General features: G+C 35.3%; 3 protein-coding genes and 1 non-coding gene across 4 annotated transcripts; 1 reads left to right on the forward strand and 3 right to left on the reverse strand.

The window, feature by feature from the left end:
• Positions 1 to 6884: 6884 nt before the first annotated feature.
• Positions 6885 to 10386, reverse strand: LOC108468762 (acid beta-fructofuranosidase 2, vacuolar). Its single transcript, XM_053031612.1, has 7 exons — positions 9770 to 10386; positions 9576 to 9584; positions 8322 to 9178; positions 8067 to 8228; positions 7740 to 7975; positions 7580 to 7667; positions 6885 to 7504 (listed from the first exon to the last, which is right to left on the reverse strand). The coding sequence occupies exons 1-7, from the start codon at positions 10209 to 10211 to the stop codon at positions 7187 to 7189; spliced, it is 2112 nt and encodes a 703-aa protein (XP_052887572.1). The 5' UTR covers positions 10212 to 10386; the 3' UTR covers positions 6885 to 7186.
• An 18175-nt stretch (positions 10387 to 28561) lies between these two features.
• LOC128279960 (small nucleolar RNA R71) lies at positions 28562 to 28668 on the reverse strand. Its single transcript, XR_008270144.1, has one exon. It is a non-coding gene; the product is annotated as a small nucleolar RNA R71 (small nucleolar RNA).
• Positions 28669 to 37027: 8359 nt separating this feature from the next.
• Positions 37028 to 39382, forward strand: LOC108469471 (F-box/LRR-repeat protein 13-like). The gene is made up of 4 exons (XM_017770352.2): positions 37028 to 38231; positions 38341 to 38499; positions 38586 to 39001; positions 39089 to 39382. Exons 1-4 carry the CDS (start codon positions 37242 to 37244, stop codon positions 39108 to 39110), a joined length of 1587 nt encoding a protein of 528 aa, XP_017625841.2. The 5' UTR covers positions 37028 to 37241; the 3' UTR covers positions 39111 to 39382.
• A 1087-nt stretch (positions 39383 to 40469) lies between these two features.
• LOC108467555 (scarecrow-like protein 27) lies at positions 40470 to 44093 on the reverse strand. The gene has a single exon (XM_017768217.2). The coding sequence runs from the start codon at positions 42999 to 43001 to the stop codon at positions 40827 to 40829; it is 2175 nt and encodes a 724-aa protein (XP_017623706.1). The 5' UTR covers positions 43002 to 44093; the 3' UTR covers positions 40470 to 40826.
• Positions 44094 to 72089: the final 27996 nt, after the last annotated feature.

The raw sequence follows: 72089 nt of genomic DNA on the forward strand, positions 1-72089 counted from the left end.
TTGTGAGCATTTGGTCATGAATTAAAATGAAGGAAATGGTTGTTGTTTCATGTTCTTTTGATGAAAAATTGAAGATAGGTGAAGTTGAGCCAAACAAATGAGCATGCATGTGCCTTAGATGTTAAAGGAAAAATCAGCTAACATGTTGTGCTTTAAAATGATGAAATGGAGATTATACTTAAGTAAAATCATAGATATGTGATGATTGATTGGTGATATACATGTTTAAATAACAAGCATGCAAGTTAGGTGTGAAAGAGTGATTTGGTGATAAATCTGCTTGGGACAGCAGCAGTAATGTGACTTTGGAAAATCACCATAAATTGTGAGAGATGAATTAGAAGCTGAATAAATTATGTAATTAAACCTTAATGAGTCTAGTTTCAAATGGAATAAACTAGAACATATTTTGAATTCTGTAGAATGAGAAATTTGATTCGTAATGAAGAGTGGTCAGATTAGTCAAACAGTGAAACATGGGAAACTTTGAGAAAAATCTGGTATTGATTAGCTAAACCAAAAATTCTGAAAATTTTATGGATAGAAGATATATGAGTCTATTTTCAAGGAAAATTACCGGTACTTGATTTGGAGTTTCGTAGCTCCAGTTATAAATAATTTAGTGACTGTTGCTTAGAAAGACAGCTTGCAGTGAAATTATGATTATGTGGTAAACATTGACAAAAATTTGTTAATGAGTTGCTTATTGATTTCTTATAAGCTTACTATGATCTGTAGGTGTGGTTGACTGAATATTGTAAGGGGTTAATACGTAGTTCGTATTTGCATAGTTAGATTAACGTGTTAGTAATCCAATTGTAGGCAATTAGTGTGTGGATCTCGACATATATAATCGTCATAAAACAGTGTGTAACTAACACCTCTTTCTTAGTCTAGATCGGCAAAAGCCGAAAAGCGAAATGCCGAAAACGGTATTTTGTAGATTTGCGAAAAGAATGCTCGTGAGGTAAATCGATTAATGTTTTTGGTAGTGCAATGTTTGGACCGCAAAGTGCATGATTTACGTGCCTCGATATTTTTGGGCTTAATGGGCCAAAATTGGAATGATGGGCCAACAGCCCAATTCGGTAAGAACCCTCGATGCGTGATTCATTAGTACGTGAAAAGTAGGAATATGCATGAAAAACCCTAAAAGCAACTAAATTACTATAATACCCCTATGTATGGAAAATTATTTGTTATACCCCTAGGTGCAAAATTATCGAAATACCCCTAGGGTTAAATTGACCTAAATGCATGTTTGATTGTTGTTATTTATGCATGCAATGTTGTTATTATCGATGCATGGGATTGGGATATTGACGGAGGAAGTCTTGAAAGTGGCTTGTCCACGTACTAGAGGCTTTGCCTCAATTCTTTGATAGGCTGACGCAAGCAAGGTTTAATCTGTGGAGTGTTAATGGGTGGGTTGAGCTATTCCTCACATGGAGTGTATGGCTGGTACGGGTGGAGTGTAGTGGTTGGTGGGTTGAGTAGTCTCCCAAATGGGCTTGCATATGTTTCTTGATGTTGCATGTATTTTGAAATGGGCCTATGGGCCATACTGTTATCTGAATAAGGGGCTAAGGCCCAGTTTATTGTAATCTGAAAAGGGCTCTAGCCCAGTACCACTGTTACCTGAATGGGCTTAGGCCCAATGGGCTTGAGCTGACTTGGACTTTGAATAGGTTTTCCTTACACATGAGTTTCCCCAAACTCACCCTTTTATTTTCATCCACGCAGAAATCCCTAACCATAGTGGGCTTGGGTCGTGAGGGAATTCGAGAGTGGCCACCGCTCGAAAGTTTGATTTTCTTCGGTGAACTGGACATCCTTTTAATTACGTTTGAGGTTTTGGGCTTTTAAATGTAATAAGGCCGCTTATTTATTTTTGATGGTTTTATATGTTTTATTAAGATAGATAATATTTATTTTAACTGTTGAAATTGGATAGCTTTAGGTAGCGTTTTCAAAAACAACAGTTGATTTCAAAATAACACGACAACAAGCAAAGCTTCCGTAATGAAAGTATTTTCCAAAATTAATCACTTTTCCTAAAAATGACTTAATCAAATCGGTTTTCCTAGAAATATCCATGACGTTAAGGTGTGGCAATGGCGGTATGCATGTCTAGGATTGGATCCGAAGGAGCTTGGTATAGCATCAGATGGACTCACCACCTCTTTTCCAGTTTCCTACTTGGTGCACAGCTTCCTTTCACTTTAACCCTTAATGAATTAATCTTTTGAACATCAAGTACGATTTCCTGAACTTAGAATGGAAATTTTTTTTTTACGTTTTGATGTGGCATGCCGGATCCGGCCATAACTTCTGGGCCGAGTTTGGGGTGTTACAATTTTGTGGTTTAGTTGTAAACAAGATTATAATTTTAATGTTGGTTGATATATATATATATATGTAAGCATGTGTTTGTGTTTGAAGCTTTAATATGGTATATTAAATTGATGTTTAAGTGTTCATGATTTAGGTAAAAATTTGATTGAAATTGGTATGTTTATGATATGGATTAAATGATGTTTAAATTAATATGTTTTGATAATAAATTTGTGGTACTTATGAGGGTGCATTGGTTAGACATTTAGGTTGATTATTTTGACATGTTTTGAAGGTATTTGATTGTGTTTCGAATTAGTTGAATGAATGGTTTTTGAGTTGCTTGGTGTCCAAGATTGTAGGGAATGGCAAAGTTGTTGTTTAAGGTTCATTTTGAGTCTACACGGCCAGACACACGGGCGTGTAAACCTTGTAGCTTTGAAAATTTTTATTATTTTTCGAAAAATTCTCTGAGTTTCCAAATTAGTATTGACTTGTTTCTAACACGTAATTTGGGCCTCGAGGGCTCGAATAAGGGACAATATGTATGAGTTTGATTGGATTTGACTTGAATATTACATGATATGAAATGCATTGAAATTACGTCTGTTTGATCGCTAATGCTCCAAAACCCTATTCCGGCTATGGATGTGGGTTAGGGGTGTTACAGGGCCATGTAAGCCACACGGACATGTGAATTTCGGGAACCATGTGTGCTCTGACATGGGCGTATGGATTTCGAGAACCATGTGCACTAACAGTTGACAATTACGATTTTTAGGTTTTTTTAGCACTTTAAAAATGTATAAATAAGGAAATGCAATAGGGAGACAACAATCGTCTTATTTTAGCACGAAAATTACTCGAAGAACACCATTGAAGTCAATTTCCAAGCAATACTCCATCAAGATTCAAGAGTCCAAGTTGATTTCCAAGGGAGTTATCATGGCTTTCTTTTATTTTAGTTGTTATATTGTATTTTTTGTGTTCCTTCTTACAAGTATGAACTAATTTTCTAAATACCAAGAATAGACGAACCTTAGGAGGAGTCTATTGTTTGATTTCTAGTTTTATGCAATAAAACCTTAGTCTTCAATTATGAATGCTTAATTGTTCATGGGTTGATAATTCTAGAGTATTAATCCATGTTTTGATGTGCATAAGTTTGGGGTTTAATAAACCCTTCTTGTGATTAGATATTGAATAATTGAATGGAGTTGTATGCAATCCTAAAAATAGGATGATATAAATCTATCGGATTAGAATCAAATCTAATAGGGGGCCTATAGAGCGAATTAATGTGTTAATAGGGGTTTTAAGTAGAAAGAAATTTCAATTAATCAACTTAGAGTTAGTTGCTCTTATACTCAAAAAAGATATTACTATAAATTAGAGATTTCTATGGATCAAAGAAACTAAGAAAAAATATGCATAAATTAGATTGAGAATTATAGATGAAGTTTAGGCAGATTCTTACCTAGGTATTGTTTTGTCACTTGGTTGATATTTGATTGTTTTTTGTGTTTTATTTCTTTGACGCATTGGTTAGTTAATTTTAGTTTTAATCAATCTTTTAAATTATTAAGTTAAATAATAAAAAATGATAATTACTAGTAATTGTAGTCCTTAAGGGAACAATATTTGTGCTCACCATAGCTATAATATTAATTAATAGGTACACTTAACTTACTCGATTTATTAGTTAGTTTAATGGACATCATTGGATTTAGTGTATTATTTATTTGTGGCATCTTCTCCATATTTATTCTAATTAATTAATTTGTGTCAGTTATTTAATTTACTTTTCATAATAAATAATTATTATTGAAAATTAGTTGCAACTTAAAAAAATTTAAAATTAATTGAAATGTTTAGGTTAAAGGAAAAGAACCTTAGTAGTTGAACCCTCTAAAACCAGATTTTAGCCTTATCAACAGCAAGGCTAACCTTCATGTTAGTTTCTGGTAATGGCCTCTTCAACGATATTCTTTGATTTTCCTTTCGTTTTTAATTACAGTTAACTTAGTTTTCTTTGAAAATTATAGTGGTTCTTTTTTCAATCCACACTATCATGGTTGATTCCGTATGACAGAGGCAACGAATAAGATCAAATTCAAGTTGTTTGAGGGAAGGGGAAATCAAATTGAATAGAGAAAACCCTATTTTGAGAATAAGCAACTTGAAACATAAGAACAAACCTAGTGAGAAATAGGGTAATTTGATGGCAAGCAAAAACTAAAGAAAGAAAAAAGAATCCAAGAACAATAAAGAAAGATTCAAGCGATTTGAAGTGAAAGAGGGTCTTGTCTTGAGTGTGAGACACAATCTTAAAAGAATAACTTAGGATCTTGAGTAGAGGTGCTCATGGGCTGGGCCGGGCTCAACTAAAAATATAGGCTCATTCATTGGGCTCGGGTCGGGCCGGGCCAAAAAAGGGCCTAAAATTTTGCCCAAGCCCGACCCAAATAAAAATGCTAAAACTCTGGCCCGGCCCGTATTAATTTTTTATATTATTTTATATAATTTTAAATATATATAATACATCAAAATACTAAAAAATCAAAATAAATATTTTCTAACAAATTGAAAATAAATTTTAGAAAATATGTAGACTTAAATAGCACTAAGACAGATGCAACTTAACAAGCAAATACCTCTAAAATAATAACAAAATTAATAATAAAATAAGTTTTATACAATATCCAAACAATAACAACAAAATAGTAGCAACATAATAGTAATATGGTAGCAAAATAGGGAGAAAACAACAAGAAAATAACATTCAAAAACAAAAATAAAAAAAAAAGATTTTTTTTGTCATTTAGTGAATTTGGGCTGGGCTGGGCCGGGCCCAGGCGAAAAATACCTTACTCGAGGCCCGACCTATTTTTTAAACGAGCCTTACTTTTTTGTCCAAACCCATTTTTCGGGCCTATATTTTTGCCCAAACCCTCTCACATTTTGGCGGGGCCTTGGTAAAAATTGGTAGCTTGAACCCATGAGTAGGTCTAATCTTGACACCTAAAATCAAGTGAGAAGATAAAGCATTAGAAAAAAAAGAAATTCTAATAAAGATAATCAAGATTAATAAAGATATAGAGAAAATAGAAAAAGATTGGATGGAAGTTGATGGAAAGGCAATATACTATAAAACCCATTGAAGAAAATCTCCAACAACCTTTTCAAATGGTTCTAATCAATCAATAAGCTTCACAAATGGTTCTAACCAACTCCTAGTAAATTAGAGGGTGGAGTAAAAAACCAAGAAGAAAACAAATTCTAAAATAAACAAGCTTGAAAAAAAAAAACTCAAAAGAGTTGTATTGAATCAAATAATGAAGGTTGTACCTAATGAATAATGAACATGTCTTTATATAAGTTAACTAATTAAATCAAAATAAAACTTCAAGTATAATAAAACTCTAATTAATCTAAACAAGAAATAGTTCGATTGAACTAAATTTTCTTCTTGACTAAGAAATATAAAACTTTTAAACAACTTAAATATTTTGAAATATCCTAAAATTTGAAATAAATAAATAAATAAAATATAAAACCTAATAAATATAATACTAGGCTCATATATAATCAAAATTAAGCCTTAAAATCGATCTCAATATGATTTAAACTCAAATTAAAGCCCGAAATTCGTAATTTCCCGTAATAATCTCATCCAGAAATTCTACTCGAGCAATCTTTACTAAAATGATCTTAACTTGAGCTCTTGGACTTGAAATTGGGTGATTCAAAGTTTATTTCGAAACTAAGAGGTAGCTCTTTGATCGATATGCAAACATCTCAACCTAAAAATACCTAGATTCTAACCTAATACTTGTTGCAAATCGATTGGTCTTTTGAGCTTAAAAAAATAATAACTTTAATGAATTTAAGTTAATAAAATTTACTCCATCCACATATTTATCACATCCAAGGTTGGGCTTTAATTTTTATGATCTTTAGGGCTTGTCAAATGGGCCTTGTAAAAGGCTAACCCGAACATGTTTTTGTATTTTTATTGTTCACAGTTCATATTAATGATAATATTTTCCTTTAAAAATTAAAACTTAAAAAATGAAAATGAAAGTAAAAATTATATCTATCTATCTATAAGTGTAAATTTCAAATTAATCATTAAAAGGGGACAACATAAATACCCTTTAAATTTTTAAATTTAACAAAGTTATGCTATAATTTTATTATTTATTTAAACATTAATTAATATTTAAAAATAGAACTACTTCAAATTTTTTAAAGAAAAATATGAAATTTTAATTATTTCAAATTGATAAATCTTCTGTATATAAGTATGTTAAAAATAAAACAAATAATTTAATAAATTCTAAATTTTTATATTGATTTTTGTGATAACATTTAATAAAGTATGGTTTAAAGTTATAAAATTAATAAAAGATTAAATAAATAATTTATTAAGAAATAAATCGGAAATTAAGATGGTTTATCGGATTGCCAAAAAAAAACCAATTATCTTTCATATTTAGGTTTTTCCTAGTTTTGAAAAGAAACAGTATTAATGTTTAAGGAAAAAGAGCTTCTTAAAATTATTTTATTTGTTTATTATTTATTGAAAATCGAATAAATATATTCACAATCTAACCAAGGTGCACCTGCAGATGCAGATGATCTTCCCCATGAATGTCTGCACATTCCTTTGATTTAAATTCTTCCCTAACTACATCTAATGCATTAAGGTGATAGGATGACATTATTTGGTAGAAGAAGTGCAAAAAATGTAATTAATTTGGGTACGGATCAAGGCATTTCCTTTTTTGATCCTTTAGAACTTGTTATCATCTAGGAATCCATATCTATGAAAATCTAACCCTGACTCCCACTAACTAAATTTTGAAACGTGATATATGAAGTAAAGACAAGTGACACATGACACTATATAATTGATAGGGCACAAAAGGAAACAGGGCGCAGAGGATTTCCGGTCGTCATCATCTTTATCATCATCATCATCTGAATAAGGCCGAATGAAAGCAGAGTCCATTTGCCAGATCTTAACTGAAGCAGTAACACAGGTCTCAGTAGCATTGTTGAATAAAAACACTTTACTTGCTCCATTGATTGCTTCTGTTGGATAAATCCGAGATGTGATCACTGATCTTCCACCTTGTGCAAAGCTTTCCACAATCGAATGATCCACCTGAGAAAAGAAAATATTAATACATTTTCATGTTTATTGATTCTTATGTTAAAAGACATGAAGTTAAAACTTTACCAATACTCTGAGGGATAAATTTTCCTCTTTGAGTACTGGAACGTAGCTCCCAAAAATTTGTTTATCAACATTGGGTGCTTTAGATGATCTGAAACAATAAAATATGGTGAGTGTCAGCTTATATATCCGATGAGAAAGAGCAGCTGAGCTTTACACGTACCGAGACAGATCGGTGCAGAAGAAGGTCTTGAGATCGCCATCTGAATCTTTGGCGATGTAGAAGTACAACGGAGTTTGCTCACTGAGGCTCTCATCTGCAAGCACCAAAATACCAAATGGTCCCAGTGCTCCACTTTTGGCAGCTCCACCGCCGGTTTGGCAGCTAAATGTTATATTGGACCCGGTTGCTTTCTTCAAAGCTTCTTTATCTATCTCAAACTCGGCTATGATATCCAACTGTTACATTACCAAGGAATGGGATCTCCTTGTCAACTAACAAGAACTTGGAATACAAATCAATCATTGTTAATGAAGGAATATGACAAACCTGTGAGCCTGGACCAACATCAAGAGGAACAACTGATCCTGCCTTGACTGCAACCTTTTCAAATTCGGTGCCGTTCAACCTTAAACTCTCTATTTCTTCCACTGGCCATTGAAGCAAATTCGTACCAGTCTTATTGTCAAACAATATCGTCCTTGGTATGCTCTGTAAGTGAAAGTAGCACATTACAAACCTGAAAAAACCTGGATTTTAATAAACGTTTTTATGACTACCCATTTTGAAACAGAAAAGAGTTACCTGAAGCGATGCCCATCCTTTCTCCATATCCGCGGCTTCACTATCACCTTCCCCAATCCAGCCCCACAAAACTCTTCTGTTTTTGTTCTGATCATAGAAAGTCTTGGAAGCATAAAATATTCCATAATCATACCTTATTCCGATGCCTACATCGATTTCAGGTAGATCAGGAATCCATGAACCATTCTTCTCATAATACGTCCCAAGAGCATAGTAATCATGCCTGTCATCATCCAGGCTTACCTTCACCACATGCTTAACTTCAGGTCCATTGATGGATGTGTCCAAGCCCTTCCCTTCTGTTTTAGAAACAGGGAAGAAGTCCACACACTCCCACATGCCAGTGCCGGACACTGCATGAAGTTCCCCCTCTAACATCTCATAGTTTATGAAGTCCTTGGTATCATATACCAAAGATATGCCGGTTTTATCTCTCTTGGACCCTATGGTAATGCGCCATTTCCCTTCAGAGGTCAACCAGGCGGTGGTTGGATCACGGAAATCCTTTTTATAGATGCCTGGGGGTGGAACTAGAACCGGGTTCCCATGGTACTTGACCCAATCGATCAGAAAAGGGTCGGAGTAATTAGCAGGAAAAGCAAGGTTTTGAACCTGAACAGCCTCCGTGGTGGATCCTGTGTATAGCATCACAATTTTTCCATCAGGAAGGATGGTGGCAGAACCGGTCCAGACGCCATTTTTGTCGTACCATTGGTCAGCAACCATTGCGAATGGGAGGTGGAACCAATTAATTAAATCTTTCGACACCGCATGGCCCCAAACAATGTCACCCCAAACAGCACCATTGGGATTGTACTGGTAGAAGAAATGATACCAACCATTATAGAACAATGGACCTGTTACATATGTTTTGCCAGTATTGAAATCTTAGCAAAATTAAAATTTTGGTCCCCTCATTTTACAATTGTTCTGACTTTTTATATGGAAATGGAACTGATTGCCTCGATATATATTACATTAAATCACACATTAGGTTATAAAAATGCAGCATATGAGAATATTAGATATTTTAATAGAAAAAGTGGGATTCATTTTTTTTGAGAATATTTTTAAATCTGATTTTGACTAATCAGATAAAAAAGAGCCATTCCTTCTAACCTCAAATAACACAATCTATTTGAACAAAGAAATGTTTGATTTATAAACTGAACTAAGTTAAACCTAATACCTGAATTATGATGGTTTTGTTTTAATACAACAAAATCATATTAAATTAAGAAAATGAGGCCTTACCGTTTGGATCTGAAAACCAGATTCCGATGTCCGAGCAAAACATGTAAAAAGCACAATCCATACAAAAAATTCAAGATATTAGATACCATCACAGGTAGAAAACTTAAAAATAAACTAATAACCTAGCTTTAATCATTGCAAATGAAAGATTAAGTGCAATATAGTATTTTTCAGAACAGTGAATCAAATAATACCATTCATCCAATTCTTTTCAGGTTGAAAATGAAAAGCGGTTCTTTGCCATTCCAACATGGTACTGTTCAAAGGTTCCGGTAAGATATTCCTAGGGACACCGGCCCTAACCCTGCTCGTTTTCTCTGATACTCCTTGAGCCGGGCCACGTGATACGCCGGCCCAAATCCCGCTCGTTTTCTCCGAAACTCCTTGAGCCGGGCCACGTGATACAGGACGTAAAGGATAAGTTCTCTTAGAGGTTGACGAAGCCAATGAGCCATGTATACGAGCATTATCAGACCAATAGTTTCCTATCAACAATGCCGCGAACAAGCCGACCGCCAACAACCCACAAAAGATTGTAAGATAAACTTTGATGGGTTTCAGGCTATTTACACGAGAGCCTGTTAGATAAGACCCATCGGAGTTGGATGCTGGAAGCAATGGTTTAGTATCCACCATTGTTGGTAAATTTTGGATAAAGAAAACGGAAGGGAAGGGAGTCAGTGGTATGTTAAAAGTGTTCCTTGTTGCTATATATGGGAAGTGCTCCGGTGGGCAAATAAGGTGGGTGGTTTACCTGATCGAATGGGAACCATGAATGGTAAAGAAGAAAGATAGAAAACTTGCCCAATAATTTCATCCGATTTATCGGAAACCAGGCAAGCGTAACTGCCGTGTACTTTGTACATTAACTGCCATGTATGGTAAAAAGAAGAAAGATTGAAAATTTACCGAATCATATTTAAACAATTCTTCTACTTATGATAAATAAAGTATTTCTTTTCAATTTGTACGTTCGGCTTTGAATTTGTAGATTATTTTGAGTGTAACAAAAATATAAAATACTGACTTCCGAAAAGTGATGATTTGGGGTTGCTGTAACCTTATTCTTTTGTCAATTAATTTTAATATAATTTCAATAATATTTAAGATCCATACAAGAACACTAATTAATGCTAAATTCTTAAAACAATTTTATTCTATTCAATATTTTAAATAAGTGTCTTTGAATATTAAAATATTTTAACTTCAAGTAATTTAATAATAATAACATCTCCTTCCTCTCCTTAATATTATAATGATTTAAAAACATTTTAATTTGAAATAATTTAATAATATTATTATCTAGATAATTTAATTATCTTAATTTCTTTAATTTATCATGTCTTCCAATGCATAACACTGAGGATTCGATAAAAGTCAAACTAAATCTGAATAGGATGGGAGGGAAACCCATTTATTACAATTGTAGATGGTGGGACTCGAATCCAAGCCACAAGATCGAAGTTTATTTATAAAATTACATATTAAACTATAATTCATATATAATTTTAAGTTTTATCTCAAAATAATGAAGAGAACATAACCTATAAACTATTACCTATATTTAAATGAACACCTACATTCCTACAATTGACACGCCGTTATAAGATAATGGTTAAATTGTAGTTGTGATCCTTTTACAATGACATTAGTTGGTCTAAACAGTTAACATCATTATTTATTTTTGTTACAATGATAATACAAAATTTTCTTAAAAACACCTTTATAACACAAAAAGAAATAAAACTATTTTGTCATTGACATGTTAATATATGATGTGTAAATATTCGTTACATAAGTACACCTGTTGAATCCAATAATAAAGTGATAAGAAATATATTGTTCTCACGAGAACCAAATTCTAAGTTAAGTGTCAACTATTCACTTTTTATCTAATCTGAAACAATAAAGTAAATTCTAATTACTATTAAAATTAAACTAAGCTAATTACGAAAATTCAGTTAAACTAAAAAAATGAAAATTACTAAGTTTCTCAATCAATTTTAAAGATATTGGAACTCTAACTTCACATAATCTAGTTAATCAATTATCTCTTATCCAAGTGTTCAATCTATGTAATTATTAACTCAAGATTTAATGATATTAATTAGACTCTTCCGGTATCTAACTAAGTTAATCCTCCTTTCCCATTAGCTATATTCCCATGCTAGGTAAGTTGGGCGAAGTCATTACGACCAAACCTTTATGGTTGATTAGGGCATTAGGTATATTGCTATCTTAGTCACAAATTAACTCGCTTGCCAGTGCTACTAAAATTAATTCTAATCTATTTAGTCTAGATCTAAACTTTAAATTTCTCTTCCAAGACAAATCAATATGATCAAATTAATACAACTTGGTGGCCAAGTAAGCATATTAAATAAGCATAGGACTGAATAAATAATTAACATTGATCGAAACAATTGAAGAGAAAATAATTAATTAATTAAGAAATATGATCCATCATCGTTCCAAGAAAATAGAGTTCATGTTGATTTAAGAAAACATCACAAGAAGAAATTCAAAACAAACTTGCATTGAGAGAAAGTAAAAAGAAATAATCTAGAGAGAAAAATAATTATCAAACTAATATCGAGCACTCCATATCTCTTTTTTTTTATTTTTTATTTTTTTGCAAGCTTCAAATTTTCCCTTGGTGTTAAAGAATTGTTCATTATCCTCTAAGTTGGTTTTTTTACTCTTCTCCCCTTCTTTCCTCTTAAATCACGTCACCTCTTATTTTTAGAGTTTTAATCGTTCCATTCCATTGTATCCATCAGATGCAAAATTGTGGTGGAGCAAATGACTTGCTGTTTGAAAATTCTGAATTGAATATTGTGCTCCACCGCACTGAAATCAAGTGGAGCAAGAGTGTAGATATTATGTATTTAGAACTCAATATATAAGAGAAAAGTATCCTCGTAATAATATAATTTATTTAAAGTATGTAAGGTTATTTTAGTAATTTTCACCAACTCAATTACATACTTAAATGATAATATAAATATACAAACAATTTGGGTGAAACAATTTGTATAATAACATTGAAATGTATAAAAAAAGTCAAAATAAAGTTTGGGTTAAAGTGATAAAGAAAAGATTTTATAAATCTGAGAGCATGGGTTCAAATCTCAACATTATTTGTAGTTATATATCTTATTTAAAATATGTAAGTTTATTTTAGTGTAATGATATTGAAATATATAAAATATTTTATAGATGCAAATGTTATTGGTTCAAATCTTAACCTTTGCAACTTATTTATTGTTTTTTAATTAAAAAAAGACAAACAACCATAATAATAATATAACATATTTAAAATAAAAAGACAAAAGTACATCATAATCCACTCAAATTCTTTTAGTTTTTGAATTTCATGCTTTATTTATTTTTTATTTATCGTAAAAGTTGATCTAACATTAATTATTTTATGCAAAATATATGTTATTTTAAGAAAAATAATACATAAATTTTGAATGGAATAAAAAAGGAATCGAAGTTGGACTTAAAAAGAAAAAGAAAAAAAAAACACATTGGATTTTGAATTTTATCGTTGAAAACAAGGTTTAGATGAGTTTTTGGTGGATTCTTGAGACATAATTCCCTCTATTGTCATTGAAATCTGATTGAACAGGTTAGGAAGGATTTTCAGCTTCTAAATGAATTTCAGTTAGTTCTATTCCTTCATTGCAGTAATATTTGACGATAGCTGAGATAAGTTTTTGGACCGAAAAAGATTGGATTAATCATGCTACAAAAAAGAACATCCAATTTTGAATTCACAACCATAATCTAAAAGACCAAAATCTTCAACTCCTTCAATAGTTAACTTCTGAAGTAGTTTCTTAGAAAATAAATTATCCCAACAATTATGGTCAAGGGCGGGATCCACCATGACATCAATGAATCAATGTCCTATTAGAATTTAATCTTCACTGACGTACCTTTTTTTTTTGAAAACACCCACGTACCTTTAACAAATACTTTATTGACCATGATTTTCAGCTTAAAACATGTTTAATCCCAACTCATAATACACCCTCGAACTCCCAACTGAAACACAATATGCAAAATTGTTAAAAGATGGCTTTCATGCAGACTATAGCAGTTCAAGCTATGTAAGTTGTTAGAATCCCTAAGATTAAGGACAGAATACTTGCCTTAGTCCTAGGAATTACCTTGTATAGTAGGATTTAATATTAATTTCTAATTCTTAGGAAATTACTAATTTTTAGGGATTGATTCCTTATTTGTACTTAGTTCTACTTATAAAAATCTGTAACCTAATTAAAATAAAAGAACAATCTTCTCTCTAAAGTTTGTTCATGGTATCAGAGCCTTTGGAATTTTTTTTGATTCCAACTTCTCTAATCTCTCTTGTCTCTTGTTCTATTCCTTTCCATGAGTGACATTATCGAAACTACATCTGAGATTGAAACCTCACAAATGATTCCAAACACTAATCAATGAGCTCCTCAAGGGGATCTTAATTCCTCTCTTATAATTACTAACCATCGGCTAGATAGGAAAAATTTCCTACAGTGGTCCCAATCGGTCATTATGGTGATCCGTGGTCATGGAAAACTAGGGTATATTAATGGAGACTTCTCACGACCAGCCACAACAGACCCAACTTATGGCACCTGGGAACTTAACAACTTGATTCTAATGGCTTGGTTAATCAATTCAATGGAAGGCCATATTAGTCGCACCTACCTCTTCTTCAAAATTGCAAAAGATATGTGGGATGCAATTAAAGAAAATTACTAGGATCTTGGAAATGCCTCCCAAGTATTTGAGATCAAACTGAAATTGAAGGATATCCGAAAAGGAACACTTGAAGTAACTCAGTACTACAATAACTTGAAAATTTTGTGGCAGGAACTGGATATGTACTATGAGGCAGACTGGGGAGAAGGCAAGGAACACACCAAGTTTATGGCTCACCTCAACAAGGAATGTCTCTATGAGTTTATGGCAGGACTAAATCGAGAACTTGATGAGGTCCGTGGTTGATTTCTAGGCAGAACCTCTCTACCAACCATTGGTGAAGCATTTGTAGAAGTTAGAAGAGAAGAAAAGTGTCAACTTGTCATGTTGGCGGATTTAAAAGAATCTAAACTTATGACAACTGTTGGTTACTGTCCCACTGAAAACTCGACCTTTATCTTTAGAGGCCCACAACCACAAAAGCCACGTGCTAGGAATGATTCAGGCTCAACTAGGCCATGGTGCAGCCACTGTAACCGTGTAGGACATACAAAGGAAAAATGCTTCAAACTACATAGCTATCCGGGAAAAAATCAGAAGGACAATAAGGCTGCACTAGTATCCTCTAACACCTTCACTGCTGCAAATGAAACTCTTGATATTCGTCTAACTAAAAATCAACTTGAGGCTCTTCATAAGATATTAGGCACTACTACTGCTCAAGGATCCCTAGCCATTCAAGGTATTGCCCTCAACAATATGTTTGAACCTAACAATCAATCTTCTTGGATACTCGATTCGGGTGCCTCCGATCACATGACAGGTAACTCCACCTTGTTTCACACCTATACACCCTGTCATAATCAGTCCCAAATCCGCGTTGCTGATGGCTCTTACTCACCTGTGGCTGTTGTTAGAGAAATACAATTAACAAAAAATTTTTCTCTTCATGAAGTGTTACATGTTCCAAACCTATCCTGTAATTTACTTTCAATCAGTAAACTAACTAAGGATGAAAGTATCCTTGCTGAATTTTCTGCAACTGGTTGTGTGGTACAGGAATAGAAATTGGAGAGGATGATTGGCACTGCTAAAGTTGATGACGGTCTCTATATTTGGAATAAAGACAGTGGACAAGAAGGGTTGGCTCTATCTATCTCCAAGGAAGATACAATTATGTTATGGCACCGTAGACTAGGACATTCGAACTTCTTATACTTGAAGAAACACATTCTACTGTTATTTAGAAATAAAAATGTTGATTCCTTGAAATGTGAAATCTGCCAATTATCCAAACACACCCATGTACCATACCCATTGAAACCTTATAACTAGTTCTAACCATTCTCTTTAATTCATAGTGACTTATGGGGAGCTAGCCGAGTGAAAAATATTATAGGGGCTAGGTGGTTCATAACTTTCGTTGATGACCACACTAGGATTTGTTGAGTTTACCTTCTTAAAGAAAAATCAGAAACACCTAAAGTTTTTCAAAACTTTTATTCAATGATTCAAACCCAGTTTAACTTTACCATACATATTCTCCATACTGACAATAGGAGAGAATATTTTGATTCTGTCCTGAGTCCTTATCTTGCTGAACAAGGCATCATACACCAAAGTTCTTGTCTTGACACTCCTCAACAAAATAGGATTTTCGAGAGAAAAATCGTCATCTCCTTGCTGTGGCTCGTGTATTAATGTTCACCTTGGGGGTCCCAAAATTCCTGTGGGGAAAAGCTGTACTAATAGCCTGCTATCTCATAAACCGACTACCATCCAAGGTTCTAAATTTCCAAACACCTATAAATATCCTTCAAAAGGCTTTTCCCTTATTTCGCGTTCTCAATCTTCCATCCAAAATCTTCGGTTGCAAAGCTTTTGTCCATAATCACCAACCAAATCAATCCAAACTTGATCCTCGAGCCCATACTTGTACTTTCATTGGCTATTCTCCAACACAAAAAGGCTATAAGTGTTATTCACCTACCTTTCGTCGATTGTTTATCTCTCGGGATGTCACCTTTTTTGAGAATGAACCATACTTTACAGCAGCTCATTTTTAGGGGGAGACTCTCAATGAAGATGAGACTCTTAACATCCTCCTTATTATACCTCCTGATCCTACCACCATTACCAAGCCTACAAATCAGGGTGTTATCGTAGTTCCAGATTTAGACAGTGGTTTTCCTGTGCAACAAGAAATAGAAATAGGACAGCCACTTGATCTGGAGAGGCAGTAAGAATAGGCTCCAGAACTACGAGTTTATTCTCGACGACAGTGTCCTCATGAAGATAAGATAGTAGTGCCAAGTTCATCCTCAACTAAGGACTTCTAAAATAGAAGTCTCACCTCTAACGCCATCCATCTACCTTCCAATTGCTGTTCGAAAGGGCACAAAAAGCTGCACTCAACACACTGTTTCATAGTTTGTGTCTTATGGAAACTTATCTAAGTCTTATAGAGCTTTTGTATCTAATGTTGATTCTGTAGAAACACCAAAAAATATAGAAAAGGCTCTTGAATCTGATGAATGAAAGAAAGCTGTGATGGAAGAAATGAGGGTTCTCAAGGCAAATGAAACTTGGGAAGTCTCGAATTTACTTAGTGGGAAGAAAACTGTAGGATGCAAATAGATCTTCATCATAAAGTTTAAACTTGATGGTAGCATTGATCGACACAAAGCTCGGCTCGTTGCTAAGGATTTCACCCAAACCTATGGCCTAGACTACAATGAGACGTTCACACCGGTTGCCGAACTAAACACCATTCGAGTTCTTCTATCCCTAGCTGTCAACATGGACTGGTCTTTGACTCAATTGGATGTAAAAAATGCATTCCTTAATGGAGAGTTAAATAAGGAAGTGTACATAGATTTCTCACCCGGGTTTGAAGAAAGCAAGGGCCAAGTATGCAAGTTGAAGAAATCTTTATATGGGCTGAAACAGTCTCCAAGAGCGTGGTTTAGCCGATTTGCCAAGGCTATGATCAGTAAGAGCTACACCCAGGGGCAGGCAGATCATACCATGTTTTACAAGCATTCAAAAGGTGGGAAATGTTGTATCCTTATTGTTTATGTGGATGATATAATATTAACTGGGGATGATTCAAGCAAAATTGAAAGTCTAAAAGAATTTCTTAGTGTTGAATTTGAACTTAAGGACTTAGGGAACCTTAAGTACTTCCTTGTAATGGAAGTAGCAAGGTCTAAAATAGGGATTTCCATCTCTCAAAGAAATTATATCCTTGATCTATTATCTGAGGTTGGGATGTTGGGGTGTAAACCAGCCAAAACTCCCATGGAATTCAATCTTAAATTGGGAACTGATAAAGATGGAAAAGAAGTCGATAGAGGGAGATATCAACGCCTGGTAGGAAAACTCATCTACCTATCTCACACCCGTCCAGACATAACCTTTGGTGTGAGTGTTATTAGCCAATATATGCATGCTCCAAGAGAGAAGCACTTGGAAGCTACTTACAAAATTTTAAGATATCTAAAGGGGACCCCTGGTAAAGGCCTACACTTCAAGAAAACTGCCAGTCGAATTGTGGAAATTTACACTGATGCAGACTGGGCAGGGTCTGTCAATGAAAGACATTCTACAAGTGGTTATTGTAGCTATGTGTGGGGCATATTGTGACATGGAGAAACAAAAACAGCCTGTTGTAGCACGCAGTAGCACAGAAGTAAAGTATCGAGCACTATCCCATGGCATATGAGAAGGAATTTGGATACAACGACTAATGGGAGAACTAAAAGTACTCTACACTAGACCTATAAAGATGTATTGTGACAACCAAGCAACTGTCAGCATAGCTCATAACCCTGTTTACCACGATCGCACCAAACATGTAGAGATAGATCGCCACTTCATCAAGGAAAAAATTGACTCAGGAGAAGTGTGCATCACCTACCTACCTACCAGGCAACAAGTTGCAGACATGCTAACTAAAAGCTTGAACAGGAACATGATCGAGGAACTCATTAGCAAGCTAGGTTTGATAAATATCTACACTCCAACTTGAGGGGGAGTATTAGAATCCCTAAGCTTAAGGACAGTATACTTGCCTTAGTCCTAGGAATTACCTTGTATAGTAGGATCTAATATTAATCTCTAATTCTTAGGAAATTATTGATTTCTAGGGATTGAATCCTTATTTATACTTAGTTCTACCTATAAAAATCTATAACCTAATTAAAATAAAAGAACAATCTTTTCTCTAAAGTTTGTCCATAAGTTGTAGCTGAAGAATATGCTGCTATTTTGTTACTTTTTAGTTGATGTTTTTGCTACTTAATTACACTAGTACTAAATATATAAGGCATTTGATGCAATTTGGTGCTGATAGATTTGATAAATCTGTAACAGCTGTTTTTAGTGAAATTAGAAAAATGGTTTTGGGATCACAAATTAGGAGTCAAAAAATTTATTTTATTATTATTTTATGGTCTAAAACATGATATAAATACCTTATAAAAATTTCGTTAAGAAATTTTACCGTTTACATGTTCAATTTAATAAAAAAGACTAAATCGCGTAAAGTGTAAAAGTTGAGTTCCAATAACTAAAGGTATTAAATAACTATATAACTTTAAATTGAAGGTCCTTATAGGGTAATTAGCCCAATAATAGTGATAGTGGATGTACATGGCTTGGTATAAGTGTAATTTTTAATGTTTAAAAAGGTTAAATAGGTAATAAAGTAATTAAAGTTAAAATTAAGTAAAATAAAAGCCAAGTATCATCTTTTCTTCTTTCTTCAAACAATTGTGAAGAATAAAGGAAGCCATTTTTGTTAAACAACATTCGACCAAGCTTATATTGCCCAATTAGGTATATTTTTGTCCCATTTTTAATGATTTATATGTTTTCTGGATCGTTGTAGCTTAATCTAGCTAGCCCGGGGACTAATTTGTGAAACTGTTAAAATATTAGGGTTCTACCATTGATGAATATATGTGAGTTGTGAATTTTGATGATGGAAAATGAACGGTTGTTGTTAGATAAACAAATTTTGTAAAGGAATTTTTGATGAAATTATCAATTAGGAGCTAAATTGAAAAATGTGATAAATTCATGGTAAAAATTATGAATTTGTGAAATATATGGGCTGATATTAGTATGTATAAAAATTGGCTAGGCTTGGGTAAGGGAAAATTTGCATGAATTTCATTTTAAAGGCTAGGGACTAAATTATAAAGAAATTAAAAGTACAGGGGTAAAATGATAATTTTTTCAAAATTATATGTTGGACTAAATTGAATGAGAAATATGTTGAATTGGGTTAAATTTATTCGTATAGATCCAGTTAGACCTTGTACGGAGTTAGATCGAGGCAAAGAGAAAGTCTCAAATTAATTACCTTCGTATCTACGTATACTCGTCGAGGTAAGTTCATATAATTAAATTGTGCATTTATATGTTTAATTGAATTATATGCATGTGAACTGTGAAATTGCCATGTATGAATACCGATAACATATCCAATGATGTACGACGACTACTAAGCCTTATTTGAACCTTAAGAATTCGTAGGATACAAATGACATGTCATTAGGTTTACCAATTTCAGCTCGCAGAAGCTTACCGATTACAACTCGTAAGAGCATACCGATTTAGAGCTCGTATGAGCATACATGTATAGGAATTGATGGATTATAGTTTAGTACACTTCGTGTGTGCTACCTGAGTATCCAACGATATTCTAAATGGTTCAATGGGCACAGTTCTGTTACGAGATTATATGAGTTTGATACGAACTATTACAGTAATTTACATGAAATACATGGAAATGATGTTACATGATATATTGATATATGAAATGGTTGATACATGTATATGATACTTGAGTAATTGTTGACTTCATCCATGTGTATTGACTATTATATGTGTTTTACATGGCTAACATGTTGGTGGTACTTTTAGTTGGTTACATTTTGGTTAGAATGGCATGTATAGGTTATTTTGGCTAATATTAGCCTATATGTGTTTTGCTAAGATTAGCCATTTATTTGGCTTGTATTTTGGTATTTTGGTATTTGCATAATATGCTTATAAGGTTGATGTGTGGATTGATCTGTGGTTAAAAGATGAAAAGTAAAATAGTAGTTGAATATGTATATGATGTATGTTTTATAACTTGGTGCGATTTGGTGCTATGGTACGATAAGCTTATATGTATTTGATGCTATTGATTAAATGGTACAATTGATATCAAATGGTAAGTTTTGGTAAATGATTTACATGTTGTGTATTGATGCAATAATATAGATAAGTTAGTTGATTACTTGGTTACATGGATCATATGGTTGCACATATTTTATACTTTTCATTTGAAGTGCCTAAGGGCATATTGGTTGTATATGAATATACAACATGTTTAAAGCTTGTATATGCTTGTTTTGGATGCTTGATTATAGCTTGTGTATGTGTGCATTTTTGGGTATAGGTTAGTGCCAAATTGGGTGACAAATGTGGCTTATAAAATGACCTATTTTCGTCTACACGGGTAAAAACATAGGTGCGTGTCTCAGCCGTGTGTGACACACGGCCAGGTGACACGGCCGTGTGTCTCTTGTAGCTTCTTAAGTGTTGCAAGTCAGTATGCTCACACAGCTTAGCACATGACGTGTGGCTTAGCCGTGTGACCCTATTTTGGATGCCCGCACGGCCTAAGACACGGACGTGTCTCTTGGCCATGTGAGTCACACGGCCTGACCACATGGCCGTGTGACCCATTGCAGTGTTGAAAATTTTAAATGTTTCCAAAAAATTCTCTAAGTTTCCTATTTAGTCCTAATTTGTTTCTAACTTATATTCAAAGCTTCAATGGCTCGTATAAGGGACAATATGTATGTTTTGAATTGATTTTGATAAAAATAATGTAGCACCCCAAACCCGGCCAGACGTTAAGGCCGAATTCGACGTGCCACTTTGAAGTCAAAAACCCGTGTTCCCTTTTTAGTGTTTTAAAAAGCCGACTTTTGTCAAACTAACCAAGTGAATGGAAGTGGGCACCGGTAGGTATCCATAACAGAGGAGGTGAGCCATGAAGGTCGCTAAGTACCAAGCTCTCGATTGGATCCAATCCTAGACATGCCCACATGCATTGCCACACTTGGTTATAACAAGTTGAAATTTCTTTGAGTGATTATCTTTGGTAAATCGAATATTCGTGACGTCGTGTTATTTTTAAAAAAACAAGTATCGTTTTGAAATCACGCCCTAAGTCTAGCCCATTTGAATTAGTATCCATCAATTTAAAGTTGTTTTTAATAATATAATCCCAGAAAAATCAAAGAAGAAAATAAAGTTAAAATGGCCTTATTACAACCCAAAAATTAAATAGTAATTAAAAATAACTTAAGAAAACCAGTCTCTTTTTCAAACCCAAAAGTATTCACCATGGCCACTCTGAATCCCCTCCGGCTCCAAGTCACCCACATCAAGGCTCACCTGTAAGGTTAAAGAAGGGGTGAGTTTGGGGAAACTCAGTGAGTAAGGAAAACCCATTCAAAGCCCAAGTCAGCTCAAGCCCATTGGGCCTAAGCCCATTAGGTAACAGTGGTATTGGGCCAGAGCCCTTTTCAGATTACAATAAACGGGCCTTAGCCCTTATTCAGATAACAAGATGGCCCATAGGCCCATTTCAAAATACATGCAACATCGGTAAACATATGCAAGCCCATTTGGGAGACTACTCAACCTACCAACCACTACACTCCACCGTACATCAGCCATACACTCCATGTGGGAATAGCTCAACCCACCCACCCAATACTCCACAGATTCTTGACCTTGCTTTGCTCAGCTTAACGATAAATTGAGGCAAAGCCTCCAATCGTGGACAAGCCACTTTCAGTACTTCCTCCGTCAATATCCCATCCTATGCATCGATAATAAGAACATGGCATGAAGTAAATAACAACAGTCAAACATGCATTTAGGTCAATTTAACCCTAGGGTATTTGGTAATTTATCTCCTAGGGGTAAACGTAAATTTTCCACTTTTAAAGGTATTTCAGTAATTTATCTATTTTAGGGTTTTCATGCATATTCCTACCTTTCACGTACTAACAGAATCACTACTGAGGGTTCTTACCGAATTGGGCAGATTGGCCCATCATTCCAATTTTGGCCCATTAAGCCCAAAAATATCGAGGGCACGAAATCATGCACTTTGCGGTCCAAACATTGCAGCTTACCAAAAACATTAATCGATTTACCTCACGAGCATTCGTACACTCGCAAATCTACAAAATATCGGTTTTGACATTTCGACTTTTCGACTTTTACCGATCTAGACTAAGAAAGAGGGTGTTAGTTACACACATTTGCGACGATATCTTGTGAGATCCACACATGAACCGCCTACAATTGGATTACTAACACGCTAATCTAACTATTCAAATACAAACTACGATTAACCCCTTACAATATTCGGCCAACCACACCTACAGATCATAGTAAGCTTATAAGAAATCAATAAGCAACTCATTAACAAATTTTTGTCAATGTTTACCACATAATCATAATTTCACTGCAAGCTGTCTTCCTGAGCAACAGTCACTAAATCATTTATAACTGGAGCTACGAAACTCCAAATCAAGTTCTGTTAATTTTCCCTGAAAATAGACTCATATATCTTCTATCCATAAAATTTTCAGAATTTTTGGTATGGCCAATCAATACCAGATTTTTCTTAAAGTTTCCCATGTTTCACTGTTTGACTAATCTGATCACTCTTCATTACAAATCAAATTTCTCATTATACAGAATTCAAAATATTTTCTCGTTTATTTCATTTGAAACTAGACTCATTAAGCTTTAATTACATAATTTATTCAGCTTCTAATTCATCTCTCACAATTTATGGTGATTTTCCAAAGTCACGTTACTGCTGCTGTCCCAAGCAGATTTATTACCAAATCACTCTTTCATACACCTATCTTGCATGCATGTTATTTAAACATGTATATCACCAATCAATCATCACATATCTATGATTTTTACTTAAGCATAATCTCCATTTCATCATTTTAAAGCACAACATGTTAGCCGATTTTTCCCTTTAGCATCTAAGGCACATGCATGATCATTTGTTTGGCTCAACTTCACCTATCTTTCATTTTTCATCAAAAGAATATGAAACAACAACCATTTCCTTCATTTTAATTCATGACCAAATGCTCAGAACACACCCAAAAACCAAAATATGCTTCAAGAGTTAAGGTAGAATCAAGAAGAACTCATGAACATCAAGATAGAAGCAAACTACCATGAACTTATACCTTCAATTTTCTTCCCCAAGTGACCGAACATTCAAGAGCTTTCTCCTCTCCTTTCTCTTCTATAACTTTAGGCTATGATGAACAAAGATGGACAAAACTTTGTTCTTTTCACCCCTTTTTCTTTTAATAAAATTTCATATTTCATCCATTTAATTCTTTAATACAAAAGACATGAAATGCCCATCATGGAACATTTACCTAAACCATTATCATGGAACATTTACCTAACCCATTATCATGGAATATTTACCTAATCCATTATCATGGAACATTTACCTAACCCATTATCAATTTGTACCATGAATTATGGATATCAAGTGCTCATATTGTCTACAACAACATGATGGCTGGCCACTTCATGTAAAATGGGAGGTTTGTCATGCAAATCCTCCTATTTTGCACTCCTATTTATTTGGCCACTTCAATTTAGCCTATAGCATTTTCAAATATTTTCACATAGGTTCTATTTCATAATTTCACCCCCTTTTTCTTATGGAACAAAAATTAACTAAAATTGTCGGGTTCTATCTTAAGCTTGGCTTTCTAGAGGCCCACTAATATAATTAAACTTATGCCAACATTCACAGAATTCCCGAAAATTGGGGCGTTACAAATAATGATAGGTTATGAATTGTTTGAAATTTCTATCCAATTATTTTGAAATCTTTGGTATGCTCTATAACCCTGTTTCGACGACAGATTCGGGTTAGGGGTGTTACAAAATCAACTTAACCAAGTGTGCAAGAAAAGTTTTATAAGTTTCAAGACTTTGTTAGTGGAGTTAGATGTGTTTAGGTAATATTTTCATCTTTTTGACAAGTTGATTACTTGATATATGTAATGCTTTGTTTTAGAAATGAGATGATGAATCATTCACCAAAATTCTCTTCTTATTTTAGTTCTTATTGAGCAATCTGTTCTTGTTAAAATTCAAGCTGATATCCTTGTTTGTTCAGTAAGTTACAATAGCTTTTATCTTAAGACTTTACTATGATTTCTTGATCTGTTTTCTAAGTTCTTACAATTGGTACTGAGAGCCAACTTCTTAGAGGACCTTCCTCTTTTCTACTCTCAAAGCACAACACCACCATCAGTATTCAATGGTGAAGGCTACCACATTAGGGTAGTGAAAATGAAGACCTACCTGCAAGTATTTGGCTTATGGGAGGTTGCCAATGTTGATCTTGAACCAGCACCCTTGAGAGTTAACCCCACGGTAGCTCAGATCAGGCAACACTTTGATGATAGAGCCAAGAGGTACAAGGCAATGTCATTTATCCAAAACAGTGTATCAAACTTGATTTTCACAAGGACCATGGCCAGTTAGACTCCAAAGCAAGCTTGGGAGAAGCTTAAAGAAAAGTTTCAAGGTACTAAAAAAATAAGACAACAACAAATCTTAAACTTAAGAAAGGACTTTGAAAATCTAAAGATGAAAAAGTCAGAGACAGTCAATCAATATTCAAACAGGATCATGGTTATTGTAAACATTATTAGACTGTTTGGGGACCCATTTAGTGAAGCCAGCATAGTGGAGAAGGTTATTTCAACCTTACCTAAAATGTATGAAACTAAAATCTCTTCCCTAAAAGACTAGAGAGACCTATCAAACATCTTTTTGACTGAGCTAATTAATGCTCTTTATGCTTAGGAACAAAGAAGAGCTAGCAGATAGGAGGAGCATCACGAAGGTGCATTTCAAGCCAAGAGCAAACCAACATCAAGCTCCCTTGGCTACAAAGGGAAGAAAACTTACTCAGACAAGCCTAAAAGAGATGGAACAAGAAGAAGGTATCCACCCTACTCACATTGTAAAAGGATTAGCCATCAAGAAGCAAATTACTGGTACAGACCTGATGTGCAATGTAATGTTTGTAAGCAGATGGGCTATGTTGAGAAGGTCTGTAAAAATAAAGGCTTACAAAAGCAACAATAACCTCAGCAGCTTAAAATAGAAGCTCAAGTGGCAGAGGAGAGTTGTGCTCAGGAAGAGCAAGTATTTGCTGTCTCTTGTTTTGCAAATAGAAGAAAAATCACAAAAGGGTGGTTGATTGACACTAGCTTCACTAACTACATGACACCTGATGCTGCTATATTCAAGAGCATAAACAAAAGCTTCAATTCAAGAGTAAAAGTGGGAAAAGGTCAATACATCAAAGTAGAAGGGAAGGAAGATGTGCTGATTGACATTCCTTTAGGTACCAAACTTGTTTCCAATGTTTTGTTAGTACCTGAAATTGATAGAAATCTGCTAAGTATTGCTCAGCTACTTGAAAAAGGATATTCTATTGTGTTCAAAGGCAAAGAGTGTCTGATCAGTGATCCAAGTGGATCCAAGCTCATGTTAGTAGCCATGACTGACAAAAGATTTGTTGTTGATTGGAATAAAGGGTTTGTTAGTACCTACACAACTATCTTAGATGAGTATAAATTGTGGCATATATGGTTGGGCCATGTTAACTATGAAGATTGAATCTTTGAATAGAAATAGGCACTTCATTCTCTTCATTGATGACTACTCAAGATTCTGTTGGGTTTACTTTCTAAAGCTCAAGTCAGAAGTAGCCTTAGTGTTTTGGAAGTTCAAGGTTGCAACAGAAACTCAATCAAGTTGCAAACTTAGGCCACTAAGGTCAGATAATGGGACAAAGTGCACCTTAGATGTGTTTCAAAATTTCTATGAAAAATCAAGGATTGAACACCATCTCACCAACACCTACACACATCAATAAAATGGTGTTAGTGAGAGAAAGAATCAAATCCTGATAGATATGGCCAGATGCTTAATGTTTGAAAAGAATTTACCTACAAGTTTTTGGGCTAAGGTAGTGAATACTGCAGTATATCTTCAGAACAGGCTATCAACTAAAGCCTTGCTTGAAAAAACTTTATTTGAAGCCTGATTTAGGTTCAAACCATTAGTTGCTCACCTAAAAGTTTTTGGTTGCATATGTTATGTACATGTTCTTGTAGTTAAGAGGGATAAATTGGTAAAGAAGGCTCAGCCTAGCATCCTTATGGGCTATAGCACTGTCAAAAAGGGCTATAGAGCTCTGGATTGATAAACCATAAATGTAACATATTTTAATCCCATTATTAATGCATTTATGGATGATTAATGGTGTCAATTAATGAATTTAATGCCCCTAATCCCTTTAATTCATGTTTCTATACTTAGGAGAGCATTTGGGAGAAAAAGGAGCAAAAAAAGGGGCCAAAATCGAAGTTTTCAAGATCCACACGGGCAGGCCACACGCCCATGTGCCAGCCCGTGTTGATATCGCTCCTTATTTCCCAAACATGCAGAAAAAGCCAATTTTTAGGGTTTTTGAGCATTCAAAAGTCTATAAATACATACTAGGAGAAGACCTAAAGGGAGACGCAGAGTAAAACATAGGAATTACTCGAAGAACAGATTCAGCTTGGAAGCAGGATCTCCTTCAAGACTGAAGATCTCCCTCCAATTTCTCTCGAAGTTTTTGGGTTTTTTTATGTTTTGTTGTTTTACTATTTTTGAGATGTTTTCCTATTACATTATGAACTAAACTCCCTAAATATCTAGGGAGGATGAAACCTACGATGCATCTTATTATTTAATTATCTGAATTACATGATAAATACTTGTTTTTGTTCTTAATTCTTGCCTTAATATTTTCAAGATATTAATCCAAGTTTGATGTGCTTATTCAGTGGAGCAAAACTCCCTGTTTAAGAGTAGATCTAGCATAATTAAGCGGAGTTGCATGTAACCCTAGAGATAGGACGACATAAATCTGTTGGATTAGAGTCAAATCTAATAGGGGAATCCATAAATCGAGTTAATGTGACAATAGGAGTTTTAATTAGAAAGAGATTTCAATTAATCAACCTAAAGTCAGTTGTTCTTAGTCTCGAAAGAGATATTAACATAATTTAGGGATTTCTACGGATCAAGACAAGTGACTAACTCGTTTAATTCAGAGTCAGAATAATAAGTGAAGTCTAGGTGGATTGTTCCTTGGGTATTGTCCTTATTATTAGTTTATTTGGTTATTTCCTTCATTCTCTGTCGCGTTCATTAGTTAATTAGTTTAGTTAATTTTAGATTAAAACAAATCCCTCTTATTTTAGGCTAAACAATAGAAAGATAGTTAATACTAGTACTTTTAGTCCTTGTGGATATGATATTCTGGACTCACCATAGCTATACTACCATTCGATAGGTGTACTTACCTCTGTCGTAATGTAGTCTAGTTTAGTGAACCATAAAATGATCATCAAGTTTTTGGCACCGTTGCTGGGGACTAAAATATTAGGAACACTTGATTTTTATTATTTCAGCCATTTTTATTTTTATTTTATTTTTTTACTTTTAATTTACTAACTTTTCTTTTATTTGCTTCTGGCAGGTTTTTTTAATTTATGACTAGAAGAAATTCGTCAGGACATCTAGTATTTGATAGTGAGATCGAAAGTACAGCTCACAGAAACTGTAGAGAAGCGAGGCAAAGTCAAAAAAGTACAATAGAAGAGCAAGAGGATATTATTATTAATACTGAAGAGATAGCAGAAAATCATAATAATCAATTACCTCCTGTGGTTGTTGTAAATCCTGTAAATCTGAATCCTGCTCCTCATACTATATATGATTATGCCAAGCCCAATTTAACTGGGGTTGAATCGAGTATTGTCAGACCTGTTGTTGCTGCAAATAATTTTGAACTGAAACCTAATACTATTCAAATGATTTAACAGTTTGTTCAGTTTGATGGTTTGTAGGACGAAGACCCAAATACTCATTTGACTAATTTCCTAAAATTCTACAACACTTTCAAGATAAATGGCGTTTCTGATGATGCTATTAGCCTACGATTATTCCCCTTCTCGTTGAGAAATAAGGCTAAGTAGTAGTTGAACTTCCTACCACGAGGTTCTAACATTACTTGGGATCAAATGACTGAGAAGTTTTTGTTGAAGTACTTTCCACCAGCTAAGACAGCCAAATTGAGGAATGATATCTCTTCCTTTGTACAAATGAATTTAGAGACTTTATATGATGCATGGGAGAGGTATAATGATTTATTGAGAAGGTGGCCTCACCATGGGTTACCTCATGGCTACAGCTTTGAACTTTTTACAACGGTTAGAACCCTTCAACTAGGCAATTGATCGATGAATCTGTCGGTGGGACTTTGAATAACAAAACACCTGAAGAGGATTACGAGTTTATAGAAGAGATGTCACTAAATAATTATTAGTGGCAAGTTATGAGGACAAAGCCGATGAAAGCAGTCGGTGTTTTTAACGTTGATACGGTCACCATGTTGTCAAATCAGGTAGAAATTTTGAATAAAAAGATTGATGGTTTATATGGTTCTACGCAGGTACATCCGGTGATGCAATACGATGCAAATAGAGGAGGGAACCATCCAGAAAATCGATCCTACAACCTAAGCACAGAAGACAGACAAGTCAACCATATGGGTAATAATTCTAGACCTCAGAATAATCCGTATAGTAACACTTATAATACAGGTTAGAGGAACCATTCCAACTTCTCTTGGGGTGGTCTAGGCTTTCAACCACCTTACCAGTAGGAGAAGAAGCCGAACCTTGATGAGATGTTGACGAAGTTTATTTCAGTGTCAGAAACTCGTTTCCAAAACACCGAAATAGAACTCAAAAATCAACAAGTGTTGATTCAAGAGCTTGAGAACCAAATTAGTCAATTGGCAAAATGATTTTAGAACGACCACAAGGTAGCTTGCCAATGAACACCGAAACTAACCCAAAAGGGCAGCTTCATGCGATCACTGCTCGAGATGAAGAAGGGTTAACTGAATTTGAATCTGAACCGAGGCAAGAAACTGTGGTAAGCAATTGTAAGGTTGAGGTACGATTTGGTCAGTAAGGAATATAAACCTCACATGCCATATCCAAATGCGACAAGATAAGACCACACAAACAAACAATTCGGTAAGTTCCTTAAACTATTGAAAAAATTACATATTAACTTACCGTTTATTGAAGCTCTTTCGCAGATGCCAAATTCTATTAAATTTTTAAAGGAACTTTTAGAAAATAAGCGGAAGTTAGATGATTCATCGTACGTGGAGCCAAATGCAGTGTGCTCAGCCATTTTGTAGAATAAACTACCTAATAAATTGAAAGATTCAGGGAGTTTTAATATTCCTTATTTAATTGGTAGTTTAAGTGTTAATAATGGTTTGGCTGATTTAGGGGCTAATATTAATGTCATGCCCTACAAAATGTTTAAGCAACTAGGTCTTGGGAAACCCAAACAAACTAGGATGAGCATTCAATTGGCAGATAGAACAATTAGATTTCCTAGGGGTATTGTTGAAGACGTACTCGTCAAAATTGATAAATTCATTTTCCCAATTGATTTTATTGTTCTAGACATGGATAAGGATAGTGACGTTCCATTGATTTTAGGACGGCCCTTTTTAGCAACTGCTAGAACTATCATAGATATTGGTACAGGTGAGTTAATACTTCGTGTAGGTGATGACACGATTAAACTCCAAGCATTCTGTTAGGATATCTAGTGATCGAGATGATATTACGAGCTCTGTTAATGTTAATAACCTTGTGGCTCAACATTCTTTGCAGGAAACACCTCGAAAAAATGTGATAGAGCTGCAGTCCAGTTTACACAACAAAAACAGAACAAATCATGAAGAAAGAGGATTACAAATTAATGAACTAGATGAATGGCGGACACACCTCAAGGAGAAACCTAGAATACACGATGAGCCAAAGCGACTCCATCACGAGCTTAAGAATGAGACGAACCAATTTAAGATTGGCGATCAGGTATTGTTGGATAAAATAGACCCTCAAATTGCCACTTCAGAGCATAATGCAAACGGAGCAACTCCTTTTACGGTATTGAATATTTTCCCATACGGTATAGTCGAGGTAAATAATTCTAAATTTGACACTTTTAAGGTAAATATTACTCGGCTAAAACCTTATATTGATAATAGAATTGATAGTGAGAAAGAGGAGTTTCTACTCCGTGAACCACTGTAACCGTGCGAATACGAGGTAAGTCGAGCTTAGACTTTAAATAAGCGCTTCTCGGGAGGCAACCCGAGTGTTAACACTGCTAATTTTTTTAACATTATTTCATGATTTTTTTAATTAATTTTCAAAATCTAAAAAAAAAAGTGTGTTTTTGACCCACATGGCCTGGCCACACGGGTGTGTGGAGTACACGGCCTGGCCACATGGGCATGTAGGATCTCACATGGGCGTGGAAGAAGCGAAGGAAAATACACACGGCCTGACGACATGGCCATGTGACCTACACAGCCTAGACACACGAGTGCCTAGGCCATGTGAAACCTGGAGCTAATTTGTTTTCAAAGTCAGAGAGTTACACGGCCTCGCCACACAGGCGTGTGGGATTTCACATGGACATGGGAGAAGCGAAAGAAAACACACACGGCCTGGCGACATGGCCACTGCTTGGACACACGGGCATGTCCATGGCCATGTGAAAATTAGGTTAATCACCTTAATTTTATTTTATTTTATTTTTAATTGTTATATTATTTATTTTTATTTTAATAATTAATTAATTAATTTAGTATTCTTGTACTTATATTTTTAATTTTTATATACTTTTATTATTTTTATTTTTATTTTCCTATTTCTATTTTTTTCTTTTTTTTTTCGTATTTTTTTTTATTTTACTATTATTATTACAATTACCTTTTAAGTTTATTGATATTATTGAGTTTATTATTATTATTATTATTATTATTATTATTATTATTATTATTATTATTATTATTATTTATCTTTCTTTTAATTTTGTTTTAGTTGTTTTATTATTATTATTATTATTATTTCTCTTCAAATTATTTTCATTATTATTTTTTGAAAAATTTATGGTTATTTCTAATCGAGTAATAATCCTTAATTTTCTTTATTATTTGTGTTTATTTTCTTGTTAGTTTGCTCGGAATCATGAGTTACATTTAAATTTGACTGCAATTCTGCTTTTCACTATTTTGAAGATTTCATCCAATATTCAGAGCAGTTTCAGTTTTCTCCCTCTCTTATGATATTCTATTTATACTGTGATTATATATGTTTGTGCATTGAGGATAATGTACATCTTAAGTGTGGGGAGGTTATCTATAGAATTATTAGAAAATCCCTGAATTATATTTTGTGTTTAAGTAATTTTCTCACATTACTATTAGAATGAATTCTTATTAATTTATGATTATCATTGATGTGTTTTAGATTAAATTCATAGGTAATTGTGCATTGACTGTTTAAACTTTAAGACACTAGAGAATCAATCATGATAAGTCTATTTTCAAAATAAAAATTTTTAGGTTGTTTCCCTAAATTAAAGTATTACTCTGAAGTTTAAGATTTACAAGATTAACATCAAAAGCCATAATTTTTGTGAGATTTTGAGTCTTTAGAGCATACATTTTTCTTGCTCACTTTATTATTGGTTATGAGTGTATCAATATTGAATTGTTATTCTAGAACTTGCTTTAATTATACAAGTCGAGACCACACATTTGATTTGATATATTGAGATGATAAAGGCACCTAGGTTTTAGCCCACTTACCCCACAAAAAGCCTACCTTTACAATTAACCCTTAGTGAACCCCTTTGAGCCTAACAAACCATTTTTAAATTTACCCTTAAAATTAACCCATACACAATACTTTTTGATTCACTGAGAATTTTTCCTATTCTATTGACTCCCTTTTTGTCGAGATTTGATTTGGTTAATTGCCTAACTATGTTCTTTTATTTTGGTGTATAATTTCTCTTATTATTCATTCATTCAAACAAAAAGTGAAAAAAAAGGGGAAAAAATAATACATATATGTTGATTATTATTAGTTTTTTGTTTTGAGCTTAAGTAGTTAATTTCATATTCTGGGAAGAAGCTCATGATTGTCTTTAATAAATTCGATTGATGTAATTATTTAGTGTTAGTTTATTTTTCTAGTTAAGTAATTTATCAATTCGATCTCGATTCTAACCTTCTTTTTTAGCCTTTATCCACATCTTTAACCCAAGCTCTGTTACAGCCCTTTAAAGACCTTTTGATTTGTGTATCATCTCATTTATAGTGGTGGAGATTTGATTTTCATGCAAGCCTATGGTAATGACTTTTCATAATTGACTTTTGAGTGCTTAATTTTTGAACCTTAAACACTTTGAGTGATTTGAGTGAATCTTTAGTAACGATGTAAAATCTTGTTGATTTTGAATTAAAGGTAACTATTTAGATAATGGGAGATACATATGTTTTCATGTCTTAAAAAAATGTGTGACTTGAATTGTTTGAATCTTTAGGGCTTTTTTAGTTGAATTTTCAATGCATGATTATTTGTGAATTATTTCGAAACATTATTGATAAGAATTATAAGTTGAGAAGAATTAATTTTAATTGTGAGTTGAGGATTTTGCTTGAGGACAAGCAAATGCTAAAGTGTGGGGATATTTGATAAACCATAAATGTAACATATTTTAATCCCATTCTTAATGTATTTATGGATGACTAATGATGTAAATTAGTGAATTTGATGCTCCTAATCCCTTAAATTCATATTTCTATACTTAAGAGAGCATTTGGGAGCAAAAAGAGCGAAAAATAGGCCAAAATCAGAGTTTTCAGGACCCACACGGGCAGGCCACACGTCCATGTGATCCACAGGGGTAGGCCACATGCCCATGTGCCAGCCCGTGTCGATATCACTACCCGTTTCCCAAACACGCAGAAAAAAGCCAATTTTTAGGGTTTTTGAGCATTCAAAAGTCTATAAATACATACTAGAAGAAGCTCTAAAGGGAGACGTAGAGTAGAACACAGGAATTACTTGAAGAACAGATTCAGCTTGGAAGCAGGATCTCTTTCAAGACTGAAGATCTCCCTCCAATTTCTCTCGAAGTTTTTGGGTTTTTTTATATTTTGTTGTTTTACTATTTTTGAGATGTTTTCCTATTACATTATGAACTAAACTCCCTAAATACCTAGGGAGGATGAAACCTACGATGCATCTTATTATTTAATTATCTGAATTACACGATAAATACTTGTTTTTGTACTTGTTTTTGTTCTTAATTCTTGCCTTAATATTTTCAGGATATTAATCCAAGTTTGATGTACTTATTCAGTGGAGCAAAACTCCCTATTTAAGAGTAGATCTAGCATAATTAAGTAGAGTTGCATGCAATCCTAGAGATAGGACGACATAAATCTGTCGGATTAGAGTCAAATCTAATAGAGGAATCCATAAATCGAGTTAATGTGACAATAGGAGTTTTAATTAGAAAGAGATTTCAATTAATCAACCTAAAGTCAGTTGTTCTTAGTCTCGAAAAAGATATTAACATAATTTAGGGATTTCTACGGATCAAGACAAGTGACTAACTCGTTTAATTCAAAGTCAGAATAATAAGTGAAGTCTAGGTGGATTCTTCATTGGGTATTGTCCTTATTATTAGTTTATTTGATTATTTCCTTCATTCTCTGTCGCGTTCATTAGTTAATTAGTTTAGTTAATTTTAGATTAAAACAAATCCCTCTTATTTTAGGCTAAACAATAGAAAGATAGTTAATACTAGTACTTTTAGTCCTTGTGGATACGATATTCTGGACTCACCATAGCTATACTACCATTCGATAGGTGTACTTGCCTCTGTCGTGATCGTAGTCTAGTTTAGTGAACCATAAAACGATCATCAAATTTTTGGCGCTGTTGCCGGGGACTAAAATATTAGGAACACTTAATTTTTATTACTTTAGCCATTTTTATTTTTATTTTTATTTTTTGTTTTACTGTTAATTTACTAACTTTTCTTTTATTTGCTTCTGGCATGTTCCTTTAGTTTATGAGTAGAAGAAACCGGTCAGGACCTCTAGCATTCGACTGTGAGATCGAAAGTACAGCTCACAGAAACCGTAGAGAAGCAAGGCAAAGTCAACAAAGTACAATAGAAGAGCAATAGGATATTATTATTAATACTAAGGAGATGGCAGAAAATCATAATAATCAGTTACCTCTTGTGGTTGTTGTAAATCCTGTAAATCCGAATCCTACTCCTCGTACTATGTACGATTATGCCAAGCCCAATTTAACTGGGGTTGAATCGAGTATTGTTAGACCTGCTGTTGCTGCAAATAATTTTGAACTGAAACCTAATGCTATTTAAATGATTCAACAGTTTGTTAAGTTTGATGGTTTGCGGGACGAAGACCCAAATACTCATTTGACTAATTTCCTAGAATTCTCGACACTTTCAAGATAAATGGCGTTTCTGATGATGCCATTCGCCTACGGTTATTCCCCTTTTTGTTGAGAAATAAGACTAAGCAATGGTTGAAATCCCTACCACGAGGTTCTATCACTACTTGGGATCAAATAACCGAGAAGTTTTTGCTAAAGTACTTGGGATCAAATGATGCTATGCTGATAGATTTCAAAGACAAAATGATGAGTATGCTTGAAATGTCTAATTTGGGTGAAATGTCCTATTTCCTTGGGATGGAGTTATTTTAGACTCAGCAAGGGATTTTCATAAGCCAAAAGGCATTTGCCTTAAAAATTTTAAACAGATTTTTCATGCAAAATTACAAAGCAACCATTACTCCAGTTGTTGTTGAAGAAAAGCTATCTAGCTAAGGTGGTTTTGATAAGGTTAATAAATCTACCTATAGGAGCCTAGTGGGATGTTTGTTCTACTTAACAGCCACAAGACCAGACATAATGTTTGTAGTCAGTCTCCTATCCAGGTTCATGCACTATTGCAATGTAAACCATTTTCAAGCTGCAAAGAGAGTTCTCAGGTACATCAAAGGAACTCTGAGCTTTGGAATTATGTTCACCAAGGTTGACAGCATAAAGCTTGTTGGTTTTACTAATAGTGATTGGGCAGGATCAACTGATGATATGAAAAGCACTTCAGGGTATCTGTTTACCCTTGGATTAGCTGTTTTTTGTTGGAGTTCAAAGAAACAATCCATTGTTGCTCAATTAACAGCTGAAGCTAAATATGTTGCAGCTGCATCAGCTGTTAATCAAGAAATTTGGTTAAGAAAGCTAATGGCAGATATGAACTTACATCAAATAGAAGCAATAGAGATCAGAAGTGATAATCAATCTACTGTTGCAATTGCAAAGAATCCAGTATTTCATCGCAAAACAAAATATTTTAAGATCAAGTTTCATTTTGTTAAAGAAGTGGAACAATCTCAAGAAATCAAATTGGTTCATTGCAGTTTTGAAGATCAGTTAGCTGATATATTCATAAAACCTCTTGGTGTACCAAGGTTCGAGAATTTGAGAGCTAGATTAGGAGTTTGCAGCATGAAAGCCAAGAAGGAATGTTAAAAGATGGCTTTCATGCAGACCATAGCAGTTCGAGCCATGCAAGTTGCAGCTGAAGAATATGTTGCTGTTTTGTTACTTTTTAGTTGATGTTTTTGCTACTTAGTTACACTAGAACTAAGTATGTAAGGGATTTGATGCAATTTGGTGCTGATAGATTTGATAAATCATCTTAACCAAGTGTGCAAGCAAAGTTTTGTACGTTTCAAGACTTTGTTAGTGGAGTTAGGTGTGTTTAGGCAATATTTTCATCTTTTTGACAAGTTGATTACTTGATATATGTAATGCTTTGTTTCAGAAATGAGATGATGAATCATTCACCAGAATTCTCTTCTTGTTTTGGTTCTTATTGAGTAATCTGTTCTTGTTACAATTTAAGTCGATTTCCTTGTTTGTTCAGCAAGTTACAGTAGCTTCTAGCTCAAGACTTTGCTGTGATTTCTTGATCTGTTTTCTAAGTTCCTACAAAATAAAAAATAAAAAAATCAAACACCAGATTTAACCTCATCAACCTTTGACTTCTTTATCAACTTCATATCCGATTTAATATCCTATAACGATTTTCTAATAGCCATTTGTTTTGGTCTTGATCCAACACCAAAAACATTTCATGAAAGGAGTCTCATCAACCCCCACTCCGCCTTTGACAATCGCTTCTAATTCTATTTAGTTCCATGGTAACTAGCTCATCAATAATCTCTTTATCGTCCCTGTTGATCTCAACCCAGTTTAAGAACTCTGGTTTGCTACTACATATCAGGTGTTTTGCTTTGTCTCACATATTCCTTTCTAATTAGTTTCCCCAACAGTTCCATATCAATGTATTTTGGTTACATTAGAGTGGTCCATGTCTATCTCCCTGATAAAATCATTGACCGCACAATCAGTATGCCTATTGTGTTGGGCCCTGTTTCTCACTTATATTAAATCCATTTGGGTGGAAACTGAATCCAGCCCAGTACATTGGATTGCTTTGCTCCGTGCTCGCTCTTTAATGAATGACAATTTCCTACCTTAAGTTATGGGTATATTTAATCGAATTTTATACAACTGGAAATAAAATTTACTGGTGTCAACTGAAACTGCTATTAATCAGTTAATTAAAGGGGAAAAAATGATCGACCAAAAACAGAAAAAACCGAAGTGTCTTTTCATGTTTATTTTTTCTTTCATTCTTGTTCTTGTTTTCTTTTAGAAAGAGTGGATTCCCATTTTATACTTGATTAAACAATCTTCTTGCTTTCTTTGTTTCCAGTTTGTAGTCGTTGGATTTTGTTGATCAAAGATGGAAGTTGTCATGGATTCTAGTCTTCGTCGTCTTGTGAACAGAAGGCTGGAATGGTTGGAAATGACCAAGGATCAGGTTTCAGATTGGAACGCCGGAACAACTCGTAGACGAGACCGACTCAGTGCATTACCTAATACAGTGCTTTTCCGCATTCTATCCAAGATGCCCATGGACTCGGTTGTCCGAACCAGCATCTTAAGTAAAAGGTGGAGTAATCTCTGGAAGCACACCCAAGGCGTAGATTTCCACAGTTTACCCTTCTCCGATAACCAAGCCGACTATTCTCCAATTACTCGCTGCTTAGAACTCCTCCTATCTCCTCAGATCATAAAATTCACCACTGTTGGCCACGTTAGCGAGCGTTCTAACCCTGATGTACAAAGATGGGTCAATTTTGCACTCTCCAAGAACGTCCGTCAACTGACGATAGGCCTCATGTCAGTTTCTTTAGCAAGGAGATTCTTTCAGTTGCCAGATTCTCTTTTCTCCAATCGAAGTAAAATACTGGAGCACCTTGTTTTAAGCTTTGTTGACTTTAAACCACCTCGTCCTGGTCAACCTATTGCTGCGTCAGTCTTTTCTTCTCTTAAGCTTCTTGTTCTCACCAACTGCAAACTTGCAGATGCGACTGTGGATTTGTGCCTTCGTAAATGCGTCCCTCTTGAGGAATTGGTCATTAATATGTGTGAGGGGCTTAAGAATGTTAACATCAGTGGTCCAAATCTTAGGCTGATTAGTTTTAGGTGTCTTGAAGATAGTGATGATGGGGAGTTCAGGTCATTACGTGTTGATGCTCCACTTGTCGGAAACCTGGTTTACTCAGGTGACTTGACCAAATTTTATTTGAACAACTGTCCGGTATTACAAATTTTACACTTGCAAGGGAGGGAGGAACCAATGAATGAGGCATATACTGTCCACGTTAGAGAATTGATCGATCAAATCAGGCATGTGAACACTATGATTCTAAATTTTGCGGTTGTGGAGGTACCTTTTGTTTCGTCTTATTTTTCATACATTGTTTTAATCTCGCATATTCTTGGATATACAGTTGTTTCTGATATATATATATATATATTGCTTTGGTATAAATAAGTTCGTCGCAAAAGAGTACTACACAAGAGGCATCCCATTCCAAACATTCCAAAATCTCACGCATGTTTTTTGGTATGGTCCACTAAAATCTCCAAATGCGGTTTACAACCTGGTTGCCTTCTTAGGGGATTCCCCCTCTCTCATAGAAATTGCAGTAGATGTAAGTTCTGGACCAATACTTTTAAAACTTAATTGAAATTAATGATGCTTTTCTTATAATTACGGGTTAGTGAAATGAATGAACAGTTTCGGGGGGAAAGTGGGGCTGTGTTCTGCCAATGTATAAGCGAAGGTCACGTGGCAGATGAATATGAGGAGGGCGAGAGTTCACAACGTAATCCGTACGAAGTTGGAAATCTGGAAAAGCTGGAAATAGCTGAGGTGAGATGCTTTTCAGGATTTGATGGTGAAATGTTGTTGGTGAGGTTGCTGTTGGAGAAGGCTGTGAATCTTCGAAAACTATGGCTGTTTTGGCGGCTAGGTGATCTGAGTGTGATGCATGACAATGTGTTACAAGATATTACTAAATCTGGCTACCCTCAACAACTTTCTGATACAATCCAGGAAGAAGCTAATTCTATTATAGCAACCATCCTTAATTTTCGTAAAGCTTCTCCTCGTGTTCGAATCAAATTTGGACAAGAATGGCGAATTGAATCCTGGTGGCTACTATTCAACTCCTTAATTACTTGTTGCCAAATCAATCAATGCTTAATTCTAACCAATATTTATTCTGTTTATGATTTCAGGAGACGTCATTTTGGCGACTAGAATTTCATGTTCTCTGTATTGAAGAATCAATGATTGAATTTCAACACCAATGCATATGGAGTGATATGCCCATCTTGACGACTGCTTCTTTTGTTTTTTTCTCTTCTTCCTTTCCTTCACCTATTTCTAGTGTCATCTACTTTACACATATCAAGTATTAGTTTTAAATGTTTCAATTTTAATGTTCTCAGTTACCATTTACTTTTTTGCATATTTCCCCTCGAGGGGTATTTGTTCCTGCGACCCACATGAATTATCATTTCAGAATTTCTTCACTTTCCCTTGTGCTTTCCACTCTGAGTTAGTTCTAGTTTGGTTAATATATATAAAGAAGCAAAAGGAGAGGCACAAGCTAGCTCATGTCTCATGAGATGAGACTGCACCTATGTTTTCTTCAACTAAATACCATCCAACCCAAACTCAAATTCGGTATAATTGTAATCCTGTAGATAATTAAAAATGATATATTACTTGACAGTTAAATATTGAATTATTATCAATTCATTGCTTTAAATTAAATGTTTAGTATTTATACTGATTAAAATTGACGCCTCCAAAATGAAAAACAAAAAGCAGCACAGGAAAATGAGTTATCAAAATGAAGGAAAGGTGGGTCCATTAATCATGACCCATGTGACTTTGATTAGATGTCCCAATAACCAATCAGGAGAAAAAAGAAATGGTACAGCAAGTTCAAAGTGCTAAAAGACAAGAATTTGTATCCAAAAGACTCTAAACATATATAGCAGGGTACTGAGAATTTATTAAAGGAATTAAAAAACGGAGAATTACGCGTTACGTGTTTGGTGTAATACATACAAGCAAATATATAAATCAAAATCATTCAGCAATCAAGTAGTTGATAAACCAAGGCAGCCAGCAATGACTGTTTAAGAGATTTTGAGCAGATATAGCTAATCTTAGGTGTTTTTGTGTTGTCTTCCAAATGCTCTCAGGGTCTCCCAAGGAAGGCACTGAGTGAAGGTTCCAGCTAAATGATATCTACCTTGGTATTTCTTAACGTCCATGGTGGTTATGTTCTTAATGACAAAACACCTCATAATTGTCGACAATAACAAATGCAAAAATTCGTGATTTACATAACCACCAAGTAGCAGCGTGGAAGACCTTTGCTATATTCTTATACCAGTGTGGCCAGGGACACCACCATGGACATATTTTCCTGATTCCTTTGGCACCTTTTCCACTAAATCTCAACATCATTAAGACAAATCACTTGTCTAATTACGCACAAGAAAACATTATTTTCAATCATTTGTTATCAGACGAACCAGTTGAAAACTAGGCAATATATCCAACCAAAGCAAAAGTCATGCAATTCTACTGTTAAAGTATGGATTTTATGCAACATACTAGATAGGTAGTACTAGGTTTCAAATTCAAATTAAGATACAATTTTATACCCCAGAAACATAAAAATTCTGGAAAGTCAGAATTTGCAATTTTAGCTCTCATTTGTTGTAAAAAATACAACATAACATCACCACCTTAACCAGAACAAAATACAGCTTCTCACTAAAAGAACACCAGAATGCATAGCAACAAGATCGGTGTGTCTAAAACATACTAGACTGTCAACAAGCAGAGGATATTCACAAGCAATCAGTCATAAAAGCTTGGTACTTGAGGATAGAGTTGATAGATAGTGAGTTGCTACAAGAACAAACCTCCGCTGCCTGTTCAATGCTCTGCTCTTCAGCACCTCCAAGCTGAAGCTGAGATAAGTTCCCTCTGCTGCCAGCAAAGCACAAGTGAAGGCTGACGCTTCTCCACATGAAACCCTCTTACTTGAGCTCTCTTTACTACACAATCTGCCTGAGTTATGGTGAAGTTGCTGAATGTTACAGGGGTGAACCCAGACGAGCATAGAAGTGTCTTCCAAAGAGGCATATTCTCAGGTGCTCGCAGTCGCCCCAACACAGTGCTTTCAATTCTTGGCACAATAAGGAACCTTTCAATCTTGTTTACAACATCCGAAGTCACATTACCAGCATCAAGTGATTCAAATATGTTTTTATATGACTGAAAAGCACAGGTTACAAGTTCTGGGAATGGCAGATCATTTCTATCCCACCCTCCGTCTAAAGACACCACAATTTTTGGGGAAAGCTGCTTCACAAAGCGCAGAAGATTGGGCAAAGCAGAGGGCTGATTCGAAGAAGACCAAACTGGGAAATTCACAGCCACTGCCTCATTTTGGTTTGTTCGGAACAAGGGCAAAGAGTAAGGGGCTTGATCTAAAGAATCAAAGTTAAGCACCACAAGCTCAAAACTCAAACCAATCTCATTAGCAAATAGCATAAGACTTTCACGCATAAGACCAAGCTCAATAGGATGGTGCGTCAAGGGCGAGGCAAAGGCAGTAATTCTCAATGCACGAACTCCTCTAATCCTCATGGGAAGCTCCTGCATAAAGGATGCCCACTGAGCACCACATCCAATATCGAAGTCCATAATGTGAATTCGTTCAGCATCATCAAGAGCTTCAAGCAGAGCCTGGTTGGAGGTAAAATTTACAAATTGGATAAACGGAGAGACTTCAGAGAAGACCTTGTAAGCTAACAGTTTGAAGATAACGTCAAAACGGGTGGGGCTTTTCGGAGGTGGGGGAGAGACTGAGTTATTCGTGATAAGTAATTGTAAAGCCTTCCTGATGTAGAAAGCAGCCCTTTGAAAGGGCTTACCAACCGGAGATAGTTGGTGATTGAGCCGCGCCAATATCCCGCGCGCGTGTGCAAAATTCCCAGTCCCTACCAACTCTGCAGCCTTGTGAAGCAGTTCCAACACTTCCTCTTCTGCCACCATATGCTGTTGCAGCTGCTTTCTGATAAACAACTCATGCCCGGCGAGTTTTGGGATCTGAGAAGAAAATTCCAAGTTACCCGCATTGAGACGCTTTGGCAAGGGCTCAAGGAGGTCCTGTTCTTGAGGTAATGGAAAGGAAAAGTTTGGATTTTGAGGACGCTGTTGATGCCGTTGCCGGCCCATCAAAATCTGAGGCTTCTCAAGGTCCTGCTGCTGCTGTTGATAAAGCGTAGGCAAAGTAACAGGAAGACCAATACTGTTATCTGGAGAAGCAGATATTATATCTTGAATACTAATATCCAACCCAACAGTAGCACCAAGAACCTTGTGATTATTAACCCCCTCAACTGAAGAACAACTTGGCGTCGCTACACCAACCTTCCCATTATCATTATTGTTGGGATTTGGCACAAACCCAGAATCAGGAAAACCACCCAAAATAGGAGCAGCGCTTGATAACACATTACCGGAAGTAGCAAGGCTACCAATTGGTTCAAACCCTGGACTTGGGTCAACAACCCACGACCCTGCATTGCCATCAAAATCATGACCCTGATTAGGACCAGTACTCCCACTCTGGAGCAGCTGTTTGATGCCAAAGGAATGGTCACCTGCGTCACCAGCAATCCAACGCAGAAGCGAGTGGTCTTGACCCGGTGAAACGGCTGATTCAGACAGCAGAGTCTCCCAATCTCCCAACCCGATGTTGCATCTTTGAGTACCTTCATGCTCTGGAACAAGGTCTATTTCACTCGGGATCTGCCGAAGCTCCGTGGCCCATTCTTCTTTGTTGTTAGGCGGTGCTATGGTGGCCGCCGTGTTGGTGGTGTTTTCGGTGGAATTACCTCCGCCGGCTCCACCGTTGAAAGACGACGTGGGAGTGGATGCTGATGTGGGTGGGCTTTGGCTTCTTCTCATATGAAGAACAGAAGTTGGTTCTTGTTCGTTGTTGTAGTAGAAGCCGTTTGCAACACCTTCTTGTTGCTTTATCCACTTGTCTTGTTGACAAATCGAACCAAAACCCGGGAGTTCTACCGCCCCATTAACCTGTAATTGAAACTGCATATGTACTTTATAGAAACGAAAAGACAAAAGAAGCTAGTTTGGAGGATCAGAGATTGAGGAAAAACGATTTCCTTTTCCTACAAAAGCAAGAGAAATAAATTAAATGTACGGCTTCCTTCAAGATTTATCAACCCTCCCCTCCCCATCTTTCTTGGCATGCCATGAAATTTATCTCCCAACGCCCATTTCACCAAAACATATGGGTTTCACCCTGTTCTTTCTCTTTTGTTTTAGCTACATCCTCCTCCTTATCCCCCATACTCAACCTTGCAACCGTTCCATTTTTTTTAGTTTTTAGTTTTTGGTTCAATCTCTCTCCTCTCCAAATACATTTGTTCAGTTTTTAGTTCTAACAAGCTCCTCTCTCTGGGCTTGTTTACTGTTTGCAGCTATGTAGTCTCAAATTTCTTTTTCCTCTTGTATTATTCTCTTCTAAGTTCTACCCTTGTGTCTCGCTTTCCACCATTACTCTCTCTCTCTATCAATATATTTTTTTTTCAAATTCTCTAAAAGTTGTTTCCTTTTTACTCTATGCATCTCTCTGAATATATTTTTCCATATTCTCTAAAATTTGTAGCCTTTCTACTCTATGCATCCATGAACAAACCTTCCCCTCTCTTCTTTATATATTCCTGGTTTAATGCGACCCCGACCCTACAGTATTGTCTTTGCCTTATATTAGAAGGCCTATATTACCCTTAAGTGAAAAATAAAAACATTACCTACTTCCATGCTCAAAAACAAGGGTAAGTGATGATTTACAATCTCCACCATTTTCTCGACCTTTCGGAACACTCTCCCATTGTAGAAGTTTACTCGGTTAACCATTTTTTTACCAATAGTAAATACTGATGAAATGAAATGAAATCGCCTGCTACTAGTGCCTGGCAGTGGCAGTGTGGCACAACTCTATGATGGACTTTTTACTCATGCTGCAACGTGGAGAGGTAAATTCAGGGGCGCCCAAATCAACGAAAAAGGTTGATAATTACTTTTTTCGCCTAGACAGTCTGTGACCCCTTTGCTGTAATAAGGAGAAAACATATGGGTGAATTAAGAGAAAACAAGTCCTTACTGTACCAGACTTCACCCGCACCTTTTTCTCTTTATATAGAAAGTATTTTCACTATTAAGCTTTCATTGATGGCTTGGATCACTCTTTTCGATAAAATTACCAAGTAAGCAGAGAATTGGTTTTAGAGGACTCACATTGATAGTTTTTGTAGTTTTTTAGAAGGGAAGTTGAAAGTAGAGATTATTTGTTCTTTTGATGTGGATATATACAAAGAATGCATGAAAAAAATGTTTTTAGGGTAGGTTTGGATGTGTAATGGGGTACGGTGTAATGCGTTTAGTTTATTTTTTGTCTCATACTATAGTATCGTTATAGTATCTAATTTCATTGTCATCGTTATTTTTATACTAACTGCAAGTAAATACATCGTCTATCTGAACCCACTATTAATCTAGGTCATATTCTTAGAGAAATTATGATTTGGAGTCAAGAGGTTCAGTAGGTAGTTTTTCGTCTCAAAGGAAAATTTTTGCTTGCTTTTATTTTAAAATTAGCATAAAATGCATTCATTTATCTCATATGGAGAAAGAGGGAGTGAAGGCAATTTAAAAGGAGCTCGAATTACAAAAATTTGAGGTTTTAAAGTCCATCAAGGAAGTTGTACAAGTTAGGTTATAAAGGAAGTATATTAATACTATTGATATTATAATTATTCTGATGTCACACCCAATTTTCATTAATGTCCGAAAATTAAGGAAGATTTGAGAGTTAACTGAAAGAGATAGTAAGTTTGGCGGACTCTGCAGGAAAATCTGGGAATTTTAGTGACTAAATGATAATTAGTTGGGCCTTAATTCCGGTTTAGTTAAATTGGAATCAACTAATTTCTTAGTGAGAGATAGAATGATTATCAATGGATGGTTATTAGGGGTTTTGGTGATTGTGTAGGAAGGGTATATATATATATATATATATATGAGAAGGATTATTCTGCAGGCTGAATTCTTTTCATCTCTGTTTTATTTTGTTCTCTTTTATGTCATCCTCCCTAGTTACTCTAAAGAACAAAAAGTTAAGGAAAACTCTGGATGAGGCAGTTGTCACATCTCGAAATTGGGTATAGAAGTTTCAAGGGTAATTTTAAAATTAAAGCATGAAATGAGTTCAGAAATTCGGAGTGTGGTAACCTGAAAATATCTTCGTCTATGGCTTTGGAAAATTTAAAGTAATTTATAAAAATAGTGTGAAATATGCTTTAAATTTTAAAAAGAGAACTATTTTGTAAAATAGGTTAATTTAGGAGTAGCTTTAAAGTAGTTATGCCAAGTTTTAAATTCAACCCATATTTTCCCCTCTCAGGTGAAATATATATATATAAAAAAGAGAAACACCCCATCACCCTTTTCTTTGTGTCATCCATTAGAGAGAACAACCCCAAAACTTCATTCTTCAATTTTGATCTCCATTATTGCCATCCTTTTGGTTTCCATCATCTTTCAAACATTAAACCTCCTTAAAATTTCAAAAAGAGCACCAAGAAACCACTAATTTTGCTATTGCTTAACTTGTCGATTTTCTTGGATTAACACTAATCATTTTGTTTTTCCCTTAATCAAGGTAACATTTCGATTTCCTAATAGTTCTTTTTTATGTAATCTAGCCATTTAAATTGAGTTTGAAGCCATTGAATCAAAGGGTTTGAGTAGAAGTCAAAATTTGGGTCGTTAATGGTGAAATCCGAGATTTTGAATGAAATTACTATTTCAAAGTATTTTTCAACTTGTTTTGATGTGATTAGAAAATTTTTGAACTCCCTTTAAAGTTTTGTTAAAGAATTTGAAGGTTTTGTTGAGTTTTCATTAAAATGAGCCATATATGTTGGATTTTCGGAACATGAATCTAAGTTGTTTTGTGTGGTTTGAAGGTTGAGAATTATTCTTAGATGAGTAATTATATGTTCGGAAATGATTTTAGGCAATGAGAATGGGTAAAGATTAAAATATTTGGGTCTCGAGTTTGCTAGTCGAAAATTTCAGTTTCAAGAAGAACTAACCTTAGACATGCGTTTTTTCTTGTTGAGATATGGTTGTAGTAGTAAATTAATTGTGTTTATTGTGTGATTTACTTTGGTGAAGCTTCGGAATCATTAGGATCTTCCTCGAGTAAGGCGAAAGGTAAAGAAAAGCTAGTTTAAGCTTTCGACAAATAGGCGAAAGCGTGAACGATAAGTGTTTAGAATCACTGCTCGTAGTCACAATTCATAGTGTTAAATGAGAGCTTAAGAGTAGCCTAAACCCCTACTCTAAGTTCTGAGTGTAAACTTTCTTATTCCTTTCGCTTATTTTGCAAAAATTATGACTATGTGATGTGGATTGAGTAATATGATGTGTAATGTGATATGTGACATATGTTGTGTTAATTCTTGTGAAATATATTAGTTGTGAGCATGCTAAACATGCTAAGTGATAGTGATGATGTTATGTTTGTAACCCCCTAAACCTGACCTAAATGTAATGGCTAAATCTAGAAGATCACATTAGCCATGTTGATGGCGTAGAAAACCATTTACTATTTTCTCTCAAGAATATTCCTTAATTTAAAAACTTCATCTTGAGTTGTTTTAAAAAATGCCAAATATTGTCTTTAAATTTCCTTTTGAACAAATTGGTCAAAATTGTGTTTCTTTTAGAAAAATTCAAGTATTGATAGTTTTCAGAATATGTCGTTCACAATGGACAATTTATATATTTAAAACTTGTTCGTCATTTTGAAAATGTAGATTTAATATAACTTGTAAACTATAAGTTTCATGAGCAAGTAATGTTGAGTTTTGAAAACAAAGTATCAAGTTTGAAAACCCTATCGTTGAGTTGGATTAACCTTATTGTGAAAAAAAATCCATAATTTAATTATTATTTGATAAAACCTCTTAATTACTAGTTTAAAATGTACATCATGCAAAACCATCCAAAAACCAAGATAAATCCAAAGTCCAAAAGAAAGTCCCCAACTAAAGTCCGCAGAAATAATAACACGCTCAAAGTATATTAAATACCAAATAAATAAGTTTTTTTGAAAATGATCGAGAGCAACTCCGTAAGCTGAGCCCATCCTAACCTCAATTATTATCTGGAAAATTAGAATTTAAAGGGGCGAGCTTAAAAAGCGCAATATGGGTTACAAATCACAATAACAAAATTTAACAAATAATATCATTAGTTTAACTAGATAATAGACATACTAAATTTTCAGTCACCGAATCACATTTATCAGAATGCATAGTGATGATGTCAATGCAACACTTTTTTAGAAATCAATGCAAATTTTCAGAAAATAGATCCTACCCATCTCCGCTACACACCATAATGAGTTCTCCAAAACTCGTCCATCCAATAACACACCAATATTGTGGACAAGCCACTAGATAGTGCAGTCATGTTGCCAGAAATAGAATGTTGTGGTCTAGCCATCAAATAATACAGATTTACTGCTAGATATAGAATATTATGGACAAGCCACAAGAAATTTGCATATAAATTGCTAGATGCTTCCTCCATACACATTTTTCCAACCCTATGCATGTGATATGGCATACAGAATAGATTTTACAGTAGGTATGCTTAACATGCGAATCAGAATAAAAAATATGACATGCTTAACATATGAATCATAATCGGAAATATGACATACTTAACATGCGAATCAAAATATTAGAATATTAACATGTTTAACATGTAAATCAAAACATCAATAACTCAATATCACATTTATCGTTCATACATATTCAAATCACCATATATCACATATCATGAGTATTAGGAATCACACATTATCACATTTAACAGAAAAATCACTAAATCATATATCAACAACATAAATCTGAAGTTTTGGGAACACTTACTTGGGATCCTCTTTTATCAATCCTTATGAATACTTAAATTATTTGCCCAATATCACATTTCAAAAACTTATTTAAACATCAATTAAACATTTCTCAAATATAAACATTTTATATTGATTCATTGTAATACTATTTATTTAAATCAAATAAGTCCTCATACCTTTGTAAATCTGACTACAAGGATCCCGATTCCAACTTCTAACAAAAAATTTTTGATTCTCGAGCCTATATGGTTAAAACCATTCACACGTATTAGAACAGGTTACTAAATAAATAATCCTTCAATTATACAATTCGGTAAAGTACTTACGTAATCAATCACTTAATCGCACTCTAACACAAGTGGTGTATGGATTTCGAGATTTGAATAGCACTTTAATAAAATCATTAAACTGAATTAATTTGCGTTGTCTTAATCAAATATGTATGTATAAAAGTTACGTAGTAACAAAATTAAATAGAAGATATCGCAACATACCCTTGAAGATAGCTAAAGAGGAGTAAATTGATTACTATGTCGCGACACAAGTCCTAGTGTGTCACGACATCGAATCTGTGACGGAAATTAAAAATGAAGTAAAGGCATTTTGGTTTGCACAATCAAACTTAAAGCTTGAGAGCAACAACTAACCTAGGGTTAAGGATGACGACCACCTAAAGGCTATAAATAGCCTTATTTGTCATTTTTTATGGACACTATTCCTTTAGCCTAAATTCTCTCATGTAAAATTTAGTTTAATATTTTCTTTCATTCTTAAGTTTTAGATTTATTTCAGTTTTTATTGTTGATTTCAAGATATCTAAATTGTGGAAGCATTCAAACTTTTTGGATTCATGATTAATCTCAATACAATCAAGATCTTTCATTTATTCTATCTTGTTGATTTAATTAGCATGCCTTCTCTTTACATCGATTCTATATTGTCTATGAAAGCCATGAGGAACTAATCCCTCTATGGGGGATTAGCGAGTGGACGTATGATCTGTTAACTGTTTTGTAGGGTTACTCAATAAATCAACTATTTGGGAAAGGAAGAACGTGGAACAAACCCTAGGCCTGACAACCATGGGAAATCATCAAGGTAGGAATTAACCCAAAATTGGTATGGCCCATCTGTGAACACCTTCACCCCAAACCAGTTTGGACTGTAAGGTCGGAAGATAAGTAGTTCTTGCTAACTTGTTATGTTAGTGGAAGATCAAAAGACCCTGCTAGGGTAATCACTAGTTGATTGACGAGGAACTCGAAACGATAGTTGATGGAGATTACCGAAGCAAGCTAATCACCCATAATCAAGATTGGATTTTTTCTCCTTTTATATCTCTTGAAGTCTATTTCGTTTATGTTATTGTGATATCCCGAATTAGGGCCTAATCAGAATAGTAGTTTCAGGACCACAAATTTGAGATAGAAATAATTATTTTATGATTATTTTGAGGTCTATGATATGATTACATGATTGTGTGAAAATTTCGTGAAGAAATTCTATGCATAAAGTGCTTAATTTGAAGTTAGGGACTAAATTGAATAAGTTACAAAATTTGCATTCTAGAAGTTTCTAGTATGAAATTGCTTTGAAATATTAATTAGGAGGTCTTAAATAGAAATTTGACCAATTTATAAGTTTATGGACAAAAATTGGACATGAATGGAATTTTTGAAAGTTTAATAATGTAGGGCATTTTGGTCATTTTGATATTAAATGAAATAAAATGGGAAAAATAACATAAAAATGATCATCTTCTCCATAAGTTGCTGCCAAATTTTGCTCTCCACCATAGCTAGGGTTTCAACACTTTTAAGCCTTGATTGTAAGTGATTTCTATGCCCGTTTTTAATGTTCTTTACATTTTTGAAATCCTCATAGCTCGGTTTAACTATTTCTACCAATATTTTGAGCTAGGGTTTATATTTAAAATTTTACCCATGGATGATATGTATGAATTTTGATGTTTTATGGTAGAATATAAAATTTGAGATTGTGTTAAACAACTTTTGCTAAGTGATTTTTCGTAAAAATGAGTAAAATGACATAATCGGTAAAAATACCTAATATTCATAAGTACATGTTAGAGTGAGAATTGGATGTTGCTGTAGAAGGGAAAAATGATCAGCATATCATAAAACATAAGAAAATGGGATGAAGTTTAATTTACGAGATTTGGGGCAAAAGTGTAAACATGTGAAAGTTTAGGGGAAAAATTGTAATTTTCCAAAATATGATTTTGGGTTGATTTGAATAATATGAGTCCTAATTAGGCTATATTTGAAATGATAGAGCAAGGAAAATCGGAATTCAGGCTAAAATTGGTAAAATACCAAGTTGTGGACAAAATGGTAAACATGACCATTATTTTAGATCATTTAATGCTATTTATACGATATTATGATTGTTATCATGCAATTCTATGCTTTGTGGTCATTGTTGGACAACATGCAAAAATTTTATGAATTATGTGAAAAATGTGAAAGACTACCAAAGTATCGTCATTGGTATTCCAAGGAGAATGGTAAAGGAGTACGAACGAGGAAAGTCCCGTTGAATCTTAGGAATAGATTCGGATATTTGGGCATTTGAAATCGTTGAGTTGAGTTCAAGTTCACTTATGGATGCGAACGTCCGAACTCGTTGAGTTGAGTCCGAGTTCACTTATGGATGCGAACGCCTGAGCTCGTTGAGTTGAGTCCGAGTTTGCTTATGGGCGGGTTGCATGGTAGCTTGGCTACATATGTGGCACTTATGTGCAAACTTTCCATGTATCCAAGTTATATTCCAATGTGTTCAATAGGTAAAATTCTAGTGAAATGGAAGAATATTCAAGATGCAAGTGACGTATTGGTAAGTGTTGTGGAATGGGCACTTTGGATAGGTATGTACTTAACCCTCGGGTTGAGACTTGATACGACAACAATAATGTAGTAAGACGATGAATGATGAATAGAAATGTGATATATGTTTTGGTGATATTATGCTAATGTTGGTTGGTATAATTGCTTTGTTAAGTTATTTGTTATTTGCATGTGAACTTACTAAGCATTTATGCTTACTCCTTCCCTTCCATTCCTTGTAGTTTTGACAAGCCGATTTGGAGATCAGGACGGTCGGAGGCACGCTCACACTATCAACGGACCATCTCGGTATGGTGGCTTGCATATTTTGGGAATATGGTATGTATAGCGTTATAATCCTTTTGTGTATATAATCTTATGATATAGCTCATGGATGGCATGGAAATGTTTGAGAATGAGCTATTGGAGTGGCTAATCGAGATTATATTTGATAACATGTATGCTTTATGTGCTAACTAATCTATGAAATCCATAAAATGGTGAAATTGGCTATAAAACAGAATCACACGGCAGCAGTGATGTGAGTTTAAAAAATCACTAAAAATAGTAGAGATAGAATTAGATGATCAATAAAATATATAATTGAAGCTAAATGAACCTATTTTCATGTGGAAGAAACAAAATATATAAAAGAGTTGTATTTTATGAAATATTTACGTTTTTCTGAAACAGGACAGAGCAATTTCTGAATCCCCTGTTCTAAATTTAAAAATTCACCATAAATTGTACAAAAACAATTAGGAGTTGTACCTTACATGTATGAAATCCTTATTGAGTATAGTTTTATTAGAAACAAATTTCACAGTCATTGAAACTCGGGACAGGGATATATCTGATCCGTAATACACAGGGGTCAGAGTAGCCGAACCCTGAAACAGGGGAGACTTTAACTAATAAACTGTACTAATTGGCCCAACCAAAAATTCTAGAAAAAAATTAGTAGATAAATATATGAGTATAGTTTTAGGAAAAATTTGCGGATCTTAATTTTGAGTTTCGAAACTCAAGATATGAATTTTTAAGCGACTATGATGCAGTTAACCAGCTTGTCTGGAAATTTTAAAAATAAATTGTTTGAGCTGTTTAATTAATGAATTAAGTCCGTTAACACCTCATGCTCGACTCCGAAAATGGTCTCGCGTACGGGGGCTTTACATTTGGTGGTATCAGAGCTATGGTTTAGTCGGTTCTCGGACTAACCTAGCATGTATAAGAGTCTAGCTATACATGCCACGGATCCGTGATAGTGTGATGCCTCCCGACGCGTATGAGCACTGTCTTGTTTAGGCAGAGGTACTCTCCAACCGAGCTGCACTGACCATGTTCAATGTGATGCGAAGGTGTTTGAATAAAATTACGATTATGATGAGTCTCGATTCAGAAAATTATGAATAAAAGTTTATGATATATATATATATGTGATAACCCGTGAGATGAAAATTCATGTTGTGATAAATATCCATACTTGCTTAATGCTCATATGATGTAGTGCAGTTGGCTTACTTGATAAGATGAACGGGATAACGAGAAATTTGTAGAGGTATGAGTAAAGGTTCCTAAAATCATGATATGAATGAAAATGTCATTGCCTTGATTGAACGTTGAATGTTGATGAATGTCAATGATATTTTTATGAGATAAATGATTATAATGAAATGAATTTATCTATGTTAAATTATTTGGATTGAATTATATGATTGTAATGATATGTATATGATAATGCACGAAATGAAAGTTGCGATTGTGATGCAAATATCTATGTTTGTTTAGCCCTTATATGATGCCATGAGTATGATTTGTTTGAGTAAATGAATGGATAAGTCAAGCTATCCAGAAAACATAGGATGCATACATAAGTATACTTGTCTAAATGGGATAACTAAAAAAATTTGTGTAAACCAACATGAATGATGCATTGCCTGAATGAATGATATGATTTTGATGATGTTGTTATGATGATGGATATTGTGTCATATGTATATGTATGAGAAAGTCAAGTCAGAGGCCCTACAACCCCTCCCCCTTACTGAAGTGGAGCTTATAATGAAATTTCATGAGATTTGTACTGAATAAGTTTCCGGTTGAGAAACCAAAGAGTTCAGTGATAGAATAATCATAAACATGATTAGAGACTGAGAATGAGTTGGTAAATAAAGTTAGAGCTAGAAAAGTATTATGTTGATATAAAGATTATTGGAGCTATGCACTGTCCCAGTTAAAGAATGAATTTACTTTGGTCAATTGAATTACTCAGATACAAGGTTGAGAAAAGTGTAAATCAAAATTTATTTAGAACTGGTCTTCTTTAGTGAAAGGTCTAACATGAAATTTGTGATGGAAAAACTAGTTGTGGGAAATGATATTTGAAATGTGTAATATCTGAGTGTGATAGTTAAAGCTGGATAAATTTAACAGTTTCTTCTGAGATGTTCTATGTATTTATCCGTTCTCAAAAAAAATTTCTATGGCTGTTGATCTTTTGAATAAATTCTTGTTATATGGGAATATTTTCTAATCCTGGTGTTAGATGGATGCATTGGTAGTCCGACTGGTTTATAATTTGTATTACTGTATTTCCTCGGTCATTTTATTACATTTCGTCTGATAAGAATTGATGAGAGGATATGTATGATATTATGATACTGTTTCTTCTACTTAATGCTCCATTTGATATATATGTATGGGAGGATACATTGTTCTTGTTATATTTGATTCCAGTGGGATTAAATGATGTTTTCTCTGGACTTCTTTTCTCTGAGGAATTTTCGAGATCTTCTATATTTTCCTATGAGTTAGGTTTTTAATTTTCCAGCATAGTATCGTTTCTTGGATTTCTTTATTCGGTTTTCTTGTTATCTTTATTCCATAATTTGTCAATTATGACTTATGTTCGAAGTGCGCTCTTCAACTCTTGATAATCATGACAAGCATGACTATACTTTGGATTTGATCTTGGTAATATGGTGATTTTAATATTAGAATTTCTCAAATTTCTGTGGAAGGATTTGACAATAGTAAAGGCATAAGTGATAAAAATGTGAGTTTCAATCGGTATGGTGGATTACTTCTCTCAAGTAAGTCAATTATAATTAATTACTTCAATTGAGATATTTTGGTTACTTGAGCTAATGCAATTGAGATGGTTTTGATTAGCGTAAGAAATGAATAGTAAAGGCTGCATGATGAATTGTTTAGTAACTAGAAGAAAGGATTACTTGAAATGTCATTCAACGGTGTTTAGATCGGCTCGAATTACTTGAATTATTTATTTGAAAGATTTCATATGACAATTATGTCAGGATCATTTTTTTTAAGTCTGATAATAGAATTTCATTTCTTTACGAGTAAAAGGCAAATAGTCTGAACGAGAAGTGTATATCTCTTAGAAAATTTTGGTATGAGTTGAAGCTACTAAGAATGATAAAGTTTTCATCTTACGAAAGCTGAAAAGTTTATTACATGTTAGCAAGGTTTGGACAGATTAGAATATTGCTAACCAAAGTGTCTGGACTGGACTAGTGCATTGAGTAAAGATTTCCTAATTTTCAGTAATGCACTGTTGTATGAATGGTGATGTGTTTCATGAAAATAAGGTAATGTGATAGTTTGGAGCATTTGATGTCACAGAAAAATTGAGTTGTTGATGGGGTTAAAGCCGAGTATCAGGATCTACCAGAATTATCTTTGCCAGTATTGATATTAGGATGAGAATGAGAAGGATTATTTTCAAGGCTATATCAAAATTATTTCCGTAGCGGAAAGAGGAAAATGTGATAGTGAGTAGTAAACTAAAAGAGTACAGTGAGGATCAACTTCTGATGTTGAATTTCAGATTGGATCTGATTCATGGTATTATTATTCCGAGGCTTATACAGAAAGAATTGTATGAAGCTTACAGTGAAAATTTTCCTATTCATTCAGAGAGTAATGACGTGTACTGTAATTTGATTCAAATGTTATTGGATTGTGATTTATCGATGATGAAAATTTGTATGATTATTTTGGAAGAGTGCAGGTCCCTTTGATTATTGGATTTCTTGGAATTCTAGTCTCCATTAACCAAATTAAGATCTGATTTTGTTGGATTTCTTGGAATTCTAGTCTCCATTAACCAAATTGAGATTTGGGTTTTATGTCAAGATGACAAGGGAAACTAAAAAGGGTTGAAAATTTAAGAACAATTTAGAGATGAGTCCGTAGGCTTTCAGAATATATGAGAAATTAAAGAGATATATTGGAGGCACCGCCTAAGTGAAACTTCTTTGGCACCGAATATGAAATTGAGGAATCTAAATGAAGACCACTTTTCCAGTAGGATTTTCGAGGACAAAAATCCCTAAAGGGGGGGGGAGAGTTGTGATATCCCGAATTAGGGCCTAATCAGAATAGTGGTTTTGGGACCACAAATCTGAGATAGAAATAATTATTTTATGATTATTTTGAGGTCTATGATATGATTGCATGATTGTGTGAAAATTTCGTGAAGAAATTCTATGCATAAAGTGCTTAATTTGAAGTTAGGGACTAAATTGAATAAGTTACAAAATTTGCATTCTAGAAGTTTCTAGTATGAAATTGCTTTGAAATATTAATTAGGAGGTCTTAAATAGAAATTTGACCAATTTCTAAGTTTATGGACAAAAATTGGACATGGATGGAATTTTTGAAAGTTTAATAAGGAAGGCATTTTTGTCATTTTGATATTAAATGAAATAAAATGGGAAAAATAACACAAAAATGATCATCTTCTCCATAAGTTGCTGCCAAATTTTTCTCTACACCATAGCTAGGGTTTCAACACTTTTAAGCCTTGATTGTAAGTGATTTCTATGCCCATTTTTAATGTTCTTTACATTTTTGAAATTCTCGTAGCTCGGTTTAACTATTTCTACCAATATTTTGAGCTAGGGTTTATATTTAAAATTTTACCCATGAATGATATGTATGAATTTTGATGTTTTATGGTAGAATATGAAGTTTGAGATTGTGTAAACAATTTTTGCTAAGTGATTTTTCGTAAAAACGAGTAAAATAACATAATCGGTAAAAATACCTAATGTTCATAAGTACATGTTAGAGTGAGAATTGAATGTTGCTGTAGAAGGGAAAAATGATCAGCATATCATAAAACATAAGAAAATAGGATGAAGTTTAATTTACGAGATTTGGGGCAAAAGTGTAAACATGTGAAAGTTTAGGGGAAAAATTGTAATTTTCCAAAATATGATTTTGGGTTGATTTGAATAATATGAGTCCTAATTAGACTCTATTTGAAATGATAGAGCAAGGAAAATCAAAATTCGGGCTAAAATCGGCAAAATACCATGTTATGGACAAAATGGTAAAAATGACCATTTTCGCATACGAGGTAAGTTCATATGTAAATATTGTAATATAACCGTTATTTTAAATCATTTAATGCTATTTATACGATATTATGATTGTTATCATGAAATTCTATGCTTTGTGGTCATTGTTGGACAACATGCAAAAATTTTATGAATTATGTGAAAAATGTGAAAGACTACCAAAGTATCGTCATTGGTATTCCAACGAGAATGGTAAAGGAGTACGAACGAGGAAAGTCCCGTTGAACCTTAGGAATAGATTCAGATATTTGGGCATCCGAACTCGTTGAGTTGAGTCCGAGTTTACTTATGGATGTGAACGTCCGAACTCGTTGAGTTGAGTCCGAGTTCATGAGATGTAACTAGGCATCCGAGCTCATTGACTTGAGTCCGAGTTCACTTATGGATGCGAACGCTCGAGCTCTTTGAGTTGATTCCGAGTTCGCTTATCGGCGGGTTACATGGTAGCTTGGCTACATATGTGGCACTTATGTGCAAACTTTCCATGTATCCGAGTTATATTCCGATGTGTTCAACGGGTAAAATTCTAGTGAAATGGAAGAATACTCAAGATGTAAGTGATGTATTGGTAAGTGTTGTGGAATGGGCACTTTGGACAGGTATGTACTTAACCCTCGGGTTGAGACTTGATACGACAACAATAATGTAGTAAGACGATGACTGATGAATAGAAATGTGATATATGTTTTGGTGATATTATGCTAATGTTGGTTGGCATAATTGCTTTGTTAAGTTATTTGTTATTTGCATGTGAACTTACTAAGCATTTATGCTTACTCCTTCCCTTCTATTCCTTGTAGTTTTGACAAGCCGGTTTGGAGATCAGGACGGTCGGAGGCACGCTCACACTATCAACGGACCATCTCGGTATGGTGGCTTGCATATTTTGGGAATATGGCATGTATAGCGTTATAATCCTTTTGTGTATATAATCTTATGATATAGCTCATGGATGGCATGAAAATTTTTGAGAATGATTAGCTATTGGAGTGGCTAATCGAGATTATATTTGATAACACGTATGCTTTATGTGCTAACTAATCTATGAAATCCATAAAATGGTGAAATTGGCTATAAAACAGAATCACACAGCAGCAGTGACGTGAGTTTGAAAAATCAGTAAAAATAGTAGAGATAGAATTAGATGATCAATAAAATATAGAATTTAAGCTAAATGAACCTATTTTCATGTGGAAGAAACAAAATATATAAAAGAGTTGTATTTTATGAAATATTTACGTTTTTCTGAAACAGGGCATAGCAATTTCTAAATCCCCTGTTCTAAATTCAAAAATTCACCATAAATTGTACAAAAACAATTAGGAGTTGTACCTTACATGTATGAAATCCTTATTGAGTCTAGTTTTATGCGAAACAAATTTCACAGTCATTGAAACTCTGGACAGGGATATATCTGATCCGTAATACATAGGGGTTAGAGTAGCCGAACCCTGAAACAGGGGAGACTTTAACTAATAAACTGTACTAATTGGCCCAACCAAAAATTCTAGAAAAAAGTTAGTGGATAGATATATGAGTATATTTTCAGGAAAAATTTATAGATCTTAATTTCAAGTTCCGGAACTCAAGATATGAATTTTTAAGCGACTGTGATGTAGTTAGCCAGCTTGTCTGGAAATTTTAAAAATAAATTATTTGAGCTGTTTAATTAATGAATTAAGTCCGTTAACACCTTGTGCTCGACTCCGGCGATGGTCTCGGGTACGGGGGCATTACAGTTATTTTGTCTTTATTATTATAAAAACCCTAACAATCCTTTGTTTTATATTTTCATACTATAACTAATTTAAAAGTACTAATTAGATCTTTTAATGTTTAGGTTAGAATTGATCTGGCATTCGCCTCCCTTAGGTACGATCCTTGGAGTACTCACTTACTTCGTTGTAAATCTATATTACAACTCGACTCGTATACTTGTGGAAACTACCTTTACTTTTTATATTTTATTACAGTATTCACACTTTGGACGTTATTATGTCTAGAGGTGGTCAATCCTTCATAATCTAAGTCTTAAAAATAGTAAATGAGTGCATGAATGATTGCGGAAGATAGTATGAACATTTGATAGGGGACTTGATGAGTCTAAGTATGTGGTGAATTGTGCATGAGTGTTATGACGTTGAATCATGACTATGTATGTGTTTACTTGGAACGTATGTTGTGAGATGTGATCTTGTTGATATATTTCAAGCATGTATTGAGGTATAATTTGGTTAAAGAAATGAGTTAGCATACCTGCATGTGAGTTTCTTTGGGTGTACGATTAGTGAAATGAAATGTTTGGTACGAATTGTGTCAGTGTATGACGAGTTTGTAATGTAAGTCTATGTCTAGTCACCACGGTGGTATCTAATGAAGCTTGTTAGGATAGAAAACACGAACTCTGATATGAAACTCTAAAGGAAAACACCATGGCCATGGCACACTTTGAAAAAAGGAACTAAGGATGACGTATATTGTTAAAGGTTCTCTGTGTGTCCCAGAGCGGTGATCGGCAAACCTCACGCGATGTGAGTTTAGGCAAATCCATATCATAAACACGATAGTGTTGGGATGCCTAGGTGGCATCCTATTCGCATTTATGGAGAAATCTAAAAGAATTGCCTTTGTGGCGAACTTTGAATGAATAACCTTTGTGGCATATTTTGATTCAAATGCCCTTGTGGTGTGTTCTGTGTAAAGCTCTGTGGCTTGTTCAATATGATTCTTCAAATACTTAGTAAAATTAGCATGGTATAATGTATCTATCTGTTACATGGTAAGTACTTTATAAGGCTAAAAATAGACTGAAGATGATGAATTGAAAAGGTATAGAGAAGTAATGGGTTGGCATTAAAATTTGTTTTAAATAAAGGTTTGAATCTGAATGTTCGAAGAAGGTATTCACCAATTGTGTATGTGTCGTTTATGAATTGTGATTGTACGTTGGTTCTAGGTTAAGTATGTGCTTGAAATGATATTATGGTTGCATTGGTCTTCGAAAGGAAATTGGTATAGATATATGAATGTTAAGATTGAAGGACATAAGTGAAGAATTAAAGTCATCAATGAGAAATAGAAATGGGTTCATAGTAAGGTATGATAACTAGTGTGTATAAAAAGAACTAAATTTGGGAAAGTATTCGCTAGAAGAAAAGTTAAATGTTAGGAATGGGAAGATCATCATGATGAATTATCAACTGACATTTTCAAGTTAAGGTAAATTATGTATTTTCTCACAAAATTCTTGAGAACTTATCTGTATTTTATGTTTTGTTACAGGGTTGTAGAAGTACAACTGCACCGATAGGGACGAGGTTAAGACCACTTCAAGGAAAGAGGCGTGTCAGATTATTATGCATACAACGCTATTTTTTTGACTAATTAATAGAGTTGTAGGATATAGTCTTCAAAAGTCTATTTCTTTAAATAATTGTAATAAGTTATGTGTTTAGAAATACTTAAATAGAATTATTTAAGTGTTATCATTTAGTTTACTATTGTCTTCATACGAATGAAATTAAGTAAGGTTGTAAACTCTACAAAGTTTTGTTAATAATTTAAATTTTTTAGTTTTCCATTTAGAAATACCTGAGATCCAGATCCTGTAAATCAGATCGGATTGAGGGTGTTACATGTAACACCCCTTAACCCATAACCGTCGTCAGAATAGGTTAAGAGGCATTATCGGACTTGTAACTCAATTCAGAACAATCATATATCCAATTTCATCTCATTTCAATAAAAAATATTCATTCACATTTAATAAGTACCTAAATCAAGCATACAAAGCTTTAATCATACATTTGGGACTAAATCGAAACATATTAAAAACTTCAGAAACTTAGAAAATTTTCAACATTTCAAGTGTCACACACCCGTGTGAATAGGCCATGTGCTTTACAAGACTAGTAGACACGCTCGTGTCTTAGATCGTGTGAAAACAGGGCATACATACTGACTTGCACCACACGGCCAGAGACACGCCCATGTGCCTTGGCCTTGGCCGAAACTGACTTGGGTCACACGACCAACCATGTAACACCCCGTACCCGAGACCATTGCCGGAGTCAGACACGAGGGGTTTGCAGACTTAAATCACTTGCTTTCACAGTCCATTTTAAAATTTTCTAGGCAGTTGGCTAACTGCGTCACTGTCACCTTAAAAATCATATCTTGAGTTCCAAAATTCGAAAATCAGTTTCGTAATTTTTTCCTGAAACTATACTCATATGTCCATCTACAGATTTGTTTCTAGAATTTTTGGTCCGGCCAATTAGTACAGTTTATTAGTTAAAGTCTCCTCTGTTATAGAGTTCGACTACTCTGACCTTCCGGCAATGCGACTTGGATAACTCCTTGTACAGGGCTGCAATGCTTATGGCGTTTGTTTCTAATGAAACTAGACTCAAAAAGGAATCTATAAATATATGGTATGACTTCTAATTGTCTCTTGTTAATTTATAATGAATTTCCAAAGTCAGATTAGGGGATCCAGAAACCGTTCTAGCCCTGTCTCACGAAAACTTTAACATCTCATAATATACTGTTCATATGAATTTTTCGTTACTTTCCTATGAAAATAGATTCATCAAGGTTCGATAACATAATTTATTCACTATTTAATTCCATTCCTACTATTTTTAGTGATTTTTCACATCCACATCACTGCTGTTGCCAGCATCTATTTTTAAGGTAAACTTTACCTATTTCATGATCCTCCATGGATCAACTAGAGTTTGTCATACATATACCAAAAGTGATCATGAATAACCATTCCCATGGCTAACCGTTACCAACAATTCCATACCTCTCGATGGACAACATACAAAACGATTATAATGCTATGATCAAAGTATATTTAAGCCATTTTCGCATGGCTATCCAAATTTACACAAAACCGAAGGGTTCATGACCAACAACAAAAGGGTGGTCCTATACATGCCATTTCAAAGTTCAACCAAAAGTATACCAAAAGGAGCTTTGATAGTGTGGGCGACTTCGACTTCAAAATCCGAGTCCGATAGTGAAGAACCAAAATCTATAAAACAGAGAATCAAAGAAACGGAGTAAGCATTAAATGCTTAGTAAGTTTTGAGCAAAGAATTTAAGCACATCGGAAGTATAGCATTCATATAACTAAACGGATAATTCCATATATACATATTCTCAAATCATTCCTACTTCACATTCCAGCCTCTATATTCATACATAAGGGATCATCTTAGCCAAATACCGGAAGCTCATTACTCGACTGAGTGAATATTATTCGAAGGGAATCAACTATTCCAATGCACATATGAAACATACCTCATTGTTGGGATTTTACAAGCGTATTAACTGAAATTTTTACAGCAAGATCGTTTATTCCCGAATCACGTACCTTCGGAATTTAACCGGATATAGCTACTCGTTCAAATGCCTTCGGGACATAGCCCGGTTATAGTAACTCGCACAAATGCCTTCGGGACATAGCCCGGTTATAGTAACTCGCACAAATGCGTTCGGAACTTAACCCGGATTTAATGACTCGCACCAATGCCTTCGGGCTTAGCCCGGAATTAGTAACTCGCACAAATGCCTTCGGATCTTAGTCCGGATATAGTCACTTAGCACAAAGCCTTCGGGACTTAGCCCGGACATCATTCGAATAACCATGCACATTTATCAATAAATCATGACACATCCGTATTTCATTTTCATTACCAAAGCTCAAACACAAGACACTTATCACACTTGCAAATTTCGGCTCAATAGCCACATACAAAGAGCATGATTTTGATTTGCTTAAAACATGATCTAATCGAATCGTAATCTAAGTTCCATTACTCAAAAACTTACCTTGGATGTGGTCGAACGATTTCGGCGGCTATTCGATAACTTTTTCCTTCCCCTTATCCAACTGTGGTCCTCTAAGCTCTTGAGCTAATTCAAACAAATTTAACTTATTAAAGTCTCATTATGCTAGCTTATGGCCGAATATGACAAGGAGTTTAATAGGTCATATGGCCACCCTTTAGCTCAAATACACAATGGTCATGCGCATTTTTAATCACATTAAGCAATTTAACACAATTCATTTGAACATCAAAAGAGAACCTCAAGGTACTTAGTCCATATATACATTAGTCATTAGAGTCACATATGTACGAAATCAGGAATCGAATCCAACATATTAGCTAATATTCCCCTTAGCCGAATTTTCTAAGTCAAGATAAGGCCACCAATATGCTTACCTATGGCCGAACATACACATCAACTTATGTACTCATTCATGTGGCCGAACATACATGTCTTTGTTGAGGTCGATTGCAACACTCAATACATTCTACAAGTATGGTCACTTGTATTGACTAAACACCATTTTGTTTCAAGTTCAAAACTTGGCCCATACACATATATACACTAGTAAAGCATCCTCTCCCTTTCCATCAATTCAACACATGCATTACTCATTAATATACAAAAATTATATTTGGCCTTAGCACACAACTTGCTAGCCGATTCTTCTCCATCAAGCAACTAATGCACATATGTGCTCATTTGTTAGACTCTACTTCATCTAACAACAACCATATTTTCCCTTCTACTTCCTACCATGGCCGAATGCATCACAACACCATACCATTTCAATTTTTGGTCATGGTTAAACAAAGAACTTAATGTCTCACTCAAAAATGCTAAAAAGAAGATTCAAGAATCATCAATCCACCATCACATGCACCATTACAAAGCTTCACTTTTAGCATGCAAATGATATCAACACAAATCCACCTTAGCTGAATATCATCTCCATGACATAGTAAAGATTTGAACCATGGGCTAGTTAGAACTCAAGCTAACAACTAAAAACATGCATGAATCTCATGGACAACATCAAACATACCTTAGCCTAGTTACATGCATGGCCGAACCTCTTCAACCTTTCTTCTTCCTTCCTCTTTAAAATTTTCGGCCAAGGATGAACCAAAGGATGAACACTTTTTTTTTTGTTTTCTTTCCTTCAACTCACGGCAATAGGGGGAAACAATCACACACATCCCTTCTTTTTTTTTTGTTTCTCATCCTACTAACACTAATATTTTATTGCCCATGCTCTTTATTTTATTAATCCTTAAATAATGCATTACCCCAACATGTTTATGACATGTTTTTAGCCATAATATTTTGTCCACCCATGCTCATGGCCGGCCACTACTAATTGGGGGGAAAATTGACATGCAAGTCCTCCCTTTTGATTTCATGCACTATTAGATCCTTGTAGATTAGCCTATCACATTTCAAAAGTGTCACACAAGTCCTATGTACTACATTCACATGAAATTAACTAAATCGAAGCTTAAAATTTTCGCACATTCATATTCACATATTTTAGACAATAAATATCATATTCAAATAATTTGGAGACTCGGTTTAGCAGGTCCAAACCGCTTCCGACTAGGGTCACTTTAGGGTGTCACAACTCTCCCCACTTAAGAAATTTTCGTCCCCAAAAATCTTACCGGTAAATAGGTTTGGGTATCGCTCTTTCATAGAGTTCTCGGGTTCCCAAGTAGCTTCTTCGATCCCGTGTTTGAGCCATAACACTTTCACTAATGGAACCCTTTTGTTTCGCAACTCTTTCACTTCACGAGCTAGGATACGAATCGACTCTTCTTCATAACTCATATCGGCTTGAATTTCGACCTCGGAGGGGTTTATTACGTGCGAAGGATCGGATCTATAACGTCGAAGCATCGAAACATGAAAAACGTTGTGGATCCTTTCGAGTTAAGAGGGTAAAAGCAACCTATATGCAACTGGGCCAACTCGTTCGGAGATCTCATACGGCCCAATGAATCTCGGACTCAATTTGCCCTTACGGCCAAATCTGAGTATCTTCTTCCAAGGCGATACCTTAAGAAACACTTGGTCTCCCACCTGATACTCAATATCTCTTCGTTTTAAATCCGCGTACGACTTCTGACGATCTGATGCTGCCTTCAGACTTTCACAAATTACTTTTACTTTCTGTTCAGCATCTTTAATCAAATCCACTCCGAAAATTTTGCTTTCACCGAGCTCGGTCCAAAACAATGGCGTACGGCATTTACGCCCGTACAAAGCCTCGTAAGGTGCCATCTTAATACTTGATTGAAAACTATTGTTGTAAGCGAATTCAATCAAAGGTAAATACCGTTCCCATGAACCACTAAACTCAAGGATGCAGCATCTCAACATATCCTCGAGTATTTGAATTATCCGCTCGGATTGACCATCGGTTTGTGGATGAAAAGCGGTACTAAAATGCAGCTTGGTACCCAAAGCTTCTTGAAATTTCTTCCAAAATTGCGAGGTGAATCTCGAATCTCTATCCGACACAATAAAAATCGGTACCCCGTGTAATCTCACAATCTGAGAAACATACAATTCAGCTAGTTTATCCAATGAAAAATCCGTACGTACGGGGATAAAGTGAGCCGACTTAGTCAGTCTATCAACAACGACCCAAATCGCATCTTTCTTACTTGCCAACATTGGCAACCCAGATACAAAATCCATCGTGACTCGTTCCCATTTCCATTCAGGTATCATGATTGGTTGAAGCAAACCAGTAGGCACTTGATGTTCCGTCTTCACTTGCTGACATACTAAGCACTTCGAGACAAAATCGGAAATGTCTCGTTTCATACCATGCCACCAAAACTGACGTCTTAGGTCGTTGTACATTTTCGTACTCCCCGGGTGAATTGACATTCGGCTACAATGAGCTTCGTTCAGAATCATCGAAATAAGTTCTGAATTCCTTGGAACACACAAACGACTTCTGAACCTCAAACAATCGTCGTCATCAATTCGAAACTCTGATTCCATGTTCAAAACACATTCAGCCCGTTTTGCAACCAATTCATCGTCGACTTTCTGAGCTTCACGAATTTGATGAATCAATAATGGCTTGGCCTTTAATTCAGCTACTAACACTTGGCCTTTAATTCAGCTACTAACACGTTGTCGGGTAAAATAGACAAGTGTACATTCATCGTCAGAAAAAAAAAGCGGTGATTTCCGCAAGGTGTCCGCAACCACATTAGCCTTTCCGGTGATAATCAATGACAAGCTCATAATCTTTCAACAACTCAAGCCAACGCCTTTGTCGCAGATTCAAGTCTCTTTGAGTCATCAAATATTTGAGACTTTTGTGATCCAAAATACATGGCACTTCTCACCAACTAAGTAATGTTGCCATATTTTCGAGGCGAATCGATGGCGGCTAATTCGAGATCATGGGTCGGATAATTTTTCTCATGTGGCTTTAATTGTCTCGACGCATAGGCAACAACTCGACCTTCTTGCATCAATACGCAACCTAACCCAAGTAGGGAGGCGTCACTATAGATGACAAACTCTTTGCCCGATTCGGCCGCACTAAAATTGAGCTTCATCCAATAAGTTTTCGATTGATCAAAACTTTTCGACATTTTCCGTCCATTTGAACTTAACATCTTTTGAAGTAGCTTCGTCATGGGTGTGGCTATCATCAAGAAACCTTTTACAAACCGTCGGTAGTAACCAAGTCCCAAAAGCTCGAACCTCGATAATATTTCTGGAGGCTTCCAGCTAAGTATGGCTGAAATTTTGCTCGGTCAACTCGAATACCGATCACGGATACCACATGGCCCAAGAAGCTAACCTTTCTTAACGAAACTCACACTTCTGAACTTAGCATATAACGCTTATCCTGTAAAATTTGCAACACTAATCCTGGTGTTCAAGATGATCGGTTTCATTTTTCGAATAGACCAAAATATCATCGATAAACACAACTACAAACCGATCCAAATACGGTCTAAAGATTCGATTCATCAAATCCATAAATACCGCAAGGGCATTAGAGAGCCCAAACGACATCACTAAGAATTCGTAGTGACCGTATCTCGCTCGAAAGCGCTTTGGGTATATCCGAATCTCGAATTCAAGCAACTAGCAATAACCCGATCTCAAATCTATCTTTGAAAACACTTGAGGCTCCCTTTAGTTGATCAAACAAATCATCAATACGCTGATAACGGATATTTATTCTTTATTGTCACTTTATTCAATTGGACGATAGTCGATGCACAACCTCATGGTTCCGTCCTTCTTTTCACAAACAATCTTGGTGCACCCAAGGTGAGAAACTTGGTCGAGCGAAACCTCTATCTGTCAATTCTTGCAACTGAGCTTTCAACTCTTTTAACTCGGTTGGTGCCATACGATATGGAGCTATCGAAATCGGCGTAGTCCCGTGCACAAGCTCAATACCAAACTCTACCTCCGAACAGTGGTAAACCCAGGTAATTCCTCGGGAAAAACATCCGGTATTCACAAACCACCGGCACAGATTCGGGTTTCCTTTCTAACTCTTTGTCATCGAGTACATACGCAAGGTATGCTTCGCACCCCTTTCTTACATATTTCTGAGCCAACATTGATGATATTACCGCTGGCAACCCCTTTATGTCCGTAGACTCAACTCGGATTATCTCGTTATTTGCGCACCTCAAATCGATAGTCTTGCTTTTGCAATTCACAACCGCATCATGCACAGTCAACCAATCTAAACCGAGGATAACATCAAATTCATCAAACGGCAAAAGCATCAAGTCCGCCGGAAAACAGGAACCTCGAATTACTTGGGGACATTTCTTACACACTTTGTCGACAAGCGCGTAACGACCCAAGGGATTTGACACCCGAATTATGAACTCAGTAGACTCAATAGGTAAAGTCTTACTGGATGCTAAGGTTTCTCATATATAAGAATGGGTAGAACCAGGGTCAATCAAAGCAATCACATTAGTATCAAAGAGAGTAAAAGTACCGGTAATAACATCTGGCGAGGAAGCATCCTCGCGTGCGCGTATAGCATAAGCCCTAGCAGGAGCATGAGCCTCAGATCTGGTCGTAGCATCTCTAGATCCTCTCTGACCACCACTAGCATTGCCCATATTTCTAGATGGTCTACCTCGAGCAGTGGTAGCACCCGGTTTCCCATTCTGATTTACATTCATTCTCGACAACCTTGGGCAATCTTTAATAAAGTGGTCAACCGACCAACTTATAACAGAGCGGTCATGGAATCTACAACTCCCGAATTCCATTTGCCACAATATTGGCACTCCGTTCTGTCTCGACGATCATTTCCAACACTGGCGATCGAAGTGACTCGTGTGCTCACAGGGGGTCGATCGCGATCTCGTCTAGAAAAGCCCAAAGTTTCTCTAGACCGCCTAAGCCATTTCTAAATTTCTTCAATGATCGTGGGAAGGGCTTCCCAAGACCTCTTCTGAAACTCCTTTGCTCCCACCTCAGCCTTTCTTTTCTCCATACTGAGCTCCTCGGCTTTGCAAGCTCGCTCGACAGGTGCCACAAATTCTCGGATTTCCAAAATGCCAACATACAGCTTTATGTCATCATTCAGCCCATCCTCGAAACGTTTACATTACGGCTTCGAGGAAATGCATTCTCGTCTTGCACCGCTAAGCCTTACAAACTTTCGTTCATAGTCGAGAACCGACATGGAACCTTGTTTGAGTTCAAGAAATTCCTTCCGTTTTTGGTCAATGAATCTCTGACTGATATACTTCTTTCGAAACTCGGTTTGGAAGAACTCCCAAGTTACTTGCTCTCTAGGCACCACAGAAGTTAACGTATTCCATCAATAGTAGGCAGAATCACGTAGCAAGGAGATAGTACACTTTAGGCACTCATCGGGTGTGCAAGATGGTTCATCTAGTACCCGAATAGTGTTGTCCAACCAAAATTCCGCTTGCTCGGCATCATCGCTGTCCGTGGCTTTAAATTCAGTAGCCCCGTGTTTTCGGATTCTGTCAACTGGGGGCTTATTTGACCTTATTTGGTCGATTCTGGAGGTATGGTAGGTCTTGAGGTGGTATTTGTCGGGAATGGAGGTTGTGGAACAGTAGTATTAGTTCGAATGTATTGGTTGAACCAATCATTCATCACGCTATAGAAAGCTTGTCTAGCTTCATCATTCGGGTTACTAGCATTAGGTTGAGAGTTCGCGGCGCTGTCCCTTGTCTTGGGAGCAGCGCTACACTCTCAAGATCATCACTACCGCTTCGGTCGGGATCGGGATCCATTACTATAAATAAACACATTTGCAAATGTCAGAAATCACCACACTATCAAATAATCACAAAATGGCATGTATAGCTAGACCCACACGTATTACGGTAGTCCTAGAATCGACTAAACCGTAGCTCTGATACCAATAAAATTGTAACAACCCGCACTTTAGACCGTTTTGAGTCGGACACGAGGGGTTTGCAGACTTAAATCACTTGCTTTCACAGTCTATTTTAAAATTTTCCAGGCAGTTGGCTAACTGCGTCACTGTGACCTTAAAAATCATATCTTGAGTTCCAAAACTCGAAAATCAGTTTCGTAATTTTTCCATGAAACTAGACTCATATGTCCATCTACAGATTTTTTTCTAGAATTTTTGGTTGGGCCAATTAGTACAGTTTATTAGTTAAAATCTCCCCTGTTATAGGGTTCGACTACTCTGACCTTCCTGCAATGTGACTTGGATAAATCCTTGTACAGGGCTTCAATGCTTATGCCGTTTGTTTCTAATGAAACTAGACTCAAAAAGGAATCTATACATATATGGTATGACTTCTAATTGTCTCTTGTTAATTTATAATGAATTTCCAAAGTAAGATCAGGGGATCCAGAAACCGTTCTAGCCCTATCTCACGAAAACTTTAACATCTCATAATATACTGTTCATATGAATTTTTCGTTACTTTCCTATGAAAATAGATTCATCAAGGTTCGATAACATAATTTATTCACTATTTAATTCCATTCCTACTATTTTTAGTGATTTTCACATCCACATCACTGCTGCTGCCAGCATCTATTTTAAGGTAAACTTTACCTATTTCATGATCCTCCATGGATCAACTAGAGTTTGTCATACATATACCAAAAGTGATCATGAATAACCATTCCCATGGCTAACCGTTACCGACAATTCCATACCTCTCGACGGACAACATACAAAACGATTATAATGCTATGATCAAAGTATATTTAAGCCATTTTTGCATGGCTATCCAAATTTACACAAAACTGAAGGGTTCATGACCAACAACAAAAGGGTGGTCCTATACATTCCATTTCAAAGTTCAACCAAAAGTATACCAAAAGGAGCTTTGATAGTGTGGGCGACTTCGACTTCAAAATCCCGAGTCCGATAGCTGAAGAACCAAAATCTATAAAACAGAGAATCAAAGAAACGGAGTAAGCATTAAATGCTTAGTAAGTTTTGAGCAAAGAATTTAAGCACATCGGAAGTATAGCATTCATATAACTAAACGGATAATTCCATATATACATATTCTCAAATCATTCCTACTTCACATTCCAGCCCCTATATTCATACATAAGGGATCATCTTAGCCAAATACCGGAAGCTCATTACTCGACTGAGTGAATATTATTCGAAGGGAATCAACTATTCCAATGCACATATGAAACATACCTCATTGTTGGGATTTTACAAGCGTATTAACTGAAATTTTTACAGTAAGATCGCTCATTCCCGAATCACGTACCTTCGGAATTTAACCGGATATAGCTACTCGTTCAAATGCCTTCGGGACATAGCCCGGTTATAGTAACTCACACAAATGCCTTCGGGACATAGCCCGGATTTAGTGACTCGCACCAATGCCTTCGGGCTTAGCCCGGAATTAGTAACTCGCACAAATGCCTTCGGATCTTAGTCCGGATATAGTCACTTAGCACAAAGCCTTGGGACTTAGCCCAACATCATTCTAATAACCATGCACATTTATCAATAAATCATGACACATCCGTATTTCATTTTCATTACCAAAGCTCAAACACAAGACACTTATCACACTTGCAAATTTCGGCTCAATAGCCACATACAAAGAGCATGATTTTGATTTGCTTAAAACATGATCTAATCGAATCGTAATCTAAGTTCCATTACTCGAAAACTTACCTCGGATGTGGTCGAACGATTTCGGCGGCTATTCAATAACTTTTTCCTTCCCCTTATCCAACTGTGGTCCTCTAAGCTCTTGAGCTAATTCAAACAAATTTAACTTATTAAAGTCTCATTATGCTAGCTTATGGCGAATATGACAAGGAGTTTAATAGGTCATATGGCCACCCTTTAGCTCAAATACACAATGGTCATGCATTTTTAATCACATTAAGCAATTTAACACAATTCATTTGAACATCAAAAGAGAACCTCAAGGTACTTAGTCCATATATACATTAGTCATTAGAGTCACATATGTACGAAATCACGAATCGAATCCAACATATTAGCTAATATTCCCCTTAGCCAAATTTTCTAAGTCAAGATAAGGCCACCAATATGCTTACCTATGGCCGAACATACACATCAACTTATGTACTCATTCATGTGGCCGAACATACATGTCTATGTTGAGGTCAATTGCAACACTCAATACATTCTACAAGTATGGTCACTTGTATTGACTAAACACCATTTTGTTTCAAGTTCAAAACTTGGCCCATACACATATATACACTAGTAAAGCATCCTCTCCCTTTCCATCAATTCAACACATGCATTACTCATTAATATACAAAAATTATATTCGCCTTAGCACACAACTTGCTAGCCGATTCTTCTCCATCAAGCAACTACATTAGCCTTTCCCGGGTGATAATCAATGACAAGCTCATAATCTTTCAACAACTCAAGCCAACGCCTTTGTCGCAGATTCAAGTCTCTTTGAGTCATCAAATATTTGAGACTTTTGTGATCCAAAAATACATGGCACTTCTCACCAACTAAGTAATGTTGCCATATTTTCGTATGCGAATCGATGGCGGCTAATTCGAGATCATGGGTGGGATAATTTTTCTCATGTGGCTTTAATTGTCTCGACGCATAGGCAACAACTCGACCTTCTTGCATCAATCGCAACCTAACCCAAGTAGGGAGGCGTCACTATAGATGACAAACTCTTTGCACGATTCGGCCGCACTAAAATTGAGCTTCATCCAATAAGTTTTCGATTGATCAAAACTTTTCTGACATTTTTCCGTCCATTTGAACTTAACATCTTTTTGAAGTAGCTTCGTCATGGGTGTGGCTATCATCAAGAAACCTTTTACAAACCGTCGGTAGTAACCGGCAAGTCCCAAAAAGCTCTGAACCTCAGTAATATTTCTCGGAGGCTTCCAGTTAAGTATGGCTGAAATTTTGCTCGGGTCAACTCGAATACCCGATGCGGATACCACATGGCCCAAGAAGCTAACCTTTCTTAACCAGAACTCACACTTACTGAACTTAGCATATAACCGCTTATCCTGTAAAATTTGCAACACTAATCCTGGTGTTCAAAGATGATCGGTTTCATTTCTCGAATAGACCAAAATATCATCGATAAACACAACTACAAACCGATCCAAATACGGTCTAAAGATTCGATTCATCAAATCCATAAATACCGCAAGGGCATTAGAGAGCCCAAACGACATCACTAAGAATTCGTAGTGACCGTATCTCGCTTAAAGCGCTTTTGGGTATATCCGAATCTCGAATTAGCAACTAGCAATAACCCGATCTCAAATCTATCTTTGAAAACACCGAGGCTCCTTTAGTTGATCAAACAAATCATCAATACGCTGAACGGATATTTATTCTTTATTGTCACTTTACTCACCGACGATAGTCGATGCACAACCTCATGGTTCCGTCCTTCTTTTCACAAACAATCTTGGTGCACCCAAGGTGAGAAACTTGGTCGAGCGAAACCTCTATCATCAATTCTTGCAACCGAGCTTTCAACTCTTTTAACTCGGTTGGTGCCATACGATATGGAGCTATCGAAATCGGCGTAGTCCCGGCACAAGCTCAATACCAAACTCTACCTCCGAGCAGTGGTAAACC

This window comes from Gossypium arboreum, chromosome 8, assembly GCF_025698485.1.
Source record: "Gossypium arboreum isolate Shixiya-1 chromosome 8, ASM2569848v2, whole genome shotgun sequence".
NCBI lineage: Eukaryota > Viridiplantae > Streptophyta > Magnoliopsida > Malvales > Malvaceae > Gossypium > Gossypium arboreum.

Bases quoted from the DNA above. Each gene is read 5' to 3' on its own strand.
- LOC108468762 (XM_053031612.1), bottom strand. From the start codon at position 10,211: ATGGTGGATACTAAACCATTGCTTCCAGCATCCAACTCCGATGGGTCT. The intron at 8,229-8,321 runs GTAACTCTTTTC...TTTCACTTACAG, and splicing joins AAGGATGGGCATCGCTTCAG to AGCATACCAAGGACGATATT. The intron at 7,668-7,739 runs GTACGTGTAAAG...TTATTGTTTCAG, and splicing joins TTCTGCACCGATCTGTCTCG to ATCATCTAAAGCACCCAATG.
- LOC108469471 (XM_017770352.2), top strand. From the start codon at position 37,242: ATGGAAGTTGTCATGGATTCTAGTCTTCGTCGTCTTGTGAACAGAAGG. The intron at 38,232-38,340 runs GTACCTTTTGTT...GGTATAAATAAG, and splicing joins TAAATTTTGCGGTTGTGGAG to TTCGTCGCAAAAGAGTACTA. The intron at 38,500-38,585 runs GTAAGTTCTGGA...ATGAATGAACAG, and splicing joins TCATAGAAATTGCAGTAGAT to TTTCGGGGGGAAAGTGGGGC.
- LOC108467555 (XM_017768217.2), bottom strand. From the start codon at position 43,001: ATGCAGTTTCAATTACAGGTTAATGGGGCGGTAGAACTCCCGGGTTTT.